The following is a 66,352-nucleotide window of genomic DNA, read 5'->3' on the forward strand; positions in this document are numbered from 1 at the left end:
TCAGCCTTTGTTTTCTTAATCCTTTCCTGATGGGCCCGAGAAATAAGACTGTAAGATCTTTTTAGAAAACCAAGCAGTTAAGCTGTGAGGTTCTCTGGCCGACTCCTCGGAGGGTGTGTGAGATCTGCAGTGAAGAAGCAGAATGAGGAAGTAGAAAACCAGGCAGTTTCACTTTTGCTCAGTAATGGTTTGTTTGGACTTGGAGGGATGTAAAACACCAAAAAGTTAACATCTCAGAAAATTATCAAAAAATTTGAACCATTGCTTAGAAACCATTCATCAGACAGTATTTTAAGTCATAAAAGTTAAGAAATTGCAGTCGGGGGACACCCATGGAAAAAAAGTAAATACAGAAGAGAACATTAAAATCTCAATGTGATCTAAGTTGCCAGTTATGGGATGAATTGTGCCAGATCACGTTGCTATTTCATAAAACATCATATTTGTCCACTATGTTGGTAATATCATGCTAATTAGACTTTCAGTCTGGGAAATAGCAAATACTCTGTATTCCTTAGACAGATACATGCCAGAAGGGAAATGCCACACAAATTCAGGGCTCTGTCACATCAACAAGGTTCTTAGGGATTATATGGTCTCTAGAATGTCGAGGAAGGAGGAGTTCAGCAGAAGACCCAGAGTGTTGTGTGATCTGCTCTGCTATTCAGGCCATGTGGCCCAACAGATCCCATGATGCTGGAGCTATCCATTGTGGATACAGATGCTTTGTGGAGCCCCTAGAAAGGCCTAATATGAGAGACACATTGTGGATTCTGCAGGGTTGTGGACTAGTGGCAGGACTTTTGTAGCAGAGAAGTACTTGATGTTTGAAAAAGAGCTTTGGAAGAGCCTGAGTGCCTGACCACAGGATATTGAATGAGTACGTGACCAGAGTTTCAGAACACAAGATAAATACTATCAAATCCAATGAGTCATACAGTCAAGGTAATAAACCGGCATTCTTTCAAATAGTAAAATAGTACATTCAGATCATATCTGAAGAAGTCCAGAGGTCATTTCAGAAAGAGGTGTGTTAATATCAGAAACACACCCAGAATTCCACTCATCTGTCTCAATTGCACTGTTGTCTCTTCCTCAAATGATCTATATGACATCATGAGGGATTCCTCATGACAACTGAGAGAAAAGGTAGAAAATGAGGCTCAGTTCACAAATGAGTCAGCTCAACATATTGGTGCTAATAAAAAAACGGACTGTCACCACCATACAGCCACACTCAGTGGTAACCTTGACAAAAAGTGATGAAGAAATCCTTCCAGTGGGAGGGGCTATAAGCAGTGCAGTTGGCCATTCATTTGTATAGAGGGGAAAATTACCTGAAGTGTGGATAAACATGGACCTGAGCCCCTACCCCTGGCAGTCACAGGGCTTAGATGGTTGCTCAGGGGCTTCGAAGAGCAAAATAAAATCTTGGAAACAAGGGAGTTTGAGGAAGAGCCATATGAATGGAACTTTGGGAGTAATCACAAACTCTCTGGATCCTTTTGCCTAATGTTATGCCCACCACAGAGCATCCACTGAAGAGAAGGCATTAAACAACCAACCTGTCTTATCAGACAGAGCAACTTATGTTCTCAGCCACCACAGTGCTTATACGATAGGCCCTTGAATGGAGTGGCCATAATGGCAGTTTGTGGAGGCTTTTCATGTACCCAATAGCATGAACTCCTCTTAGGAAGCTGGATCTCGCTGCTGATCCTACTTGTTGACCTAGCTGCCCACAGAATAAATCAGTGCTAAGCCCTCAGTACGATAATCTGTCCTTCAAAGATACCAGCCAGGCACTTAGTGATAGGTTGATTATATCAGACCCTTTCCACCCTGGACTAATTTATCATTATTGAAATTGACACCTCTTTGCATGTGTTTGTGTTCCTGACTAGGGTGCTTCTAGAGTTCGTATCATCAGAGTGTTTACAGAACGTATGATTTACTGACATGAGATTCCACACAAAAGTACATCAGACTCAAGAGAGCTATTTTAAGACAAAAGAAGATTTATTATTCTGGAAAAACATGGAAAGTTCTGACTGAACAATGTACTAGCCTTGTGATCTTGGCCAACTTATTTAATCTCTCTTTGTCTTAGTTTTTCCATCTATTAAGATGAAGATGACAGGGATCTTTTAAGATCATCTGAGATGAGGCAATATGTAAAAAAGTCCTGCAGTTATCATTAAGTATAATGATAGGAATGCATCCTAGATGTGGAGCTGTGGTCCATAGGAGTAACATATGAGGGAAGTGGTATTATATATTACAGGATTTGCCATCTGGTAGGGGAAAGCAATGTGCCTGCAGCAGTTCCTATGGCCCTGAGAGTCTGGGATTTCTTCTAGCGTTTAGGAGAAGATTCCAGGTGGAGGCAGATTTTGCTTTGTTTTCTCAGACAACTTTCATGTATAGTAATCATTCCAAGTTGGTGTGCTCCTTTTGTTTTCTCCAGCTACCTGGACTCTGTCCAGTTTCCTGTAAAGGAACTACCTTTTTGTTGTAAGTATAAACTTTCCCAGGGATTCAAGAATTTTGGAGCTTGAAATTGGCTGGCTGAGTCATGAGCCCATGCAAATCAGCATTCACAGCTGAAGTTCTGCCTCATTCATGTTGTACCGCAAGTGGTACTTTTGGAGGATCTGACCCAGGTCTTTCAAAGGACAGAGTCTAAAGCACCAGAGGTTCCTAATGACCACAGCCCTCAGTTTTGCAGCCTTTAAATAATCATAGAATGTCCTTTTCCCTGAAGTATCCTTGAACATACTGAGCAGAAAAGTGGTTACATATGTATTAAACTTTTTCATGTAAGCTTCTCTGTAGTTTATTTAAATGGAAGAGAAAAATTATGCAGAAGTAAATAACTAGAAAAGGAAAATGATCTGTTGTATTTTATTCATCCTGGGCAACATCCCAGGCAAGTTATTATCTGTAGAGAAAAGGGGGTCCATTGTCACTGTTTTCTGTGGGCATATGTTGGGGGTAGTCATTAGTAGAACCCAGGTGGTAGGTACTAGTAGTAGGTAGTACTCGTTTTAGCTTCAATATTCAAAAAAGTTTAATTGTCCTGTATCCTCCCTTGAAGGACAGTGCAGACCATTGAGAGTTTAAAAAGGATTGGGTCAAGCTATGTTAAAAAATTGACATGCCCTGTGATCAAGGATGCCTAGGGGTCAGGTGGGAGAAAGTCATGAAGAGGATGGAGGAAGGAGCCTGAGTTACACTCAGTAGAGTAACAGGCAGTGGGAAGCTCCCTCCCACTCACTAGGACAGTAGGGTTGGGGCACAAGGCCTGAGGTTGGTAGCCAGGCAGTAATAGTCTCCGGTATCCCAAAGATCATAATTTCAAGAGTGTAGAGTGAGCTGGGAAAGGGTCCCACTGTGTCAGCACCAAGAGGTCACTTGACAAATTAAGGAATGGCACTGGGAGATGAGCTCGAACTGCCCACTGAGGGAGAGGGAGGAATTTCCGTAATGCTTCTTAATCACTCTCATCACGGAGCTTTGAATAAATCCATGGACTATTCTCTAGCCAACACTGAGAAACAGCCATGTGGCAAGAACATGCCACAAGGTAATCATTGGATGGCCACTGCTCATTAGGCAGGGATGTGATCACTCTTTCTGTAAAGCTAGGCCTGTCCAGGGAGTTGGGAGAAAATAGACATTGTCTCACAACTGGGAGCCAACCAGAAACAGAACTAACACAACTGGCTCAGGACTCCAGCAGTGATAAATTTCAATATCACCACAATGGGAGTCTTGAATGCCATGTGGAGGCAACAGCAAGTCTGCCAAACTGGAACTGATAAACTGGTAAAGAGAGATTGAGAATGAGAGTGAGAGAGAAAGGGAATGAGTCCACTTGAAATGAGTTCACAAACCCAAATTCCAAAACACACAAACCAACTAATGTCAAAAAGTAGACAACAAAAATAACCATTAATTCATTCCAAACAAAAGTAACTAAATTTTTGGTAAGCATGTTTAGGATCATTAAAGAGATAACTGAAGAGATACTAGCCATAAATACAATAAGAAATTAAGGCAGAAGTAGAATTTAAATAAAAAAAAGAAAGAGAAGAAATTGTTAATTTAAAATCTTGGAAGGGACACCTGGGTGGCTCAGTTGGTTAAGCATCTAATTTTGGCTCAGGTCATAAGCTCATAGTTTGTGAGTTTGAGCCCTGCTTTGGGCTCTGTGCTGACAGCTCAGAGCCTGGAACCTGATTTGGATTCTGTGTCTCCCTGTCTGTCTGCCCCTCCTCCACTAGCTCACGTGCACTCTCTCTCTCTCTCTCAAAAATAAATGTTAAAAAAATTTTTTAAAGAAAATCTTGAAAATTATACATACACATATATAGATACATAAAAATACGCATATAAATACATAAATGTTACACATATATCAATTTTGTTATATTTATGTATGATATATGTTATGTATGTGTGTTATGTATATATGTGTATGTTATATTTATATGTATATTATGTATATATGTATGTTAAATATACATGTTATGTAAATATGTACATAGATTTAATATGTACATATGTTTATCTTCAATAAACATGATAAATGCTGATTATGGTAAAAAAGAAAATTTGTGCATTGATAGATACTTTTGAGAAATTTCTCCAAATGAATCACAGAGAAAAACAATAAAAAATATATGAAAGAGCCATTGAAATAAATACATGGTGAATAGTTTGAGAGACTTCAACATATGTCTAATTATATGGAAAAAGTGAAGAAAGAAATTAATGGCAATATAGTATTTATTGAGATAATGGCAGATACTTTTCAGGATTGAGGAAAAACATGAAATATTTGAAAATAAAGAAAAATAACAAAAGCAGATGAAATAAAAGTAAATGCATAGCTAGACATAGCATAGTGAAACAAATATAAATATAAAAGATTTAAACTTCCAAAGGAAAAGTCCCAAATAATCTACAAAAGACTGAGGGAGACACTCTCATCAGATACATCTATGAGGGGCAACTGGGAGGTTCAGTCAGTTGAATGACCAACTCTTGATTTCTGCTCAGGTCATGATCTCAGCATTATGGGCTCAAACCCCGTGTTGGGCTCCATGCTGAGCATAGAGTCTGGTTAGGATTCTTTCTCTCTCCATTTGCCCCTCTCCCCTTTTCTCCTGCTTGTGCACTCTCTCTCTCTAAAAAGAGAAAGAAAGAAAGAAAAGGAAGAAAGAAAGAAAGAAAGAAAGAAAGAAAGAAAGAAAGAAAGAAAGAAGGAAGAAGGAGGAAGAGGAAGAGGAGGAGGAGGAGGAAGAGGAGGAGGAGGAAGAAGAGGAGAAGGAGGAGGAGGAGGAGAAGGAGGAGAAGGAGAAGAAGGTGGTGAAACATCTGATGAGAAAAGACAGTGGAATAATATATTGAATATTTGGAGAGAAAGTAAGCACCAGCCTGGAAACTTACATTCAGATAAACCATATTTCAAAGGTAATAACAAAATTAGGACATTTTCAAACATAAAATATCTAGAGGATTTGTCACTCATTGATTCTTATTGAAAAAACGAGTGTATGGTGACTTGTTATTGGAAGAGAAGTGAACATAGAGGGAGCACACATGACTTAAAAAATTGGAAACATGGGGCACCTGGGTGGCTCATCTGGTTAGGCATCCAATTCTTGATTTCAGCTCAGGTCATGATTACAGGTTATGGGTCTGAGCCTCTCATTGTGCTCCGTGTTGACAGCACAGAGCTTGCTTGGGATTTTCTATCTCCCTCTCTCTTTGCCTCTCCCCTGTTTGCACTCTTTCTCTTTTTCTCAAAATAAATAAATAAACTTAAAAAAATTTTAGAGACACATAGGACATTGAGAAAAATATAGAGGCCCACAAATTTATAAAATATGCTGAAAATATGCTAAAGTATGCTAAAACTAGCCAGCAGTAATAAGGTGTGTGTGTATGTGTATGTGTGTGTGTGTGTTCTGATGAAAGAATGTTAAAGTATGTATTTTCACCATTAGCTATAAAGATATGGATTAACTTCATATTTTTTAAAAAGTGATTTTAAAAATATAGGGTGTCACTAAGGAAGAGAAATACATTCTACAGCTTCCTTGAAAGTAGGGGATGTAAGAAATGTAGAACATTTTATCAATTTAACAGGAGACATGAAAACAGGAAAAAAAGAAACAAAGAGAAAAAACTATAAACAGAAAACATGAAATATGAAGGGAAAATGCAAATATATACTGATCACAGTGAATGTAAGTGGATTAAACTCACTGAAATTCAGTCTGTCATGTTGACTATATATAGTTTATAAGAGACCCAACTAAAGTAAAAATAAAATATTTAATAGGCTCCTGAATGGCTCAGTCAGTTAAGCATCTGACTGGCTCAGGTCATGATCTCATGGTTTGTGAGTGGAGCCCCACATCAGGCTTATTATTGTCAGCACAGAGCCCACTTTGCATCATCTCTCTCTCTCTCTCTCTCTCTCTCTCTCTCTCTCTCTCTGTCCCTCTCCTGCTCTCTCTCTCAAAAATAAATAGACATTTAAAAAATTTAACAAAAGTATTTAAAAATATACCAGGCAAATAACCAAAGGATATATCAATGTTAATATGAAATAAATAAAATAAAATAGAATGTAAGACAAAAGACTTTTATAGGAATGAAGAATATTCTACCAAGAAAATATAATAATGACTCATGGGCATCTAAAAACATACCCTTGAAAGGAAATATTGGCTTTGAATGACACACTGGACCAGATGGACTTAACAGATATATTTCATCCTAAAGCAACAGAATACACATTCTTCTCAAGTGTACATGGAACATTCTCCAGAATAGATCACATACGGGTACTCAAATCAGCTCTCGACAAGTACATAAAAGATCGAGATCATACTGTATATTTTCAGACCACAATGCTGTGAAATAAGAAATAAACCACAAGAAAAAAAAATTTGAAAAGACAATAAATACTTGGAGACTAAAGAACATCCTACTAAAGAATGAATGGGCTAACCAAGAATAACCAAGAGGGAATTAAAAAGTACATGGAAGCCAATGAAAATGATAACACCACAGCCCCAAATCTCTGGAATGCAACAAAGGTGGTCATAAGAGGGAAGTATATATAGCAATCCAGGCCTTCCTAAAGAAGGAAGAAAGGTCTCAGATACACAACCTAATCTTACACCTTAAAGAGCTGGAAAAAGAACAGCAAAATAAAACCCTAAACCAGCAGAAGATGGGAAATACTAAAGATTAGAACAGAAATCAATGCTATCAAAAACAAAACGAAACAAAACAAAACAAAACAAACAGTAGATCAGATCGATGAAACCAGGAGCTGGTTTTTTGAAAGAATTAAAATTGATAAACCCCAGCCAGTTTGATCAAAAAGAAAAAGGAAAGGACCCAAATAAATAAAATCAAGAATGAAGGGAAAGAGATCACAACCAACACTGCAAATACAAACAATAATAAGAGAATATTATGAACAATTGCACACAAATAAATTAGGCCATCTGGAAGAAATGGACAAATTCCTAGAAACATATAAACTACCAAAACTGAAACAAGAAGAAATAAAAAATTTGAACAGACCCATAACCAGTAAAGATATTGAAGTAATAATCAGAAATTTCCCAAAAAAACTTGAGTCTAGGGCTGGATGGCTTTCCAGGGGAATTCTAGCAAACATTAAAAAAAGAGTCAATAACAATTTTTTGATGCTGTTCCAATAAATAGAACTAGAAGGAAACTTCCAAACTCTTCTATGAAGCCAGCATTACCTTGATCCCAAAACCAGACAAAGATCCCACTAAAAAGAAGAACTACAGACCAATTTCTGTGATGAACATGGATGCAAAAATCCTAAACAAGGTACTAGCCAACTGGATACAGCAATACATTAAAAGAATTATTCAGCACAATCAAGTGGGATTTATACCTGGGTTGCAGGTCTGGTTCAAAATCTGCAAAACAATCAATGTGATACATCACACCAATAAAAGAAAGGACAAGAGCCACATGATCCTCTCAATAGATGAAGAGAAAAGCTTTGAGAAAATACATCATCCTTTCATGATAAAAACCCTCAAGAAAGTAGAGATAGAAGGATCATACCTCAAGATCATAAAAGTCATATATGAAAGACCCATCGGTAATATCATCATCAATGGGGAAAAACTGAGAGCTTTCCCCCTAAAGTCCCCTAAGGATGCCCACTGTTATGCAACAGAGTATAGGACATCCTACACTCAGCAATCAGACAACACAAAAGAATAAAAGGCATCCCAATCAGCAAGGAAGAAGTCAAATTTTCACTCTTCACAGATAACATGAAACTCTATATAGAAAACCCAAAAGACTGCTAGAACTGATCCATGATTTTAGCAAAGTCACAGGATATAAAATCAATACACAGAAATTGGTTAGATTTTTATACACCAATAATGAACCAACAGAAAGAGACCAATAATGAACCAAGAGAAAGAGAAATCAAGGAATCAATCCCATTTACAATTGCACCAAAACCCATAAAATACCTAGGAATAAACCTAACCAAAGAGGTGAAAAATCTATACACTCAAAACTATAGAAAGCTTATGAAAGAAATTGAAGAAGACACACAAAAAAAGGAAAAATATTCTATGCTCATGTATTGGAAGAACAAATACTGTTAAAATGTTGATACTACGCAAAACAATCTGCATATTCAGTGCAATCCCTCTCAAAATAACACCAGCATTCCTCACAGAGCTAGAACAAACAATCCCAAAATTTGTATGGAACCAGAAAAGACCCAGAGTAGCCAAAGCAATACTGAAAAAGAAAACCAAAGCAGGAGGCATCACAATCCCAGACTTCAAGCTGTATTACAAAGCTGTAATCTTCAAGACAGTATGGGACCAGCACAAGAACAGACACTCAGATCCATGGAACAGAATAGAGAACCCAGAAATGGACCCACAAACATATAGGCAACTAATCTTTGACACAGCAAGAGAGAATATCTAACGGAATAAAGACAGTCTCTTCAGCAAATGTGCTGGGAAAATAACAACAGCATGCAGAAAAATGAACCTGGACCACTTTCTCACACCACACACAAAATAAACTCAAAATGAATGAAAGACCTAAAGATAAGACAGGAAGCCTTCAAAAGCCTAGAAGGCACAGCAGGGAAAAACCTCTTTGACTTCAGCCGCAGCAACTTCTTACTCAACACATCTCTGGAGGCAAGGGAAACCAAAGCAAAAATGAACTATTGGGACCTTATCATAATAAAAACATCTACACAGCAAAGGAAACAATCAACAAAATTAAAAGGTGACCGATGGAATGGGAGAGGATATTTGCAAATGATGTATCAGGTAAGAGGTTAGTATCCAAAATCTATAAAGAACTTATCAAACTCAGCACCCAAAAAACAAATAATCCAGTGAAGAAATGGGCAAAAGACATGAATAGACACTTTTCTAAAAAGACATCCAGACAGCTGACACATGAAAAAATGCCCAACATCGCTTATCATCAGGGAAATGCAAATTAAAACCACAATGAGATACCACCTCACACCAGTCAGAATAGATAAAATTAACAACCGAGGCAACAACAGATGTTGGTGAGGATGCAGAGAAAGAGAATCTCTTTTGCACTGCTGGTGGGAATCCAAACTGGTGCAGTCACTCTGGAAAACAGAATGGAGCTTCCTCAAAAAATTAAAAATAGAACCCTATGACCCAGCAATTGAATGACTAGGTATTTATCCAAAGGATACAGGTGTGCTGTTTCAAAGTGCAGTGCTATTGAGAATAGCCAAAGTATAAAAGAACCCAAATGCTCATCGATGGATGAACAGATAAAGAAGTGGTCTATATATACAATGGAGTATTATTTGGCAATCAGAAAGAATGAAATCTTGCCATTTGCACCTATGTGGATGGAACTAGAGCGTATTATGCTAAGCAAAATTAGTCAGCTAGAGAAAGAAATATTATAGGACTTCACTCATATGAGGAATTTAAGATACAAAAAAGATGAACATAAGGGAAGGGAAGCAAAAATAATATGAAAGCAAGGGGAGAGACAAAACATAAGAGATTTTTAAACCTAGAGAGCAAAGTGAGGGTTGCTGGAGGGGTTGTGGGTGGGGGATAAGCTAACTGGGTAAGGGGCACTAAGGAAGACACTTACTGGAATGAGCACTGGGCGTTATACATAGGGTATGAATCACTGGAATCTACTCCTGAAATCATTATTGCACTATATGATAACTAACTCGGATGTACATTAAAATAAATAAGTAAGTAAGTAAATAAATAAATAAAACATAACGTTGAAACATATTAAGCAAAAACTAAATTACATGGTGAAATTGACAAAACACAGTTTAGTTGAGTTAAAAACCTAAATATGAAATGAAAGGCTTTCAAAATATATATATATATTTTTTTTTCTTTTTATTTTGAGAGAGACTGCACGTGTGAGTAGGGGATGGGGCAGAGGGAGAGAAAGAATCTCAAGCAGGCTCCATGCTCAGCACAGAGCCTGGCATGGAGCTCAGTCCCACAACCCTGGGATCATGACCTGAGCCAAAACCAAATGTCAGATGCTCAACTCACTGAGCCATCCAGGCACCCCCAGAAAGATTATTTAAAACCTGAGACTTGAAAAAGGACTTTTGCCACAAGGCACAAACCTTAAGGGAAAATATTACATTTTTTTTAACAAAAAAATCTTTATGTAACAGAAGAGGTAACCAAACTCAAGGATTTCACCACTTGGGGTGCATCAAATTGAAGACAACTCATGGAAATATTGAAAGCAAAGAGATTCTTTTAGTTCTTGTTACAAGTAAGGAGACAGAGAGATAGCTCTCAAAGCCCTGTATCCCAAGGGGTTAGTACTAGAAGTTTTTATTCAATGTAGTAGGTGGGTGCAGGGAGTTTGTATAAGCACTCCAATTTAATTGTGCATGTCAACATGCTAGTGCCTGTTCAATACATGGCAGAAATTCTGCCCACAGGAGCTCTTAGCATTATAATAAGCTAAAGGTAACTTTAAGACAACTCAGGGAAGCTTCTGGACTGGATCTCAGCTCCAGTTCAGCTCAAACTGACTCATGTAAGGGACTGTCAGGCAAAACACATCTATCAAGCAGTGATTCGGTGAAACATCTAGTTGAGGTCTCTTTGGGCTGGAATTGTTGGTTCTGCAAAACAAAACACATTTGTCCCTTTATCCTTCTCCCTTCTGTTTATAGCTTTCAATCTTCTTGTTTGAGTAACATCCCACTGCATCCTAGCTAGTAAAGATATTATGTAAGAGAGAAAACACAAGCCACATAATCAAGATAGGATTATAAAATCAACAAAGGATTAACATCCAGTATGCAAAGAGCTTATGGAAATCTATAAAAATGACATCTTATTAGAAAAAATGGACAAAAGATGTAAAGAATTAATTTTATAGAGGAGAGAATCTGAATGGCCAGTAAACTTAAGAAAAGATTTCATCCTCACTAGTAATCAGGAAAATAGATATCAAAACTATATAATAAGGTACTACTTTGCATCCATTTTATAGAAAAAATAATATAGAGTTGGTACAACAAAAGGGCTGTAGGTTCCTGGTGGAAATATTAGTTGTTAAGAAGAGCAATTGGTTAGTCTTAGAGAAGCTAAAGTGTTCCATGACCCTAAGCTGGATTTTCAGTTTCTAGGCTTATACCATGGAGGAACTTTCACATAAATTCATGAAGTAAATGAATGAGAATATGTGTTGTTCTAGCAAAGAACAAGAAAAAAATTCAAAAGTCCAACAGTCAGAGGAAAGATAAATACATTGAGATCTTTGTAAGATTTTGTGTTACGCAACAATTAAGATAGCTGAATTAGGACTACATGCATCAACATGAATACATCTCCAAAATTGATGAATGCATGATAAAGTGAGTTGGAAAGTATCTACAGTATGGCCCCATTCACTTAACATGAAAAACTTGAAAACAATAAAAGACTTATGATTGCTGTTGAAGAACAAAAATTCAACTGAGTAAATTTTAAAGATCTATTTGGCTTTTGATTCATGAACCAGGCATCATCCCATCTAGCAAATAAAGAGGGTTCTTATCTTGCCGATTACTTCATCATCTTTTGGCAAATGAAAAGGCCCATGCAGCAAACTCATTAGCACGCATCAGAAAATTTCTGACTGACTGGTTAAGACTAGATTTTGAGAGAAACTTGAAACTGAAACCAGATTATATATTGTTTCAGTTTAGGGACTCACCCTAAGAGACACCATTTTTGACCTGTGGCTTTCTTTTTAATATTATAAAGTATCCTAAATGAGTGTAAAAGATATTTTAGGTGTTACATTGTGTTTAAAAAATATTTCAGGGGGCACCTGGGTGACTAAGCTGGTTAAGCGCCAAACTTTTGATTTTGGCTCAGGTCATGATTTCACAGTTTGTGAGATGGAGCCCTGCATCGGGAAGGAGCTTGCTTGGGATTCTCTCTCTCTTTCTCTCTCTGTCAATCTCTCTCTCTCTCTCTCTCTTTCTGTCTCTCCCCCTCCACAGCTCATGCACTCTCTCTCAAAATAAATAAATAAACTTAAAAAAAAGAATACGCATAATTATCTGAAAAAACCTAAAATAATAATTCTGACTTCTGGTTTCAGCTTTGACATGTATAAGGCTCTGAAATCGTTGTTCCCAACCTTACAATAAGAAAAATGTCGAATGAAATAGAACATCAGTGACTTTTCTTGGACTCATCAAAGAACAGAGGTCACAGGGAAAATTGTGAACTGGAATCTAGACACATAGGCAAACACGGAGAATCAGAGCTGAGATCTATGTTCCTGGAGCAGAAGCCAAGGAAGCCATAAAATGGTGAGGACACCAAAATGGTCATTTTGATAAATTGCTGGAGGCTGAGTGTGGACTAACATGAGAATAAGAAAGTCTTAGTCCTAAGAGGGACCCACACTTTCACGGGCCTTACCTCCAGGTGAAGAGCCAAGAAAATTCTGCCTCCCAGCTCTGGCAGGGGGAGAAGAAAAGGAACTATTCTGAACTGCACCCAGAATACTCTTCATAACAAAGTCCTACTCTTAGTGGAAAAGACTTTCCCAGAATCTTACCCCATCTATGAGGAAGGGCCTTTATCCAAATCCAACACACTTTTGCCTTCATGTCTTACTTAAAGGAGAGAAGTGAAGAAGTAGTTGTGAAAGTTATAGCCAAGGAATGCAAACCCACTAAAAGACAGATTTAATTATAGGATTATAGAATGCTTTCCCTCCCCCACACCTTAGCACCAACTCAACAGGGCTCCACTGTAATCATAGTGGATTATAGCTAAAAGAACTCCAAAATACAGACTTTATTTAAGGAGGATGCAAAACCAAGGACACTAGAGGAACTCAAAGCCTTTGAAACCTATAGCTCATGCATTTTTCAGGGCCCAGAATATTAATTTGCTGGGCTACTGAAGCAAATTACAACAAACTGGGTGGCTTACAAACAACAGAAATTTATTATCTCACAGTTGGGGAGGCTAGATATCCAAGATGGAGGCTCTGGCAGGCTTGGTTTTTTCTGAGGCCTGCAAGGGAGACCCTGTTTCATGCCTCTTGCCTGACTTCTGGTGGCCTCAGGCCTCACTTCTTGGTTTGTACATGGTGTTCTCCTTGTGTCTTCACATATCTTCCCTGTATGTGTCTCTGTCTATTCACAAGTCACCAATCATATTGGATTAGAGGCCCACCCTACTCCAGTATGACCTCATCTTAACAAATTGTATCTGCAATAACCTTATTTCCAAAAGGTCATGTTCCTAGGTATTAGGGATTATGACTTAAATATATGAATTTTGGGGGTATGCAATTCAACCCATTGCACAGACTAACAATAAGAAAAGAAAACATATATTGATAATATCAGAAATGAAAGAAAGGTCATCACAGTTAACTAACTGGAATAAAAATAAAAACTTAAAAGAAGGAAGGAGGGAAGGAAAGTAGAAAGGAAGGAAGAAAAAGAGAGGGAGAGAAAAAAGAGAGGAAGAAAAGAAATAAATCATGAATAGTGAACAACAATGACAACAAAAAAGAGATCATCACTATTTATCCCACTGACATGACAAAGTTAATAGAAGAATACCATGAATATCTCTTTTGTTACAAATTTGGGATCTTTGATGAAATAGACTTATTTATTATAAGACACAAACTATCAAAACTCACACGAGGAGAAATAGATAATCTTAACAGGCCTATATTTTTAAGGTATCAAATCAATAATCAATAATATTCCAAGAAAAGAAAGCACCAGACCTAGATAGTTTTATTGGTGATTTTTACTAGACATTTAACAAGAAACAAATATTGGTGTTATGCAATCTTTTTCAGAAAATAGAGGCTGAGGGAGCACACCCTAACTCATTCTATGAGGCTAGACTTGCTGTAATACCAAAACCTGACAAAGACATCATTAGAAAGGAAAGCTATAAACACTATCTTTCATGAACATGCTTACAAAAATCCTCAACAAGGTATTTGCAAAGCAAATCCAAGAGTGTTTAAAAAGAATTATTCTTCTGAATCAAGTGGGATTACTCCAAGTATGAAAGTATGGAAGGCTGTTTCAACATTTGAAAATTTATTAATGTGATCTCCCTCATCAATAAGCTAGAGAAAAATCATACAATCATATCAATTGTTACAGTAAAAGCATTTGGCAAAATCCAACACCCATTCATAATAAAATTTCTCAGCAAACTAGGCATAGGGGAGAAGTGTCTCTTCTTGAGGAAGAACATCTACAAAAACCTACAGCTAAAATCATACTTTGTAGTGAGAAACTAGATGCTTTCCCCCTGAGATCAGGAACAAGAGAAAGATGTCCTCTCTGACCACTCCTCCTCCACATTGTACTAGAAGCCCTAAAAAGCACTTTTAGACACACACACACACACACACATACATACATACGTAATACATAAAACTAACACGTCAATTGCAGTAACACAGACAAGAAATAATAATAATATAGACCTGGATCTATATGATGGTAGAGATGGAGAAAAGATGGGTTTAAGAGATAGGAAATAGAAATGTAAGGGCTTGAAGATAGATTACATATGCATGGTGAAGGAGGTGGAAGAGTAAAGGATGACTTTTAAGAATTGGTTTACATAACAAGATTGGTGGTGGAGCCATTTATAGAACTTAAAGAAGAAATTTGGAAGGAAAAATAAGTTAGATTTTGGTCAAATAGATACTAAGATACCTTGGAGACCTCTAAGAAGTGAAGAAATATATGTATTTTTATATGTGTTCCTGGAGCTCAGAGGGAAACACTGGACTAGCAATTAGCATTTGTGACTCATTTGTGTATCAATGGTAATCAACCATAGCTAAGAAGAAACTGCCTAGAAGAGATATAGAATGGAAAGAGGGCTAAAGACTAATTCATGATATTTAATGACCAATAGGAAGAGGAGGAGCAGCAAAAGAGATATAGGAGTGGCCAGAAGAGAGGGGAAAATTGAGAGAAGTGAGTATTTCGACATGTAGGTCAGGAGTGTTGACTATGCTGAGATACTGCAATGAATACTGAAAAAAGCTCTAAGTTTAGCAACACTGAGGCCATTAGTGACTTAACAGGTGTTTTAATGGAGTGATGGGATCACATACCAAACTGGAGTGAGTTTAGGATTGAGCGGAAGGTGTGAACACTGTGGTAACAAATATAGAAAATTAAGAACACTGTGAAATAAGGGAGAGAAGACTATAGTTTGCTAGAAGTTGGGAGATGGAGGACATGAGTTTGAGTAAGGAATTATTATTATTATTATTATTATTATTATTATTATTTTAAATAACAGACACTTGAGCATATTTTAAAGCTGTTGGAAAACAGTTAATTGAAAGGAAAGGTTGGCTGTACTGATGAGAACAAAAGGGATGATGGACAGTGTGAAGTCGGAGAAGGGAAGCATACAAGCATAGGTGGAGAGACTAGGTCCCTCTGTGATAGTTGGAGAGATGCAGACCAGGACAAACACACAAGGGAGGCACGTGTGTTTTATTTTAGAAAGATGGGGAAGTTTCCATCTGATGGCTTCTGTTTTCTCTGCAAAATAGGGACTTTATCATATTTATCTTTACTGATGTGTATGAAAAATAAAATAATTTCTTCCAGCATATTTATAAATTTATTTTTTTAGATACATAGTTGTTTTGTTTGATCAGTTATGGATTACATTATTTTTGGTATGTTATTACACGCTCTTTAGATTTTCAACAATTTATAAAAGACCTAAAATCTTTCTTTTAAAAAAGTTTATTTTTTTATTTAGAGAGAGAGAGAGATGAGAGTGAGTGGGAGAAGGAGAGAGAGAGAGAGAGAGAGAGAGAGAGAGAGAGAGAGAGAGAACCCCAAGTAGGCTCTGCACTGTCAGCACGGAGCCTGATGTGGGGCTCAAACTCACAAACCATGAAATCATGACCTGAGCTGAAACCAAAAGCCAGACGCTTAATCAACTGAACCACCCAGGTGCCCCAAGACTTAAAATCTTTCTATAAGGAGAAAAATTATAGAAATTACAACTAAAGGAGATTTTATTTTTAAAATATTTTTAGGTGGCTTCATCATGCTCCATCTTATTTATGTATTATAATAATTTGAACATTAGTTTCTTTTAAATAATACCATAATATGTGTTCTTATATATGTGTCTTTGCCTCTCATCATTTCCTAAACATGAAATGACTGGGTTGAAGAGTCTAAACATTTTAAAATCTCATAATGCATATTGTCAAATTGCCTCCCCCAGAAAGATATTCAGCTCATTTATTCAAACCCAAAGGGCAAAATATAATTGAGTAATAAGTATGCTAATTTAAAACCAGGATAGTGTTTACAGTTTCTAGAATTTATTTTTAACGAGTCTAGTTTTGAACGAACACTTTCTAACTTGGAACCATAGGTGGCACTAAAGCATCAATGAATGGAATCACTTCCAGAATCCTAGGTTGGCAGGGATTGCGAATGGACATCTCAGCCACCCTCTTTTATAGCAGGTAAGCTACATTTCTAGAAAAAATAATCCTTCCTGTTATTAAGATTATCTAAAAACCCCATTCTAAACTTACTTTTAGTTTTAATTGACATACATGAGACTGTAACAATGTAAGCCTATTTGCATTTATCTTGTCCTCTAGGCTGTGAGGTACACTATTTGCAAGCTATTCCTTAAAATACCAACTGTCTTATGGCGTGTCCCGTCACTCGCCCCACGTTGGGGGCCACTTGTAGCGTCCCGCCCCAGCCAGCAGGGCGGAAAATCCTTGCGGGTTCTTGATACTGAGAGAGGGAGAGAAAGGGCAGGAAGGGGGAGCACAGAGAGTGAAGACAGCACACGGTATCTGATCAAGCCTCTCTTTTATTGCAAAACTTTTCATTCTTCTGCTTCTATAACTTTTGTGGGTTTTTTTCCCCAAGCAGAAAACACAGGTCATGGGTCAGAAAGGCAAAGAAAGATCATGTTAGCATGATCTGGTCATAAAGATTAGCACTGTATCACTCTAATGTGAATTCATGTGACATATTTAATTTGCTAAATTGTATAATAACCTAGATTTGCGGTATGAAAATTTTATGTTAAACAAAACATATAGATACCAAATTGACATGTCCTGGTAGAAATGGTTTTCCATGTTCCCACTGTCCACTGTTTACGCAGTGGCAGTGGAAATTTCTCAGCTCTTCTTGGCATCCATGTGAGTTCTTACTCAACACTTCTAAATTTCAAAAGCCCCATGACTGAGAAGCCAAGCTTGAAGAGCACCTGCTTTTCTTAGAAGACCAAATGGCTCCTACTGATAGAGACAGAACATACACTAAATACTCCTTGCCCAGACTTAGTGTGAAATGAAAATCTGGTAGTTGGCTTTCCCTCTGTAACTTCCTTCATCAATGACGGTAGAAAATGGTTTTATCACCCACTTTATGGTTGGAAGATCGGAAGGGAAGAAAAGCAATAGGAAGCATTTGTGTTTGTGCCTTTCCAAAGATATGGCACAAAATGCTAATCCTTACTACCTTGCCACTAGATGCAGAGGACATGGGAATTGAGTCTACCCCTTGGAACTACTTTACACTCGTTTAAACAAGTACCCACTGCTTCAGAGATCTTCCAGAGTCACATTAAACACACACACACACACACGTGCGTGCACACACACACACACACACACACACACACACACTCTTCAGCTTCTTGTTTCTATATAAATAAAGATCTTACTGGCAACCTTCTGGGACCAGCTTAATATCAGAGATACGAGTTAAAATTCTGGGTACTCTATTCCAGAACTTTCAAGAACACTGCCTTATCTTTTTCTTTCTGCAGATAAAGTAGTTTGAAGGTCTGCTTAACTGCAATGGAAATATTGCCTGAATATATATAAATATGTATATAGATGTTTATATAGAAATACATATATTTATATGTATATATTATGTACATAGCAAGAGAGACATATTCCTTTTGATTATAGTTTGTTGATTCTGCTTTAAAAATTCTCTACTTTTTCTAGTTACCTTCTGAAAAGTGAAAGACACCTGAGCACTGAAAAAATTAAACAGTTGATTAAACAGTTTCATGACTGCTTAATTCCAGAGCACTGACAGGCTTTAGCTGGGGATATTGTAAATAAGCACATGGTTTCATGAAGCCTCTCCTAGAATGTCACAAAAAAAGCCTTTGCTGGACTGGCTGGGAGAGAGCTGGGAGAGAGACGCAGACATTGATTCACCAGTTAATGACTTTGAATGGGTCACCTAACTTTCTGAAACTCAGTTTGTTCATCTATAAAGTAGGAATAATGCTTCATAATGTTATTCATATGATTAAGGAAGAATATACATATACACACATATGTACATATATATACACACATACAGGTATATATACTTGAAGGCTATATATATTTAAAATATACGTATTTGCCTTTTTTAAAATTGAAGTATAGTTCACACGCAATGTTATATTAGTTTCCTTCAGGTACACAACATAGTGATTTGACAACTCTACAGGTTATGTAATGTTCAGTACAAGTGTAGTTACCATCTGTTACCATACAATGCTACTGCAATATCACTGATTATATTCCTTATGTTTTGCCTTTATTCATGTGACTTATTCATTCCATAATTGGATAACTGTACCTCCCATTCCCCTTCACTTCTTTTTGCCCATCCCCCCCCCAAGTTTCTGCTTTATTTGTTCATTTGTTTTGGTTTTTAGATTCTACATATAAGTGAAATCATATGGTATCTGTCTTTGTTTCTTTGACTTATTTCATTTAGCATAATGCCCTGTAGGTCCATCTATTTTACTGCAAATGGCAAGATCTTGTTCTTTTTTATGACTGAGTAATATTCCATCACACACACACATCCCACATCTTCTTTATCCAGTTTTCTGTGGATAGACACTTGGGTTGCTTCCATACCTTTGCTATTATAAATTTAATGCTGGAATAAACATAGGGGTGCATATATCTTTTTGAATTAGTGTTTTTGTTTTCTTTGGGTAAATATCCAGGAGTGAAATCATTGAATTGTATGGTATTTCTATTTTTAATTTTTGAAGAATCTCCTACTGATTTCCACAGTGGTTGCACCAATTTGCATGTCTACCAACAGTACACGGGGGTTCCTTTTGCTCCACATTGTCATCAACATTTGTTATTTCTTGTCTTTCTGATATTTGCCACTTTGACAGGTATAAGATGATATCTCATTGTGGTTTTGATGTGAATTTGGGGGGGAAATATATTTTAAGTACCTAGTAGAAGTTGGCATCTATTGTAACAATAAATTAATTAAGTGTATCTATGAAAGCGCCCTTCCTCAGATTAGTCTCGTGGGTTCCAATTTAATGTGTTTTAATTCAACTTCAGTTCAATTCAGTTCAGTGACATAAACGTTTAGCCATAAGAAGAAAGACCCCAGTTATTTTATAGATTCGACTAACCCTTCTGACTAACCTTGCAGTTGCCATGATAGCCAATAGCCCATGCTTTCTTGGTGACAGAGGCTTCTTTATTCCAGGTTTCACCCTTCCTCCTTCTTCTATAGTTCAGTCCAGAAATGGCCAGGCCATTTAAGCCAAATACCTATACATTCTGATGAAGAAAAAAGTTCTGGGTTTCAGCAATAAAATTTTGTTTCAAATGTTGCCATGCTCCGAATCTTGATGTCCTTCTGTCTTGGCCACTGTTCCTCTCAGGTGGCCAGAAGCACATGGTTAGTTCAGAACCCTCCACTCAGGAAGTCCTGGACCACCAGCTCACATTCTCTGATTTCTACCTTCCAGGATCCATTTGGGAGCAAGAAGAAAGGAATTTCAGAGGAAAGGGACCAGAAAAATGGAGAAAAAGAAAAGAAGGTAAATGTAAAGGACAGAATAATGTTGGACGAATAGAATTTCAGTCAAATAAATGATTTAGAATGTTAGGTTCTCCTATAAATATTTTTCTTTTTATTATTATTTAAATATATATATGTGTGTGTATGTGTGGATATATATATAAATATACATTTACATATACATATATATATATCAAGCAGTACAAATTTATGTAAAGTAAAAAAGAAAAAAAGTTAAGCCTCTCCACCTACTACTTTCTTCTTTCCAGTGGTTGGTACCATTGATTAATTTAGTATGTTTCCTACTGAGTATTTTCTTTGTATAAAGAAATAATGTTTTTATTCACATAAAGAATCATACCATAAAACTAACCTGTGATGTACTGCTTTTCAGCTATTAATAGTACAGAACTTCCCCCCATGTATTACATATAGATTTATCTCTTTGCTTTTTAATAGCCACAGAGTGCCTTAATTCTATTTGACCAGTATATAGCCAGTCACCTGCTGGTGTTTAAGCTGGCTTCTTGTTCTCTTCCTTTAAACAGATAATTTAAAAAAGAAAGAAATCCAAAAATGTTCTAGAAAATATTTGAACATGTGACTGACATAATAAGTTTTTGGCAACACTGTAGTATGTAGAATTACTTATGGGTACTTACACTATGTAGTACTGCATAAAAATGATAAGGGTGCAAGTGAGGTGATGCGCTGAGTTCTTAAATGAGAAAACAAACCTTTTATGTCTAGTTCCTTGTTCAGTTATTTAAGCAGAGGCAGCAGCTTGGTTAATTTTTAGATCTGACATTATCTGTCTGCTAAGAGAAAGAGATATTTTTAGGAAGTTAATATAAATCATAGGCTATGGAACTTGAGAAATTAAAGAGCTTGTTTGGTCCTACCCTCTCATATTACAAATTAGACAATGGTGGCTGGACACAAGGAAACATTGTTTGGTTTTGCATGGACGTATACACTTGTATTTTGCTAATATCAATTCCAAGTTTGTAACCTCGTAACTAAATATTGTTTCATATATTTAAAATTATCTCAGCCATTGTCTTGTACGGTAAGTGGACATATGACCAGGGCTCCCACAGAGTTTTGTGAATGGTACTATGGGCCTTATTGAGGCAGCTGCACAGCAGGGGTGATATTGGCACTGATCATCCTGAAGAGTAAACAGGAATTTTTCAGAAGGACAAAGAGACAGATCATGGAGGTTTTCCATTATAGTATGATATATTTTATTATTCTAATTGGGACTTTTCAAGAGTAGATGGCTTAAGACAAATGCAACTTTAAGCATGTATGTTGGAACAGAAGGGAGGTAATGAAAAATTTCCTTCATAATATGGGAACCAAATCAAGAATGGACGTGGAATCAAGCAGATATCTCTGTCTATCAAAGTCCGATTATGACTACTTGACAGGTTAGTCTCTACTGCTGAGGGCTTCATTTTTAACAAAAATTTTTAATGTTTATTTATTTTTGAGAGATGGGGAGAGACAGAACATGAACAGGGGAGGAGCAGAGAGAGAGGGAGACACAGAATTCAAAGCAGGCTCCAGGTTCTGAGCATTCAGCACAGAGCCTGATGCGGGGCTTGAACTCACAAACTGTAAGATCATGACCTGAGCTGAAGTCAGACATTTAACTGACTGAACCACCCAGGCATTTATTATTGAGGGCCTTAAACTAATAATTAGAACTTCCAGTTGGTAAATTTTTTAATATGAAAAATCATAAAGTTAAAAAAGTATATTTAATTTAAATATATATTAAGCTATATATTAATTAGACTAGTGAATTTTTTCTAAATAGAACTGTCTGAGACAATGTGTATGTAGTTTTAGGTGGTGGCCATTGTAAACACAGGAACCTCCTTCACCAGAGACAAAAATATATAGGACAACCCTCTTTCTTAGATATTTATGGATACACAAGGATAAAATTCATGTTTAATTTCTTTCTCTCATTGTCTTTTTAAAGTGTGTCCAGGTTATCATTAAAATTTCTTTCCAAATTCTCTTGCTTCTTAACCTTCCTTGGCTTCTCTTTAATCTCCTGAAGTTGGTAATTTCAAGGGTGTTTCCTTCTGTTTGCTCTCAATTTCATCCTCTTGCATTCCTTTCCACTTGTTTCTCATTTCCCTAACAACTTCAATCCTATTCAGATGTCCGCTGTTCCCTCACCCAGGCATGTGCTTCTGGGAGTGTTGACTTCATCTTCATGTCCGGGGGAGTAGATTCTGAGTGCTGTATCAATCAAGGTAATCTCATACCTCTTGCCAGTTGTTCCTATAGGAAAGGACACGTGGTATATCCAACACTACTGGAATTCTGGTAGAGGCTACTGGGAAAGGTTAAAACAAACAAATCCATGTTCTGGATTTTGTGGTGTCTGGATGTAATTTCTGCAGTTGCTGCAGCCATCTGTAACCATGAAAGCAGAGTGGAAAAATGAGAAAGAAACCTGGCAAGAGCAGGTGAAAAAGGGGGCCAGCCAGATGTTCACGACTGGATACTCCCCTTGCATGCTTCTGGCGTCTGGAATCCTGCTGGCCTCCAGTGTCCACCAACTACCCACATAGCTCTACCAATAGGTGCCTCCTCCTTTGTTTCTCTTTGAGGCCCTTTAATCCCACCCATAAAAGGAGGCAAGCAGCAGGGCTCGGGCCTCAACCTTTGGAGGTGACCCACTGGGCCACCGCCAGTGCGAAATAAACAATCTTTTCTGATTCCCCGAGTGCCTGTGGCTTATTTCTTCCTGGGCACTGAGTGTCTGCTGTGACAATGATACTCTTGAGTCCTTAAATTAACCAATCCTGGAGTCTACTTTGCATTTGAACTTGTCATTTGAGATAATAAATTATTCTATGTCAGTTTTAGTCAGAGTTTTCTGTTATTTGCTACCAAGTACATTGTAAGTAGATAAAAATGATTCAAATTTATTTCTTAAATCCAGACCTCTCCTCAAAGTTCTCATCTTGGATATGCAACTGTTAATCAGGCATTTCTGTTTGGAAACCTTAACTATTCCTGACAAGTGACCTGTGGGCCATACACTAGTTCTTTTATAAGTAATAAGGGTAAAATTCTGTACATATAGTCAGACTCTGACAACTCTTCTTCCTGAAGAAAAAAGAGTTTGTTAAGGTCTCAGTGAACTATAAGAAAAATAGCTCCCAAAGTTATCAAGTGCCCCTGAGAATCAGTCTCAGAGAAACTTGGTTATTGGAAACATAGTAATTTATTTGCCTTCTATATTGTGGTCTTCATTAAATATGCAGAGGGCAGGTAATCTAATTCATTACAGTTCAAAAAACATTGTCTGTGTTCTAAATTACATGTGTCGGGATGGATGCCGTATGGGTCAGTCAGAAGAGCATGTGATCATGAGGCTCTCTGAAGTGCCAACCTCCTGGGACAACTGCTTTATATAGAATTTAAGAAACTGACAGCTACAAAGCTTCAGAAATCTCTGTCATTAGCCTAAGGTGGAATTCTGCTGCAGAGAGGAAGCAACCTGCCAGTTTGTGCCCTATTGTATGGCAAGCAGTTGAGTTGTCATCTTCCCGAGGTGTATATTCAAGCGAGCAAGTTCTGACCCAAAAAAGATAAACTGTTTGCTAGGAGACCAATAGTATTTGAAACTGATGAGGTTCCTAAAGTAGGGCCGACAGAAGAAAAGTTAGCATGCCCTCCACTGCAGGATGCTCCGTCCAGAGAAATAATATAGTAAGTTGGAATTGACCCTGGACTTTGGAGCCGGAAGTGCGGTTTAGGGATCAGCTCTGCCACTCACTGCTTTGGTGATTTTCACAGTCTTTTAACTGAGTCTCTGTTCCTTCATCTGTAAAATGGTCATGCTTATTCTAGCCCACAAAGTCCTTGTGGAGATCAAAGTCAGTAATGGGCCTGAAAGTGTTTATAAACCTCAAGATTAACATGGTAATGCCAATAAACATTGTATCTCAGAGATGAGAAGGACAGAGAGTTACAGTGTGAAATCCAAGTGCTATGTCTGATTTCCATGTCTGCTTGTGAGAAAGAAAGCTTTATTTTTTTTTACAGCTTCATGAAACTAAAACTAAAACATATATTCATGTATATTTGAACATGAACATTAGAGGATCATGTAAGAATGACATACAAATTCACAGGGATACACAGTAATACAGAAACAGAAAATAAAAACTTCACAAAACAAGTTAAATCTTTAATAATATATATAGTAAAATACTACCCATATGCCATGTACCATGTTACACTCTATTTTATTATTTTAACAAGACCTCATAAGGTGCTATGATCTTGTAGAACTGAGTGATCAAATGGACTGTTGTTGAGTGTATGTGTGCAGTTCATTTAAATGAAATTGTCTTATTACATGGAAACAGAAATGTCAGAAAAACAAGGGAAACTGTGTTTTATTCATAAGTATTTTATTTCCCTTTGTTCAAAAGTCTATCTGTAGGATATACTCTTTAATAAATACTAGGAATATAATTCTATTCCAAGTGAGAAGCAATAAAGTTAAAAATTTTTAAAAGAGCTCAGCTAAGATTACATATAGTAATAAGGAAAGAACTTCAGGCTGGTTTTTAAAGATTAATTTGTTAATTAGGTAAACATCTGGGTTTGGTTCATCACTTCCCTTGGAAACCTTGATTAATTTATGAGATTTTCATTCCCATTTACTAAAAAAAAGCAGTGAGTCATCCAGTGTTACAAACCGATGACAGCAAAAGTTAATTGGATCCTGGATCCTTTTGCATTTCTCCCTTCAACAATTGCTTGTTGCCTTGAGTGAAACATGCTGTCAGAGAGTCTGTGTATTTGTGAGGGGGAGAGAGAGCAATACAGAAATGAGAGGCATTACAAGTCATTGGAAAGTGAGTTTGAAAAAATAAAAATATATGTTCGTGTCTCCTTCGGTTTGTGGTAAGATACTTGGGAAGGATACACAAAGGTAGCCAAACCAAAAAAAAAAAAAATGTTTTTTCAAAAAAGAAATGCAAACACCTGTCTGGGTGCATGCTTTTTAAAGGATTGTGGTTTGTGAATCAGGTGAGTGTATTATTACCTATTCTAGAAAAAACTGTATGAGATGGTCTGTGATTTAAAGTGTTCCGGGGTTGGGTCTTGGAAGGGGAACACAGAGATACCGCTGCAGCTCATTGTAATCAGTCCATTCTCCAAGAAAGAGATCCAAGGGGCAAAGGAAGGGAAGGGATTCAAGATGGAGAAAGGAGGGGAGAGAGGTAGATGGTCCTGTGATGAGCTGGCCCGCTCTCTCCCAGCCCTGAGATGGGACTGCACCCTTTCTTTGGCTCTGACAGTTACATATTGCGTTCTGTTTAGAGGTACCTCCTTCGACATCTACCTGTATATACTGTGTGATCTTGGTGGTATCAAACAATACTGAGAGATGAAGGGGAATTCATCATGCTGGTTATCAGCCTCATTTCCGCTTTCAACTTGCCTTTGTAAACTCACATTGTTCCTTTATGCTGTTCTCTGTATCAATCTTTTTTTTTTTTTTTTTTGGTTACATTATGCATTTATATGAGCTAAGCCATATAAATCATAAATCCTTTCTGGAACTGGAAGGTGTATGAATGAATACATACATAACTAATCTAGGAAAATGTTAACAGGTTATTTCTAAGAGGCGAGAATACAAGTGATTTTATATTATTTTTCTAGACTTATTGAGATATAATTGACATATAACACAATGTATGTTTAATGTGTGATGATTTGGTACATGCCTATGTTGTGAAATAATTTACCACAGTAAGGTTAGTTACCACAGCCATTACCTCACATGCAATTTTCCTTTTTGCTGTCCTTGTGAGAATGTTTAAGATCTACTTTCTAGGGTGATTTTAACTATCTTATGGTTAGCCTTCTGCATTTCCAAGTGTGTGTGTATACAATATATATATATATATATATATTATATGTATATTCACAATAGGCATTACTTTCTTTTCTAATTAGATAAAAACAATTTTTACCAAATGCAAAAGAAAATATTTGTGGTGGGACTGGTGGACTTTTCCAGAAGAAAAATGCATAATGTGGTAGAGAAAGAAGACCAGAAAGGGGCTGTGGGACTTAGTCTTAATTTTCCTTTTACCATCTACTTCTGTGAAAACACGGAAGGTACAGTGTAAATATAGTGGTTCATTTGAAACACTTTGAAAAAGAAATGCTGTACTTTTGCTTTATTTTTTTGTGTATAAAATACTAGGTCATGAGACATAGTTTAAAGTCAGTAAATACAGGTGTATATCTTCTTTTTTAATAGTTACAGTGTGAACCACCATGTGGATCTAATGTCATTTAAAAATCCCCTGTTGTTGAATATTTGGGGTTGTTGCTACCTTTATTTGGCCAGAATGAAATCTTAAAGTGTGGCACTGCCAGGTCAGAGTGTTTGTAGCCAATGTCTGTCTTTTGTCTTCAAGACCTACCACACCCAGGTGACCTTACTGTCCCCACTCCCTGGGCCTCTTGCACCCTGCACAGCTGCCTTGTGCTACTTTGTACACCTACTTCTCTCTAGGCCTCCAACCACCTTCCCTTCACAGTTTCCACAACCTGATGCTTGGTCATGAGCAGGGGAGGGGCAGAGAGAGTGGGAGAGAGAGAATCCCAAGTAGGCTCTGCACCATCAGGGCAGAGCCCAAGGTGGGGCTTGATCATGACCTGATCTGAAATCAACAGTTGGCCACTTAACTGAGCCACCCAGGCACACCTCTGTCTGATTTTTTAACAGCAATATACAAGGAGAGAGATCTTTCCCAGAATCAGTAATTCAATAAAGTAAAAATTTCAAGACTGGAAAAAAATAGCCAGGAAAGAGCAAGATTCTTATTTTAGTAGTTCTCTATCATCTACACTTTATGGCACATTTAGAAATAAGGATAAAAAATCTAATTGTACAATCTGACTTTTATGTAAAATTTTTGCCCCACAAGACAAAGAATCAAGGCCATATAAAAGCAAAACCAGAATAATTTATTTGAATCCATCTTTCCTTGAACAAAAATAAAAATAGGATTTTAATATATCATTTTCTTCAATGTTTAATGTCTTTTCAAAAAAGCTATTAGTAATTGGCATCCTAGGAGAAGGCAAGCCTTGCTGTTGTGATGGTCATCCTTACTCTGTGGTATTAACAGCAAGAAGGAAATTTGGGAATAATATTTTAAAAACAGTATAGTAATTTAACAGGAATGAGAATTTAATAAAACAAAACCTTCTGGAAATTTTATAAATATAATGTTTCCACATTTGTAACTCAAATAGGATAGCCAATGTTGTTGAAGGTGGAAGTATAGATTAGAACTAATTGAGATTTTTAGAGAAATTTGATATGAAAAGAGTAATTGGAAAGTCCCATCTTTTTTCTTCCTCATAGTCAGCATGATAAAGACTGTCCACTGAGAACTATTTTCCTACCATGTTCCTCCTTTGCACAATGCATTGTGTGTTTTCTAGAAAACCTTCAGTCCAATTTTATAAATGACTTAATTCTGCATTAAAAAGGAGTAATGAGTAAGGGGTACTGGGCTTGGTTTCTTCACTGATGCTGGATGAGTATACATTTCCACTTTTTTCCTCAAAATGTTCCTTCATTATTTCACTCCACTGCACAGCATTACGCTGGAATGCTCACCTGGCAAAGAGATGTTACAAGATATATAAAATATTCTATAGATTTTCAGTTCCACAGGTAGAGCCTTAAATTCTTTCATTCCTTTCAATAGCTGCAAGTAACAAGTGTTTTGAACTAGTTCAAGAAACTTACATTTATAAGCCGGAAGTGTAAAGAGTAAGGAATCTCTGAATTCTGTAGATAATTTCCTATTGAAAGTAAAGCTTTAGTAAAAGGTTTATTTACTCAAATGTCCTGATTTTAAGATACCAACAGCCAGTCAAGGGTTTAAAACAAACTGTGCCCGGAGCATTGCATGAGGTCAACAGATAGTATATAAATAAATGTGCCAATCAGTTCAATAAACAAATAGCAGCTGAATACTAAAATATGAAAACAGGTCAGCTTACCAATTTGTTAAACATCAGTCCAGTTAGGGAACAGACACATGCAGTAATGAAAACAACACTGCTGCAATAGTCTGAGAGCCAAAGAAAGAATTTTTTGGCCGTCTTTCCTATTACAGAAACAGCTGTCAAACAGAGGTACAAGAAAGCAGTAAGTTATTTTTTTTACCCCGAGTTGGCACTTGCACTTTGGAAATTTGGGGATGAGAGAGATTCACTAACCACCTGTAATACTACATTATTCATAAAATTGATCTTTGAGTTTAACTGGACTTAAAAAACAAAGCCATAGGCAGTCAGGAGAGAAAAATAGCCTCTACATGATTAGGGAATACTTATTTTCTTGAGGAATATTTATTCTACTAAGGACTACCAATCCTTAGATAAAATAGGCAAACAAAAGCCCACTAAACTATGGACTCCTTAAAAGACCGAGCCTTACTTAACCTCTATCCCTAGTAGATAGTTACTGTTCTGGAAACGTTTGTAGATTGACTATGAATAAAATAAATGTAAAACAGTTTCCAATGAAATAAAAGAAAACACTCTACTTGTTCATTTTTAAAATTTAGAATAGGTAAAATAAATCTGTATTTAAGGAAAATGACACTTAAAAAAAAAGTTGGCTCCCGTTTAATATGAGTTGGAAGAGAGGGAGAAGAAGGAAATTTTAAGAGATTTTAGAGAAATCTTCCAGAGAGAAAAGAAAAAAGAAGGGAAGATTCAGAGAGGGCAGACATCAAAGGATGGAGGTAGAGGAAGAGGAGTCTTTGGAAGATGATGACACACAAAAGGGAAGTAAAGAAAGACTAGGAAGATAGGAAAGAAGGTGAGAAGCAGCGTGAGGATGGGGAGGGGACAGGGGTGTGAACTTGGCTCTGGGGTTGCCGCCCTCCAGGGAGCATGTCCTCCATAGCAGTTTAGAATAGTCCTTTATGTGCTAGGAAAAAAGAAAGCATTTTTGCTTTATTTTCAACCTCCCAAGTTTATTTCTGAAATAAAGTTTTATATTCCCAAGAAACTCTAAAGATAATGCTCATGTCTGAAAGCAGTCTAGTTTCAGAGGGTGATTTTCTTTTTTAACTTAGAGAATCATGGTTTTTTTTTTTCCACACACAAAACCAACCTAATCATTGTATTTTGTGTTCTGAAATTGTAGCTGCCATATTCTACAGTTTTAAATCAGCATTTATTTTATTATTGGGAGCTTTAAAAGATAAGTCTCAAGTTTTCATTTGTTTTGTTTGCATTCTAATTGGAAAAATAGATAATGCAGAATGAAAGACATAGAAAAACAAATGAATTTAAATAGGATAACATGTTTAATTGGATATACTCTTAAAATCAGGAAGCAGACATACTCTCAAAATTCTTTCTGTTCCTTATATTTAACAAAGAAAAATATCCCTTAATTTTCTATTCCAGAAGTAGAGAGTCAGGTATCATTTTAGAGAGGTAGGTTGTTGTTGTTTTAACTGCCATGGAATAATATTCCAACTCTTGTGTTCTACTAGATTAATAATATAATTATTTAAAACGTTTTCTTTTCTTTTCAAACCTGAAGTTCCCAGCTCCGTCAGGGTCTGCTTCTAAAGTACCTGACTCCCTTTTCTCCAGGGGTGCTGGGTCAAGAAGGAATGCATAGATGGGTCCTCTGAGGTGTCCTGCCACTTACCTTAAATGACTGCAGAGTCCCCCCTTCCACCTCCAGGACTGGGCCTCCTCCCCCTAAGATGATTTCCCATGCATTCATCCACTGCTAGCTGTTATTTTTGGTATTTATCCAGAGGTGTGCCTGACTTACTTTGCTAACACTGTTTCCTTTGCCAGAGGGGAAGTTCCTGCCGTGTGGTTATTGATGTTCTTTTCAAAGTCAATAAATGACAAATAAAGAAATGATGGAAGATGATTTGTGGCAGTTATGCCTGTGGGCAGCTACAGCACAAAAAAGGGAAGTTCATTTCATTATTTCAAAAGAGCTGTAGGCTTAGTTTCTCCACGGATGGGAAGGGAGGGCAACTCCTTAGTATCAGCCCTGGGGTTAACTGGGTAAGTAGTTTCCTGGCTTTGGCCTCAGCTCAGGTTTTATCCTCTCTGGGCGTGAGGCCAGTCCTTGCTGTGATTCTGCTCACTTGAGAGTAGACTGCTTTGAATCTGTAAGAGGTTGAGCATTTGATGGTGACAGTGCTGTGCATATTTTGTAGGGTTTTTTTCTTTCTTTCTTTCCTGGTCCTATTTGTAGTGACAGATCATTGGCTCTAAAACCACCATAGTCATTGGAAAATCATCAAGATAACTAAAAATGTCTTGCAAACTGGCCTGAAGATCTCTTTGATACCCAGACATAGATTCACTGGGGGAAACACTGGATTCCAAAGCTCTGCATCTAGTCCACTGGCCCACGTGCACAATCCTAGGACATACTTGTATGTTTATCTACTTTTTCCCTAAAATTATTTTCTGGTGGGTAAGTTTGTTCAAATGTACAGACGCTGTAATTTTCGGTTTTAATGTATTTCTTCTGAGCCTTTCAATAAATTCTGGGGAAAGCAGGGACTGAATGCTGAGCCCCTCCAAAGTAGCATCCCCAAATGCAAGTTCATACTTACTCTGGACGGTCGTGCTGTTGGGCAGGGATGTGCTGAATGACTTCGTAAATTGTACTGTGTAAATCTTGTCCTGATACACCATCAGAGGCTGGGACAGACCTACTTGGCATCTAGAAAATGTGGCACATCAAAAAAGAAATTAGCAGACTAGTAAATAGTGTGTCTACTCTACTGCATGGTTGAAAACAATTGGAGGCAGTGATGATTAGAGAACTAGATCTGGTTGTCTTCCCTACGATGTTAATGTTCATTTTCTCCTTGCTACAGTCTCCTGCACTTACCCTACGGTGGTTTGTTTAGCAGCATAGCTATGAAGTCAGAAGAGGAAGAGCTTGACAAACGTTATCGCTTTTTTTCCCTTTCTTTAAGAAAAAAGCTGGCAGTACTGTAAAGGAAATATACTAGAAAGAAAAAAGAGCAAAAGAGAAGATATCAGGACAGCTTAGAATCAGAGAGTATATATGATTATCTTTTATATTACATCTCAGTTAGCTTTTTGACACGACTTGCCATTTATGCATGCAAGGATGGTTGAATAGAAAAAATAACGTTTAAAAACTCAAAAAGTTAGTAATTGAATTTATTTCCCTTCTTAACTTCAGTTTTGAGATCTTGGTTTGAATACTATTTTTCCTTCTCTTCTCAAAGCCATTGTATTTGGCTGCTAATCTTCACACAGAACTTCCATCCTGGCTTCTTCTCACATAGGTTCTCCGACACACATCCTGCTCCTCATGCTTTTCCTTCCATTGTTGGTGTTGATTTCTTACTTCTGCCCAAAGCATGTGGCACTACCAGTTGAAGAACCTTCATTGATTGCTCAGGAATTTTCAGCTTTAAAGATAGGTATGGCTCCAAATTACATTATTGCACTTACGATAGAAATAAGTGGAGCTTTTGACATGTAGTAAAAATGTTCATTTCTCTGCCCCATGTTCTTGGGGGTTATAGCATTTTGACCAAATAGAGGTCCTCCCAATGGCATCTTGAAACCAAGTACTGATGAATCACAAGGCTAAATTTAAAGTTTCTTACATAGATCTCACTCCTTTGTAATGGATTCCTAGGAATAAAAACCACATTATTTTATTAATTTACTTTTTAAATATTTTATTTATTTTTGAGAGAGACAGAGAGAGAAACAGTGCAAGTGGGGGAGGGGCAGAGAGTGAGGGAGACACAATCTGAAGCAAGCTCCAGGTTCTGAGCTGTCAGCACAGAGCCTGATGTGGGGTGGAACTCACCAACCCAGAGATCAAGACCTGAGCCAAAGTCAGATGCCTAACTGACTGAACCACCCAGGGGCCCCAAAACTGCACTATTTTAAATAAAGAAACTCCCAGCTTCAAAAATTCAATTCTAAGTCTTATCAGCTCTTCAGTTTCCTGCTCTCCTACTTAAAAGCCACACCTAAGAGGGGTGGCTTCTGCTGTGGTGAGAAGCTGTTTGAAATAATTGGTCTACAAATATTTATTTTGCCTTTTGGTTGTAGAAGTGAAAGGGGAGTCAATGCTGTCTGAGTCTGAATAGGGCAGTGCAAGGCTTTGTGATCACGTGGAAGCTGGTGCTGCCAACTTGCCCTCATGAGGATGAAACCCAGTCTCCCTCTATTACATGGCATTTGTGAAATAAAGTCTGTGGCTAGGGAAATTACAGGATGAACCTTACACATTGATAGAATTCACTGAACAGGTGAGCTAACTAATCCCCAATGATGAATAGTTCTTTAAGAAGAAAAAATAAAAAGGAAATGAAAATGCCCAAAGCGAGTAGTCTGTTTAAGGCCCCTTCCCTAAGTGAACTATAGGGAAACGAGGAAACAGAGAGAAGACTGGTCCTACAAAAATCTATAAAAATGCTTATGGGCTGATCACTTTAGAGAACATTCTTTATGTCTGTTAAACAAAACTGATTGTTTTAAAAGACCTTGTCTTTGCTCACTGAAAAAATGTTGCAATGTAAGTAAAGTCTCCCCTTCTTGCATCTCATGCATCTTTAGAATAAAAATAAAGATGTGTGTTTGCATAGTTTGAGTTTATATGGAACGTTTCTTCTGAAGAGCATAGGGTATGATCAGTTATCTTTGCAAAGCATGAGGGGAAGTGAAGGGAAAACTGAGGTACAGAGAGAGAGAGTTCAGGGAAGTGACAGGATGTAGCCATGAAGGTGATGCAAGATGATTTAAATCAGTGTCCCCTGATCTCCTATTTGTTTACTTCTCTTAAACTTCAATGTAGTTAGTTTTCTCTTCACTGAGCTCACCAGGTAAATAATGTCTACGAATTAGTGTACCTTTCTAATTCATGTTAGCCTTATTTATAAAGGCCATGAAAAATGTGTTAGCTCCTCAGATCTGGCAACATCATTCATTACAGAGCTAGAGCAAGCAATCTCTGCTGAAGGTAGTCAGTCACTAGACCACGCTGCCCAAGTGCTTAGTGAGTGCTGCTTACACCTCTGATTAATCAGCCATTAGGAAAACCAACCCTGGGAACACCAGAAGCATCTGGAAAAGCAACAAATTCATATATTCCGAAGTCATCCAGAGCATCTTCATGGCCTGAAATGTAAAACAAATACTACTCACAAATCAAATACCTCCGTCTGCTATTGTAAAACTTACCGTTATTGTTTGTCTCAACTGGTATGTGTAAAAAACCAATCCAACATTTCCTAATCCCTGTAGTCATGTTGTCAACTAAGCGGTGTGGGAAGTCACTCCTTCCCGCAGCAGGGAATTGAAACTGAATTGGGACAATTCTTCTTAAAGCCTGAGGTGGGAATGGTGCATTATATATTCAAGGAAATGCATGCGGGCAGGCCTGTCCTCTGATACTCCCAGTAACCAGAGAGTTAGCACACCAAGGCCTCAGCCTGGCAATCACAGCATCTCTTCATCTACACATAATATTTATGACACCCTGTCAGATCTAAAACAGAGGCCAGCAGAACTGCTAATATCGGTGTTGGTGTATAATGTATATTATTCATTTTAATTATTATACATAATGTACTATTGCAGCTGCCCAGATGTACAAAATATAATACAAGGCAATATCAAAATCACTCAAACTTTCGTCTGCAAAATGATAGGACTGGGGTGGTTGGCAGGAGCCAGATGGTCTCTGGGGCTTGGTAAGAGGAAGCAGACCCACAGTCACTAAGCACCCAGGCATAGTAGGCACTCCGCCTACATCGTTGTATTTAATTTTCATCACAGCCCTGGTGGAGGGGACAATAATTATCTCGATTATATAGATGGGGAAAATTGAGGTCAGGAAAAATTAATTAATTTTCCCAAGGTGACATTGAGAAAAAGTGGACATAGGGCACCGAAACCCAGCTCCATGTGACTACAAGACCTGGGAGGTAGCCCCATTCTTACTGTATAACAACTCAGTAGGAAGTCAGTAGTGAAGGGCAGAGCGGGGGTGGGGACAAAGAAGCAGCAAACCTATCAAACGTCCGGTCTGTCAGTGCACAGGGCTCCGGGGGAGAGAGCTGCCGGTATTGTCTGGGCTTTAGGAGTGAATTAGTGAGAGGGTCTTGGGCATTTTCAAAATAAGAAAAGGATCGATGGATTAGAATTCAAAAGAACTTAGTGACGGTGGCAAGTGACCTAATCTCTGAGCCATGGTTCTCTAGCCTATAAAATGGAGTTCAGTGCCTTTCATGAAGGCTTATCTTACAGATTTGTAAGACTTACAATAAAACCAACACAAGGGATAGCACTTTGTAAAATGAGGGCACTATTCAAAGGTAAGGATTGTTTGTATTATATCAGTATTAGCTTACATGAATTATATCAACAGTGCATTATATAAATAATTAAAATGAATATTATTAATTAATACACAGTAACATTACATTGGTCTCTTTCAGCATAGCCATTACCTGAAAATGTTTGAGCTTTCCTGTATTCTGTTTCTGGTCTGAAAAGACAAAGAGGCATTTCTGTTACTGATAATAACCGAGGAAAAAGCATTCAAGAAAAAATTATTTTTGTAGAAACATATGCCTTACCTGCCTTCTAGCTTCTGTTTTATAACTAAAACCAAGAGTGAAAAGAAAACACAGTAAGATATTTTTTATTACATATATAAAACCATGTGTAAAATTTTCCTTCTAACTTTAACCTACCTTTATACGGTTGATATTTTTTCCATAGGAATATAAGACACATGGATATAATCAAAAAGAGTGATATTCCAGTTATGCTCGCTAAAGGGGACAATGATTTCCCCTTTAGTGCAAGCTTCCCGAGTCCTAAATAAAAAGACATATATTAAATATTTTTATTAAAGATCAATAATAAATTACTATAACTTGTTTATGCTCTACCTGGGGACATTACTGCATCTATATATTATATATTACTTATTTTGTGTGTATATGCATATATATTGATAGACAGAGAAAAAGAGAGAAAACATGAGAGAGCGGGAGTGAGCAAGTGAGCAAGAATGAGACGGACCAAGCAGAAGAGATGCACTTATTTTAGGACCTACAGAAATTTGATCACAACGGCCTAAATTCTCTAAGGATTTTGTGACTGGAAAAGTGCCCAGGATACAACTGATGTGTTGAACTAGATGTCGTATGTAACTTATGTCATACTTCCCAATAGTGTTCACCACCATTCAACCATTTAACTTTGATCTCATTGTATAAAACATCCCCAGAGGCTAAGCTGATTTCTCTCTTTCCTTTTATCTCACTCTTTTAGTATAAATCAGGCACATGGACTTCCTAGGCAGGTGGTATGTGATGGTTGGTTCTAGATCTAGACTAGAACACCAAAAAACTTATTCAAAAGATTATTTTTCCTTATTTTCTCTGTTAATAATTTATATTCTCCCAGTGTTGGAAAGCTGACCTTTTTAATTTGGTACTACGTTAGCATTTGGGTAGTCTCTTTGTGAGGTCTGAGCCTTTCTTGGACACTCTGCTCCTACCTCACAGGTTTGTTCTTTTCTAAAGAGCTGGGCACTTCGGGTGAGCCACTTGACTGATGGCCTTGATTCTCACACTAGAAAATGAGGTTAGAGTGAGAAGCCTTTAAGTTTTGTGGCCGCTCTAATATTCTAGAAGTTGGGGCAGCCAGAGTTTTACATCAAGTGTATTATGTAAATAGGACACTATCCAGTGGCCTACCAGTAACTGAGTCTCAAAAAAAATGTAGTCACATATATACATACAAAAGTTATAAATTTTAATGATATAAAGGAAGTGTAGCACATAACAGAAATAATTATAAAATATGCAGTACTCTTTGTTGTTAATTACAGACAGCTAACTGGATTTGTTGATTTTTGCTAGCCTCTTATATTTTCCATCTGTGGGTTAAATTAAACCATATTTTGAAAAAATTATACTTCACATAACTACTATGATTACTATGCAGCTAAACAAAGAAATAGGTTACATCATAAATGAACAAGTTTAGTTCCAATATGAATACTGGTTGATATTTAGTAAGATGAAAATGAAATGACAACATATCTTGGAACTTTGTTCATTCATCAATCATGTGAATGAATGCTGGACTGAATAGTCATTTTCGATGCTGAAAGAATATTTCCTCATTTTTTTTGTGCTATACATAATGTGATGGCTATGAATGTAATACACTCTTAAATTTAATTGGCATTATTATTTTCTCCATCACTTTCTCTCTTTTTTTTCGTCTTTTTTTATTTTAAAGAGAGAGAAAGAGAAAGAGAGAGTACATGTGGGAGAGGGGCAAAGGGAGAAGGAGAGAGAGAATCTTAAGCAGGCTCCCACCCAGTATGGAGCCCTATTCAGGGCTCAATCTAATGACTGTGAGATCATGAACTGAACTGAAATCAAGAGTGGATGCTCAACTGACTGAGCCACCCAGGCACCCTGCTCCGTCACTTTCGTAAGTGTAGACAATGTTACTACAGAACAACACCATCCCGTGAGTTTTTTATAAGTAGTATTTTCATGATTATTTAGTTCAAAATATTTTATAATTTTCATTGACACTTCTTATTTGACCTATGGGCTATTTAGAAAACGTGTTGCTTAATTTCCTTAAATTGGGGTGTTTTCTAGTTTTGTTTTCTGTTATTGAGTTTTAGTTGAAGTCTACTCTGGAAGGCAGACCTTGTTTAATTTCAATCTTTTGAATGCCAAGACTTTAGAAAAATGACCAAATACATAGTCATATGAAAAGAGGGTGTGTTCTACAGTTGTTATGTTATATTCTATATTAATTCAATTAGGTCAGATTATTTTTCTCTATTCCTACAAAGTTTTTGCCTGTTTATTCTATTAGTCACCAAGAGAGATATGCTAAAATCTCCCACTCTGATTATGGATTTTTCTACTTTGTTGATTTTTGCTATTTATTAGATACACTTCGAAGCACCACTAGTAGATGCATACAGATTCATAATGTGTACATCTTCCTGCTGGAGAGACCATTTTACTCTTACGAAATGTCCACTTTTTAAAATCTAAAGTAATACTTCTTGTCTCAAAAAATTTATCTAATTATTATGTAATTTGATATTAGTAGCAGTATATCAGCTTTTTTTTGGCTATTTGTATGGTTTATTTGTTCATCCTTTTACTTTCAATCTTTCAGTATTTATGTATAAGATGTATATCTTATAATCATCAAATAATATTTTTTGCATTGAGTAGTATTTTTTAAAGTTTATTTATTTATTGAGTGAGAAAGCAAGTATAAGTAGGGGCTGGGAAGAAAGAGAGAGGGAGAGAGAGAATCCTAAGCAGGCTCCACACTGGCAGCACAAAGCTGGATGTGGGGCTTAGTCTCACAAATTGTGACATTGTGACCTAAACTGAAGCCAGACATTTAACCTACTGAGCCACCCAGGTGCCCCTGAACAGTATTTTTTAATCTAGTTTGACAGTTTTTGTCTTTTGGTTGTAATATTTAGTACATTAGTATTTAATGAAATTACTAATATATTTTGGTTTAGATCTGCAGTCTTATTGTTTTTTCTATGTTTCCTCCATTTTTTGTCTCTCCTTTCTTGTCTTAATTTGGATCGACCAGGATTTCATTTTATTCCTTTTTTCCTCTCTAGTTGCTTGTGGGTTATGCATTTTTTCTTTGTGTTTTAGACTTTGAAGATAAGAAAAAAAAACTAACCAAAATGAATACTTTTACTGCTTACCACCTGCACTAGCCTCCACAATACAAGGATAATTTCCATATAAAAGATGAGAGAGCTAGGACTCAGGATACGAAGTTGAACTTAATAAGGTCTGACTACAGTTCTGTGCTCTTTCCACCACTTCTGCCTGACCATTATATGAGAAACAGAAATCCCTCCACCATTAAGCCCAAATCTACTCAGTTCTACCAACGAAATTATAACCAATAAACCAGATCCTTTTTCTGCATGATTTTTCTCTCACGTCTCCCCTAAGAATTCTCTTCTTCAGATTCAACATCCCCCATATGGTTTTATTGTTCTTTGTATAACTGATTTCCACATTCCCTACTATGTTAGAAGTAGAATTTTAGGAACTCAACAAACGCTAATCTGATTTACTTCTAAAATACAAATTCAGAAGGACCCATACTCTGGTGTGGTTGTCAGTAAGATAAAGGCAAATAGAATACTCTCTTGAAATACCAGCAGGGGTAGAAAAGCAAAGTAATAAAGATGAAATACTAAATAATAGAATGGCGTAATTTAAGATAGAGCATATGATTTGCGCACCACTTTTAGCAAGTGAATTCTTTATTACTTCATTTTATTTTATTTATTTTTTTAAGAGAGAGAGTTAAGAGGGGGAGAGAGACAGGGAGAAAGAAAGAGAGAGAGAGAATCTTAAACTGGCTCCATGCGGAGCCAGACGTGGGGTTCAATTCCCCCAACTCTAGGATCACGACCTGAGCCTAAATCTAGAGTTGGATGCTCAACTGACTGAGCCACACAGGTGCCTTCTCTTTCTTCATTTTAGATCATATATTAAAATCAAAACTAGCCAATTTTCAGATATGCACAATTAAGTGTATAAGCATCATATATAATTAAAACCAAATGTACATTTGTTTCCCATTTATTTGGTAGAGCTGTATCCTAGCAGTAAAAATGTAAATAATTTTAAAAATTAAAGTACCATTTATAGTTACAGATGAAGAAATAGTCTAAGAGAAAATAAAATATTTGCCACAGTCAGTAAGTCAGAACTAAAACTGGAACATAGGTTTTTTTCTGACTGCAAGTTCATTTTCTTCTTGTTAATCCATAGTCAAAGAACGGCTTTATAATTGGCAGGTAGCCTCCTGTATAATCTGTTTTACCTGTCACCTTATCTGACAGCAGACTTGATGTGTTTCAGCTCTCTCACTTCTTGATAGTCAGATTATCTTCACCAAAATTCCATTAACCCCTCAAAAAAGTATTGGATGCAAATTTATTCTTCTTGAATTTCTGTTACATGCTTTACCATGAGAAAAACTGCAGAAAAATATTTTAGTATAGTCTTAGCTGTTTTTCTCCCCTTAAGACTGAAAACATGCTAATAATGATTATTTCCAAGTACTTCTTATTCTAAGTTACACTCTTGCATACATATGCTCTTTGCCAGACACTTCCATGATTCTGAAGCCTGGCAGTTGGTTTCACATACGATGATTGGATGTCTTACATTGAGATAAGACATCGTCTTGCCTCTCCTTCATTTCTAAGTTTTTGATTTGTGTTTCCTAAAATGATCAAATTTGCACAGTCTGTCCTACAGAGGATCCCACTTATTCCCTTTACCATTACTGCCTTCTTTCTTCAGATTTCTTCTTTATTGTCTTCTTGCCTCTTTCCCCCCTTGGCCTCTGTTAGCCCTACATCAGAGAATCACCCTGTAGTGACCAGTGTCTGTTGTCCCAAAACCTTGGCTGTGGCAGATCCTTTCCTTGTAAAAAGAGGAATAAGCATAGTCCCTTTTCTCAGAACAAATGATATTCCCTGTTAAACCTCCTTCTCCTCTAATGCATCCTGACTGTCTCCTCTTGACACTGATTCTCCATCCCAGAACTTGAAATTTGCTCCCTTTCACAAAATAAAAAATGCCAAATATGTCAAGGATCAAATCAAGGGGCATAGTTGCTGTAGTCTCAGTTTTAGGCAACTGTGCTTTGGAGAGATAGACTTCCAAAAACCCCACTTGAAAGAAAGTAAGGCAGCAGATAAATTCTGATCCTATTGCTACAGAGAATGTATAAGAATTCTGAATACAGTTCTGGACACTTGCAGGAGCCGCATTCTTTCCTTCAGAGAGTTTTCTACTGGTTAGCTCATAGCATGCCATTCTCTTCATTATTTAAACATGATTGACTCATTTACCAAAGCCCTACTGCAAATGCAATTTGCCCCCTCCTTAGGCAAACAAATAAAATGAAACAACATATTGAATGCAAATATGGGAAAGAGGTGTGGTTTCCATGGCATCACAGCCCTGCTGTTTGAGAGACTGCACCCAGAACAGGGCAGCCATATGCCACCAGTCTGGACATCTATTCCTAGATCAGAATGGAGTTCTGAGATATCTCCCATCCAGTCTGTTTGCTGATTATGACAGTTGATTCATGTTCCTGTAGAGATGAAAGCACCATATTTGGGGAGGGGGTGCTATTTCTATACTCCCCCATGGCCCCACTTGACTGAACAGTATTCTGTGCTAAAAGCTCATGGGGATGCTTAAGGTCTTAGGTTCTGGCTGTCAGGGCTGTAGTTCTATCTTTGCCATTTTCTCCAGTGGCCATTTCACTATCTAGAGAAGTTTCTAGATAGAAGAAAGTGGTCAATTCATTTTCCCACTTTGGATCATTTCCTTTACTCCTCTATACAAAAAAAGTACAATAGAAATAAATATAAAAAGTGATAGGGGCACCTGGGTGACTCAGTCAGTTAAGTGTCAAACCAGCTCAGGTCATGATCTCATGGTTTGTAGGTTCAAGCCCTGTGTTGGGCCCCATGCTGGTGGTGCAGAGCCTACTTGGGATTCTCTTTCTCTCCTTTTCCCTTTCTGCCCCTCCCCCACTTGTGTGCGCATGCTCTTTCTCTCTAAAACAAAAAGGTGATAGATTTCTCAGGGTCACATACGAATTCAAGACATTTCTATTATATTTAAATCTAAAATTATAGCCATGTGGTTTTTGGGAACTCTGGTTATTTATATATTTGAATGTCTTCTTTAAAGACACTCTGATCATAAAGTTTTTCATTTTATATATATTACATGTCACAGTAGTGGTTTAGATCCCATTAAAATTGTAAGGTATGGACATCGGCATTCAAGGAAGTCCTTAATCAAAGATATAAAATCACTTATTTTTCAAAATACAAATGCTAATTTATTATTTTAATTGCTATTCTTTCCTTGAAATGTATTTTTAGTTTCAGGTATTTCATAATTTCTCATTAATATGAAAGCATACACATGTCATGGACAAACCAGAGTATCTCTTTGTATATAGCATGAAGTAAAGTGATGAGAAAATATACAGTATCCTGGATATGTGGTATATGTTCTAGAAAGACTCTCAGTCAAAAATGTCAAGGGAGGCAGTTTATATAGGGATTAAAACAAGGGATTTGAATTCAGACATTATTTTATCATTTGGTAGCTGTGTGACTTTGCCCATTGTCCCTGTTTTCTTTAGTGTAGCTCCACTGAGACAGGTCAATTAATATCTCATAGCCCCGAGGTGGAAGGTACCATATGGAGCCAAACATCACCTTCTCCAACCTTCCTCTCCCCAACTGAAAATCTCCAATAAAACTTTCAATTCTTTCCTGACCTTGTTATTTTCTTTCCTTATTTGTGGTCTTTGAGTCAATTTTGATTCCTTTGTCCATTGCACTCTGTAGCTTTTTGCTGAGACTTTTTGGTTGGCCATGTCATGTGCCTCACTAAAAACAAAGAAGTTCATCTGTTTCTTAGTACTAGACTCTGGTTACACCAAACACAACTTGGTTCTGAAAATATCTCACAGACAGGTATCTTATCCCTCAAAATTATTTCAAATTCTCTACAGATCTTAATATAGATTGCTTCTCAGAGTGGATGGTCAGTCAGTGCTCAATAGGTAGTTACAAGTGATGTTCATTTTTTCACTGTAGGCTAGGGTATATTTAATCTCCATTGCAGAGATCCATTAATTTGGAAAACTTTTTAAAATATCAAATACCTAAAACACATCAATACTCCTCATTTTATTTGCCATTTATTGTTGTTTGAGTTAAAGTTCTGTGGACATATAGGGGTTGAAAAATAGCTCCAAAACCCAGAAAGAGGTCACTAATGTTGACAACTCTGAATCCTTCTGAAAAATAAGCACCTGCTCTGCTTATTTACTATAATAACAAATACCTGGTCTTTGTACAGGTCAAACAGGTTTTTTATATTTTGCAAAAGGCAATTATTTGATATAAAGATGGTAGCTGTCTTTGGGCACAGTAATAAGATCTTAATCAAATATTGGGGGCTTCTGATATTATGAAAATACCTTAGCCAAATATTAATAGAGAAAGTTCAGGCAGTGTGAAAGGTGGCAATGCAATATACAACTACATACTGGAGTCATGTTTTCATTTTCAATGAGAATAAGGAACAAGTCTAAGATGACACCCAGATTGCTATTCAACTGCTTTATATACTTAGTTATGGCTTGCTTTAAAATTACATTTTGATTAGCCACTGAGGCAAAGAGCTAGTTAATCCTATTAAAATTTAGTAAAGTAGAAAGCAAAGGATGCACCTTAACTGTTTACATACCTGCTGTCTATATTAAATTGTGGGCATTTTGTTAGCAGGAATTTTTTCAATTGGCATTCTCAATGCCTACCCGTATTTGACCCATAGTAAGTGCTAAATAATGAATAAATGAGTGTCTGAGTTGGAGCACCCTAAACGCATATATGCTTTGGGAGCTATAAAAGAAATATATTATCTACTGCCCACATGACACATAATTCAGGTAAAAATTCTAGAGCTGCATTGTCCAATATGGTAACCACCAGATACATGTGGCTATTTAATTTAAATTAAAATTAATAAATAAAATAAATTCAGTACCTCAATTGCAAAGCTAAATTTAAATGCTCAAAAGCCACTGGAGCCTGCTTCTAATTCTGTTTCCCCCTCTCCCTCTCTCTGCCCCTGCCCCACTCAGGCTCTGTCATTCCTTCTCTCAAAAATAAAAATAAACATTAAAAAATTTTAATGCTCAAAAACCAAATGAAAGTAGTGGCTACCATACTGGCTAGTGCAGATCAAATATTTCCTTTACTGCAAAAATTTCTATTGGAAAGCACTTTTCTTCACATAAAAAACTAAAACTTCACCATGACAGTTATATAAATTCCAATATATTCAGGTGATTTCACAAATATGAATACATTCAACTTTAAGGAATCATGGGAGGGGGAGTCTATCCACTATATATTTATCAATTTGTAGTTTGTTATAGTCTTACAATTCTTGGTGGCTTTTTAATAAGCTCAAAAGACTATAGAGGAAAAAGAAACATCTTAAACACAAAATTGCCACACTTGTGCTCATTAAATATTCAGATTCCTAGATTCTACCTGCAGAATCCTGACCCAATAGGTCTGAGGTGTCTTAATGATAATACATTATTAGACCTCCCCAGGTTATTTGGATGCACATGGCCCAATAGCTGCATACAAGGATTATATTCTCCCTTCATTTATTTAACAAAACATATTTACTCTGTATTATGGGCCCTAATCTAGACACAAGGGCTATAAAGACAGAGAAAGAGATGATATCAATGGAAAAAGTATTGATCGGTGTTACTTTTGCCCACTTGTCCCTACACCACTAATCGGCACCCTAGCCAGCCCTCCCTGTCCAAGCCTGCTCTCAGGTCTTCCCCAAGTGGATATTGACTTCTCTTTATGTGCAAAGCTGAGTCCAGGAAGGACGTGATAGTAACAGTACAAGTAGTAGAGGAAGAAGCAAAAGGACAAAAAGGTGGAGGATGACAAGGTAGAAGAGGGGGATGAGGAGGAGGACAGGGAGAAGGTAAAGGAGAGGGAGAGGAGGAGAAATTCAGGAAAGAAGGTGAAGGAGTAAGGAGAGAAGGAAACGGGTTTGAGAGGTAGGAAGGGGGGAGAGCAGACAAACGTGGTGATTGGATGTTGGGCACAGCAGTAAGCAAGAGAATGGGGTCTGGAGTGACATTTAGCTTTCTGGATTAGATCAGTAGACAGTAGGGCCATTCATGTAAACAGGGAATACAAAAATAATAGTAATTTGGGGGGGGGGGAAGAAGATGATTTGGTTTTGATATGTTGGATTTATATGCTGCCCCTGGTATTTCAAATTAGAGATAATCAGAAGGTAACTGGGTATACAGTTTTAGAGCTCTAAAGGTATAGATTTGGATGTACCAGTGTTATATGAAACCATGAGAGTGAATGAAATCATAGAGGAAAATAGAATTATATTACAGAGAGGAGAAGGCTTAAAAGGTTAGGAATTTGGTAGGCATATATTTTTGGGCAGTGGTACTTAACTTCTTGTGGATCCATAAGCTTTCTGAAAAAATCATATTTTTCTGAAGAATTTAGAATTAATTTCTAAAGAATGTCAAATTTCACAGGGCTACAAAATTTGTAGTTTCTAAGGTGTTGAGATCCTTGTTGAGAGCTTCCACAGACTGCAGATGTTTAAATGATGAAAGAGCAAGGGAGGCTCATGAAGAGGAAGGGAGGCTCATAGTAGAAAAACCAGATTTCCAACTGATTGAGATTTATTCACCTGAGCTAATGCAATAGCAGATATATACCAGTTTAAATGAGTGAGCTGCTTCTCTTACATTTCTGTTTGTAAAATCAAAAAAGCATAAATGCATATTTAAAGTCACTTATTGGATTCTCTTTTTCTTCAATAGTCCTTCAGAATTAACAATTGAATTTCTCCTTCCTTCTGTTTTGGGTTTTCTTTCTTTGAGTCCTAGCCATGGATTAGTTTATTCAGGAAAGTGAGTTTCCTAGAGTTTATCAACAATCCATAATGATTTTCTCTTCCACACAGGTATGAAATTTGGGTATTAGAAGGCCAGCATACATTTGTGTTTCCTTGGGATCCTTGCCTTTTATGTCACACTTACCTACAGAAGTGATGATGACTGTGAAATGAGCTTCATCTCGTCGTCCAGTTACATTGTTGTAAGCACAGCACACATAGTCAGTTGTCTTCTGGGCTACTTTCTCAGATGTAACTTCCAAGTGAGGCCCGTGCTTGATGACATATGTTGTATTGTCAGTCCTCTGGATCCAGGAGTAGGTGTTGGGAGGGTAAGAATCAGCAGAACAATAAAACAAGATGGCTTCTCCAATGTCAACAGTAAACACTTCCCCTACTTTTAGCCCTTTGTCAGAATTAACTTGAAGTCCATAAGGTCCATCTGCATTAATTGAAAAAAGAAATAAAGGGGTGGCACAAATAATCACAACATAGTTATAGAGTTTGGAAGAGCGTAGCAGCATTTTACTTTCTATGAAAGTCTTCATGTTCAACTTGACAGATAGGTCCTTATCTGGATTCCCAATAAATCATAAAGACCAAAAAATGTGTTATTCTGATATCCATGACAATGGAAATTATTTGAGGTATGATTGAACTTATCTGATGTAGTGAAAGGCCTGAAACTTACTACATAATTTTAGAGACACTACCATCATAACTGTCATGCTAAGACTGTGAGTAATGCATTGATACGTCTGCAATCGTGTTAGACAAGTTCCATCTTTCTGAAAACAGAGTTGCACTTGAAAGCTCTTTAAAAATAGATTATGGCCATTATTTTCTCATGACAGCCATACTTTGAGTATTATCTCTCTTTCTTCTCAGTTCTAGGTTGTAAGCCATGCAAATACTTATAAAATACATATTCAGATGGAGCACAAATTTGTGCAAATAGATACAGAAGTGTCCCGTTAGAAGTTAAAGAATTTTAAATATTCTTTATTCAAACTAAGCTTAGAATCCTATTTGGGAAAATAATATCTTCATTATTATTAATAAATATTCATTGAGCATCAATAAACTACTTAGTCATGGATATCCCATGGTGTTTGTCCATACTGCAATATTCTTGTAGCATTTTGCTATTTCTATGGTACAAGAATGCCTGCAGATGAAGACACATTTCCTATTGGTTTCTTCAGAAAATAGAGACAGAGATTTAAAAAATTCCCCAGGTAGATAATTTTTCTCATTTAGTCTAAATCCTGGCTTATATTCTAAAACTTCAAGGTTCAGATATGATAATGTTCATTTCTCAGCTGATCATAACCAACATTTATTGGCTACTTTCCATATGAAGACACTTTAAGTACTCATACACACAACCACATTTAATCTTTAAAGCAACCACATGAGGTAGATATTATTCCCACTATAAGATGAAGGAAGAAACTTAAAAACATTAATTTTCCCATGGTCACATAGCAGAGCTAGAACTCTAAAATATATGCATTTGATAATTCACATTACCTCCCAAAAAATGTGTGTGGTATAATTTTCTATATCAGAATAGTTTCTTGTTGTATAACTATATTATTAGTTCTATAATAAGTAATTATCTAATTACATATTAATCCTGTACTCAGTTAATCAAGTAATAAATAATCAAAGTCTTGTTTGAGAGATACTGTTAGATAACATATTTAATATATGAGAGAAAAAATGTGTAAGACACAGTTCCTACGCTCAAGGAACTGATAAACTGGAAAAGGCTGTGGACAGTTTGCCCAGAGTTCTGATTTTTTAATGTTTATTTATTTATGTAGATGTATAGAAAGAAAGTGCAAGCAGGGGAGAGGCAGAGACAGAGAGAGACTGAATCCCAAGCAAGCTGCATGCTGCCAGCACAATGCTGGGCTCAATCTCACAAACAGTGACCTGCACTGAAACCAAGAGCTGGTTGCTCAACTGACAGAGTCACCAGGTGCTCCAAAGTTCTGATTTTTTTAAAGAAGTACTGATTATTTGTCTCTCATTATTGGAATAATATGATGTAATGATTACACAGTAGTCATTATCATTTATCACTACATTAGATCCTGATTTTGTCAATTGTTAGTTAACTGTTCTTCAGAAGTCATTTAAACTTTTAGGTCTCTCTTTTTTTGCCTTTACTATAAAAACATTGACTGGATGACTGGTTGACAAAGTTCTTTCTAACTTTGAAATACCTTTAAGTGATTATGCTATGCTAAAGCTATTTTGGATCCTGGCAAGCCAACATCAAATTTGTGGATTCCCAGAGAGGTTCTCTATTATGTCAGCATTTTCTGACCAATCTACCATTGGAGAAATGCATTTCCTAAGATAAAATAGGAACTGAAGATGCAAAACAATAAATTATATTTAGCTAGAGAATGCACCCTTTACACATATTTGCTTCCTAAAGACAGACATCTGAAAAATCTCTCTCTCTCTCTATGTATATATATATATATATATATATGTATATATATATATATATACATTTCTTTTTTTCTGAAAAAAAGAGAAAAAGCAAATCTAGAAGTTAGTATCTTCAAATTTGAAGTAATCAGGAATAGTAGATGAAGAATTAAAGTCAAGAGAAATAAATGCCCTCTCCTAGAACTGTACTAGCCAAATTAGAACCCTCTCACTTCAGGCTATCATACAGTCTCAGGGGGCAAACCACTCTTTCAGAATTATGTGATAAATGGAACCCTTTTATTATGAATTCCACTAAATAGTAGGTTGTATAACAGTAACAAAAAGTTGTTTTCAGTCACTCAGCTAAAATCAATATTGAAATGTTCTAGGCTGCCTGATATTGTTCTAGGCATTGAGCTGTTACTGTGTGCTTGATATTGTTCTAGCATTGAGGTGTTACTGTGTACCTGATATTCTTCTAGGCATTGCGGTGTTACTGTGTGTCTAATATTGTTCTAGGCATTGCAATGTTACCATGTGTCTAATATTGTTCTAGGCATTGCGATGTTACCTTGAGCCTGATATTTCAAGGCATTGATATGTTACTGTGTGCCTAATATCGTTCTAGGCAGTGAGGGGTTACTGCATGCCTGATACTGTTCTAGGCATTGTGGTGTTACTGTGTGCAAAATATTATTCTAGGCATTGAGGGGTTACTGTGTGCCTAATATTGTTCTGGGCATTGTGGGGCAACCTGAGGTGTCATAGACATGATTCCTGTAGCTATTCTCCCGGGCTCAGTGCAGCAGCTGCATGCTGTCAAGTTGTCAGCATTGATAGAACATTAAGGAAGCAAAGACCACCAACTAGTGGGTACTGATTATGGTTCATATTGTAGGAAACCAAGGGAAGGAATCAACTCAGGTTGGAACAGCAAAAGACCTGAATCTGTGCACAAAAACTAAAGTCTGAGTTTTTCTGTGAGCTGTGGTAAAGAAGAGAAGTGTAGTATAAAAATACAGGCATTCAGTTTAAGTCTCTGTCTTCATTGGCTTTCAGAATTTACAGAATGTGACTATAAAAACAAATTCCATGATAATTTGACACACATAAAAGTGAGTAATATTCTTTTCAGTGTGCTGACATTTCTCAAAATTTTTTGAGAACTCCTCAATTGGAATTGCCTTCAGACCCCACACATAATGGAGTATTCTCAAAGAGAGTAATTCTTTCATTTGAAGAATGGGCTCAATATGTAAAGGAAGCCCACTGTCAGAGTCAAGTATGGTGAATAAGGTTGATTATCTAATTTAATAATATTGCTCTAGTTTAAAATAAAACATGCTTTTAAAGAAAGAAATCTTAGCTTATCCTTCCTACACGCATGCATATTTTGGTTTTGCTACTTCCATTTGTTGAATTTCATGAGAGACATAAACTTTTCCCCTCTGCTTTAATTAAATGCTATATCTGACTCTTCAGAGTTAGTTTCAAATCCCTCAAACTCTCCCAGTCCCCATACAAACATTTCTTCCAATTCCTGGAATCTAATACCTTGAGCCATTTAAATTCTTTTCTTCTGATATGATTTCTAAAAATGTAACATTTTATCTGATTATATAAGAAATATATGTTCATTGCATAAAACCCTAAAATTTAGAGAATCACAAAGATGGAAAGAAACCTTATTTGTAATTTTACCATTCAAAGAATGAATATCCGTATTTCAGTGTATCATCTTTATTTTTTTTCCATAATATTTTATTGTCAAATTGTTTTCCACACAACACCCAGTGCTCTTCCCCTTAAGTGCCCTCCACCATCACCACCACCTCTTTTCCCCCCTCCCCCTTCTCCCTCAACCCTCAGTTCATTCTCAGCATTCAATAGTCTCTCAAGTTTTGCATCCCTCTCTCTCCCCAGTGTATCATCTTTAAATCTTCTTTAAAAGTTTTTTAAGTTTATTTATTTTGAGAGGGGGAAGGGCAGAGAGAGAATCCCAAGCAGGCTCCACACTATCTGCACAGGGCTGGGGGCTCAAACTCATGAACCCATAAGATCATGACCTGAGCTCAGATTAAGAGTCAAACACTTAATTGACTGAGCCACCCAAGGCACCCCAATCTTTAAATCTTCTATACTTCTCTCTCTCTCTCTCTCTCTCTCTCTCTCTCTCTCTCTCTCTCTCTCTCACACACACACACACACTCAGATCCTTTCTTTCTTTCTTGCTTGCTTGCTTTCTTGCTTGCTTGCTTTCTTTCTTTCACTCTCTTCACTCTTAACAATGTTTTCTTCTTACTACACTATGATATTATTTCTTTTTCAGCACTTGAGTCTGGCCATCTTTTACTTTGAGGTTTAGCCTAATACATTATTTATCAGAATGGGCAATCCAATTGAAGACATTTGGAGTGATTCAACCAGTGTGGCCTCTGACATTACTTTGGATTACGGTTTAGTTTCTTGCCTCTGGCAGAGAACTCCCAATAGAAATAAACCCTTTGCCTAGGAAATGGCTGTTTACTAAGTGACTTGTAAAATCACATATCATCTGTTCTCTTTAACAATTTATGACTGGGCAGGAACAGTACCTAAATTTCCATCATGATGCTGCTTGGGAGCAGATGGTAAATATTTACTGTGAATGACCTTTTTTTTTCTTTAATTTTTATCACTTAGAGTACTTCCCTGCAGCAGTGCCATATGTTGCGCACAAAATGCAGTGGTTACTGGGTTATTATTTATAACAGAGCTGGAGGGCATATACATGTCATGAACTACAAGTAGGCATTTGTCCGAATTACTGACTTGACATTATATCCCACCAAGCCCAATACCAGGTTATGACATCATAACCTCATACACATATGGCCAGTCTTGACAGATTCTGTTATACTTTTTCTACTAAATTGAAAAAAAATAATTCTTGCTTTGATAAAGGAAGCTGTCACAGAAACAATGCCTTAAAAAAAAGAGTAGTAGATTCATGCTGAAATAGTCCTCCATGGGGGACTATTGAAATATGACATTTTTATTGAGGAACTTTGCTAACGATCAGAAACACACACACACACACACACACACACACACACACACAAATAAATAAATAAAATGAAAGGCCAAAGCACTATAATTAAGAAGCTGTTATCTTATGATGGGAATTTAGCCTTGCTACAGCATCATCAAATAACACTGGAATTTGAATGGGATTTGAAGAACTCTGTTCCATTTTAGTCAAATTCAAGCAAATGTATTGAGTTGATTAATCTGTCTCTGTGTCAGGGAGTCCTGAGATGAATAACGCAGAGCTCCTACTTGGGGCTGGGGTGTTTACGAGTAGAAAGACTCCAGTGCAGTGAGTGCCAGGAAAGACAGCAAGATAGGAGCACAGCAAACCGATTTGTGACTCTGAAGAAGTGAGACAAGGGAAGGGCGGATGAGCCTTTCTGGGGAAGCTAATACTGCGAAGGAAGAGGAGGGCATAACCAGGTGAAGAAAGAGGAGTGGGAACATTAACCAAGCCACACATTCCCAGTTTGCATAAAATGATATAGACTGCAACAATATTGATGCCACATCAGCAGAAAGGATAAATGACCAATCTTTCCAGTATTCATTTTATTTAATTACTGTAACCCCAAATCAAACCAATCCAAACAAAAACAAACAATAAAATGGGCTAAAATAGCTACAGAGAGAAAAATTTTTAAATCAATGAGTGAAAAAAATTAGTAAGTCTGGGTTGTGTTTCTATATGCTATGTGATAAGCAATGATTGTTTAGCACAAACCAGACCATGATGTTTGATTTTTGAATCAAACACACTATGAGTGAATGAGTGAATAAATGAATGAATGAAGGTCAGTAAGATGAGATGTTGACTAAGAGTTTTGCATTTGAGTGTAAAAATAATCAAGAAGGAAAATTAATGATACTATATTCACAATTACCTCTTACTAAGAGTAGTACTTTTTCTTCAATGATTTACATAATTCATCTTTATAATGTGTGAGTGGAGCACACATGTGTAAATTTTCTAAGTGTTCTTTTTTCTTCTATTTGCCATTAGGCTTTAATCAGGACTGGCATTTCTCTGTGAGATTTCCACAGACTGTGTCTAAAAGAATGTAAAGAAGAAAGTTCAGTCTATAATAGAAGACTTGTTCTATGAAATTTGAATAGTTTAATTCTTTAAAATAATACAGGATAAGAAAGAAGATTCAAGAGTTTAAAGCATAATATTTAATACTTATAGGAAGGATTGTGGTTTTCCCCTCCTTTTTATTCCTTATACATGGTGTAACACCATATTCTATGATAATAATGAGACTGGGGCACAAACTTATACATGTTAAAAGAAAAACCTTATTCTTACTTTGACGGATTAAAATAAATGATATAGCCAAACAAAAGTCTATGTAAAGATGCAAATGATACTTTTCATATATCTGTGATTGTTTATGCAATTCCCCCCGGAATTTTTTTACTTAAATCTATGGCTAGAATTTAAAGGTGGGCAAATAGATGAAGAGATAGATGGATATAAGAAAGAATTGATGTAAAGAAAATATTTTCATGTAAACAAAATAAAGTATGTTAACCAATGGTAATGTTTGGAAAAGACAAATGTTCTTCCCAGATATTTTTTCTGTTTGCTCTTTGCAGGCATCTTCTGAATTACCCAAGTTCTCCATAACTTCTTACTGCCATGTTTCCAATTATGTCAGAATAGTTTTGGCTCAAAGGAAAACAACAAGAAAGAAAAAAAAGGAAGAAAAAAAAGCTAAGATCATTGAGTTCTTCCTATGTGCCACTCCCATAAAATCTCACCCCATCCTCCCTATCCCTTTGGAGACAGGTATTGCCTTATACTGAGGACAGTGTAGGTTAGGAGATGAGGATATGATGCGTAAAATGGGGTCACTCACACATACTGCCCGTGGCAGAACCAAGGCTTTAACCCAGGCGGTCGGAATTTTCAGCTCAGGCTCACAACTACTCTGGTCTCCACTGCTCTCCCAAATGACACGATATTAACTAGAATTTAATGTGATTGAAACAAAGGATCATCAGCTAATAAGGAATGTTCCAGTGCCAAGTTCGCTTCCTACTGCCTCTCACCACTGAATAATGGGAAGTTCCTTGGGATTAATATTCCATGGATGATATCTGGATGGCTTCATATCTGGTTTTGCATTTTTGTACCTTCTATGTGAATGTAAGCAATTTAGACCAAGCAATAAATAATGTAAAGATGTATCTACATAGCCCCAGACTTGATATACTTTGCCTGCTCATATCTTTTTCACTGTGTTTAAAGAACTTCAAGACTTAGGTCTTGTGCTCCTTGTAGTTGATTGGAGCTGTTAATTCATGTCAGAATAAACATCAGTCAAGAATATGACTACACTTATAAATAGACTACACCAAATCTGAATTTTCCACTCCAGTAAAATAGTTGTCATGCAGATAGGCACAGTTTATACTTTCTTTGTGAATCTATTTCTCAGCCTACAATTTAAGGCAGACAATATTTTCACAATGTTATCTGAATATAAAATTAAATAAAACTGGAAAAATATAGCTAAAACTCAACCACAAAAATATTCCCACTGTTAAATACACTATAATTAATGACCGTAACAAATCTTAAGTAAGTTGCTTGCAGTATGTGGTGTTTTAGCATTTCTTGGTAAAAAAAAACTATAATTTCCTTATTTTTCAGCACTTTTTAATATAATTTGGGGAATTGTTCATCTTTGACACAATAAATTCTGGACTAGCGTAGAGTAGGAGTTAAGCCTCTTCAGTTCCCCTACACCAAAAATGAATTATACAATGTATGAAGTTTTTTTTCTATTTCTACATGGATAATACTTTTCAGAAAAAATTATTTCAAATTGCTCTTAGATATGTTTAGTCATTGTATGTAGTTCAAAACTGATGACTTTTTTCTCTGTATGATAGATTAATATATCTTACTCCCCCCTTTTTCTTTCTTATATATACCATTTCCATAATTATATGACTGTGATCTAACTTGAAAACTTGATAGACATTTTTTGATTTAGCATAGAATATGTGTGTCTAAGGATTAGCTTATAAATCATTCTCTGGTCTTTTTATATTTGGACCTTTGTTTAAAAAACAATTTTTCCTCATTGTTTACCAAATAATGCCCAGTGTTCAAAGCTCTCCATGATTTAACTCGAACATATCTATCTGGCCATCTAGTCTACCATGCCTCTTGCTGTATCCTACACTCTAAACTGGACCATTTGCCTAAACTTTGACCTCTGCTTTGTGTTTGGTTTCCTGTTGTCCCCATTGCCTGAATGGTTTTTCCAGACGTTGCCAATGCCCCAGTCATACTCAGACCCAAAGGCTCATTTCAGATTTTACTTTCTGTGATAACCCTTCTGTCTAGCCAGAAGTATTGTTTTCCCTCTCTGAATGAAATTCATCCATAGCTTCATAATATTATAGTGATAGTAATGTCTAACAGAGTACTTACTACGGGCCAGTCACTGTTCTCAGCAATTTATATGCAGTAACAGATTTAATCCTCACAGTAACTCTATGAAGTACTACCATTATCACCATTATATGGGTGAGGGCCCTGGCTCCAGAATTCTTGTTCCTAGCTATTATGGTCCTTTTTATACTTCCCTATGGTATCTATGACATTCTATTTCATACATTTTATTGTGCACATTTTCTCACTTCTGCTTTAGCTATACGGTAGCTTCCAGTTCCAATATTCAATGATTCTATTTTTATCGGCTCAATTTTGCTGGTTCAAGCAAACATAACTCTGAACCAGAATCATACCACTGCCCTCCTCCCTGCCGTCACTTTTCCTGCCCCATTGCTGGAGCTCAGTTTTACTGTGGAGGTTTATCTAGTTGGAAAAACCTACATTTGGTACATATGCTGGTGCTTTTCTCCAAAAAGTTAGTAACATACTTCCTCAAGAGGGCTCTATCAATTTTCTATTGAAGAAAATAGAACCGACAACATAAACAGCTTCCATTTACTGAATGTTTGCTTTGTGTCAGTATTTGGATATTTTTCAGACAGTACCTTATTGAACCCGTGATGTGGTAAGGCAGTTTTAACTATCTCAGAAAGGTCAAGGAATTTCTTAAGGTCATATGGGTAATGACAGAACCGGTTTCCACTTGGGTCTGTCTACTTAAACACTAGGCTTTAGGGCCGCTCCTAGTATTATTATACACATATACTTGCACTTACCATGCTTAATTCTGCCCTACGGTTCAACTAGCTGAAACCTCTTCCCTCATGCTTCAGGGGTAAGTTTTCCTTTGCCACGCCTCACTCTTTTTGTTACACTCTTGTTGCTAATGCTCTAAGCTACATAGTGACCGATATGAAGACTTCCCAGTGTGATAGGTCATTGGTTCTCAACTGGGGGAGATTTTTTGTACCCCTCCCCCCAGAGAGGACATATAGCAATGTCCAGAGACATTTTTATTTATCATAATTTCAGGATATGCGGGGGTGAGGGGGAGCAGGGATGCTGTTAAACATCGTATAATACATAGGACAATCCCCACAACAAAAACTTGTCCAGTCCAAAATGTCACTAGAGTGGATATTGAGAAACTCTGTGTGAGGCTGAAATTAGAATGCAATATTAAACATATTAGAGGTGGTGCCATGGAATAAAGGGGACTGGGAAAAATAACGCAATAAAGAAAGAGGGATCTTGGTTGGGTTGTAATAATATGACATAAACTGAAGAGTTTGATGAACTTAACTCTGTATATGAGATTAAACAATAACAGCAACAATTACAGAAGAAAAGAACTAAAGAAAATTGAAAACTGAAGTAATTACTAATCTTCTGGGAACCTTGATATCTTACTTCAGAATAATTAAGTTTTCTATGACTATGATCCTCCCTACACCCAGCCTCTAAGAATGGAGCTGAGAAAATGGGCAGAGAGAACAGCCATGACCTCGGACACAATATGTATGCATAACCTGGGAACATTCTTTCTGTGGTCAGCAACAGAACACAGCCTCTCCCACTTTATAATCACCAATTCTTCGTCCTTGGGTGAATAAATTAGTCCTTTTGCATCGTTCTGGGTCTTTGAAATTGAGGTTCAGTTCCTACTTGCCACTGGAAATAAGGTCAGAAAATGTATCCTATAAAAGGCCCATGGCTGGTATCGCAACTTGAACTTCAAGAAACAGGGTTGTGCTATGAGCTATATTTCATGACAAGGCAGGGTGGAGGAAACGTAATTACAACTCGTACTGTATTACGGTAGCTTAAAAAACAAGTGACAGCTGGTGTTGATATTCTCTGTGACAATCCTTATGTAAACTACCTAGAAGAAAACTCATGAATATGTATTTTTTTAAAAACTTACAATATATGGTGGGAATGATGATGTCACTTTCCATCTCACTGACAGGATTCGTCACCAGGCAACTGTAATTCCCGATGTCTTCTTTGGTCACTGGAGCAATATGAAGGGTGTTGTTTTGGAGAGAGAAGGAGGTGGTGGAGCTGGTATGGACAGGCCTTTTGTTCTTTAGCCACTGGTAAACCAGCCGGGTGCCCCCTTCCACAAGGCACGTCAGGGTCATGTTCCCCACGTACTCCACAGCCCCAGAGGAAGGCTGGGTCTGTACCACTGGTTTTGTGACAGGATCTGCAATATCAGAAGAGATAAAAGTGAGTTTTTGCCACCACAAAATTACAATAAAGTCTGTGCGGTCTTTCGAATCTCAAATACTGGGAAACTGATTTTAAATTTTACATTTTGTAGATGTAGACAGTTCAGAAAATAAAGAAGAATAAAAAAATAATAGAAAAATGCAAAATGATAAATTTAAAAATATTATTTATAACAGAAATAACCAAATTCTTGAATGTACTTTTCAAGGATTTTTCTAATGAAAACGTTTATTTTATAGATAGATAATGCAGTTAGTGTAGAGAACACTAGCTTCCTTATTTCCTGTGCGTTGTGCTGTCTCCACCACCATAAAAGGTATATAGTCTCACAGGCAAAGTTTACAAGGCAGTTCCCTCTTGTTGGTTTGTTCTAATGTCCCAAGAGCAGCTGGTTGGGATAGATGAACCTAAATCTTTATCCACCATCTGCAAAATATAAAGCTCATGTATATTATACTTGTGGAATATTGCAGGAAAGTTTTAGAGAATCACATATTCACCAGTTACTTTTCTTTCTGTGTAAGTGAACTAATTATATGTTTTATTTACTGTGCAATTGCAACATTGTGTTAGCCATTTTACAAAAACCAAAGCCTACATTTCAACACTGACTCAATTTGAAAACAGGATAAAATATGTTATTGCAATTACATCCCATTAGAGATATAAAAGACACATTCAATAGTATTTCCTGCTGGAACTTCAAGTCATAGGACAAGAGTTTCATGTCATGACTCTGATACATAGTGCTATTTGTCAAATGAACACATTTCCAAGGACGAGCAAATATTTCCTCCCTAGGTTTTCACTCTAAAATTGTTGGGTGAAGGTTGGACTTATGTAAGTATCCACAAATAGTTTCAGTAAACTTCATTAATCTTTGAAGTTGTTGGTTCTATTTGATAAAGGACAGTGACTTGCCCAGTTACAGAGCAGTCAGTGACAAGATGAAGAGAGCTGCATATCTGGTTGTTTCTCTCCTGCATTTTGGAGAGATATGCATTTCATAATCTTCTTCTATGCATCATCACAGGAGACAGAGAGACTGAGATGATATAGAAGTGATTTAGATTTAAATTTGCTATCAAGCTTTAAACTGAGGGTAATGCATCTCTGCAGGTAAATTTCTCTTGACTCATGCTAAAATTTTCTATACGGAGAAATGTGCAGTAGGGAACAGATGGACCCAATCCTTCAGCCTAGAGAATATAGGAGAAAATGAAAAATAAGAAGAAAGGAGGTTGAAACAGTTTGCAGGGGACCTGAGTAGCTCTGAAGCCTCTAGCGTTTCTTAAGATGAGGACAACTGTATTTGTCCATTCAATTTAATCTTCTTGTTATTTTTGTTTTTATTTTAGAGAGTGAGTGAGCAAGGGAGAGGGGCAGAGGGAAAGAGAGAGAGAATCCTAAGCAAGCTCCACACCCAATGGACATCCCAACATGGGGCTCGATCCCTTGACCTTGGGATCATGACCTGATCTGAAATCAAGGGTCGGATGCTCAACCGAGTGAGCCACCCAGGTGACCCCAATTTAATCTTTTATAATTCCTGACAAGAACAAAGGATGCGGAATAGCTTTTTTTTACATTATAGTGATCTAAAAAGAAAAATAAGTTGTGTATATCTCTTACTTACAACAAGCTTATGTTTAAAATATCTCTGTGTGGAAATAGATGTGGTGTGGCATAAATCAAATAAATAATGTCAAACGTCTTGTATGTGGAGAACCATTAAGAATAGATTGTGATCATACACCTGCCCTAAAGAGTGTAACTCAGATGTTGAAGTTTCCCAGGAAGATTTTTTACATAGATAAACCCTAAACCCCTAATACGATTTTTTAGTTTCATTTCCCTAAACAGATCCAATTTACTATATATTAGCAAGTAATGGATGTTCCATTGAGTTTAGGGAGAGATAGGATACAACTAAGGAGAACTTTGTGAACACTTTCTCCCTCTTCTCTTTTCATAGTTGTTCTGTGGGCATCTGCTTTAACACCCTGTGCCTTTGCTTCCTGGCAGTCTCTCTGGTCTCCACTCATTTGCTCCACACGTACTTACTGAGGGCCTACTAATGGCCAACATCAGTTTTTAGGTACTGAGGACAAAGCAGTAAACAATACACGGTCCCTGCACCATGGGCCTCGTGTTCTAGGGGAAGGAGAGAAATAATAATCAAATAAAACCCAGGTGGAAATAAGTGCTATGAAAAGAATAAAACAGAAATCAAGATAGTCTCTTTCTCTCCTCTCTCCTCTCTCCCTCTGCTCTCTCTCTCTCTCTGTCTCTCTCTCTCTCTTTCTCTGAGGGAATGAGGTTATACTTTCTGTAGGTGGTCAGGAAAACCTTTGCAGATAAAGTGACATTTTGGCTGGTACCGAAAGGAAATAGAGGAGGGAACTCTGCTATTATCTAAGAGAAAAGCAATCCAGGTAGATCGAATAGCAAGTGCAAAGGCCCTGATATGTAAGTATGTTTGGCCTGTGATAGGAAGAGCCAGGAGGCTAGTGTGGTCAGAACTGAGTGAGTAAGAAGGAAAGGGGGTAGGAAATGGGGTCAGAGATATTGGGTATGCTGGGGGGAGTCATGTTGGCCTTGTAGGACATTGTTAGCACTTTGGCTTTTATTCTAATTGAATATTAGAATATTCCCATTATTCTAATGGGAAGATTTTAAGTGGCAGGAAGTGGGAGTGGAGGCAGGGAGACCAAGTGGCAGGCTATTTGGGATAATCCAGGCCAGAGCTGGTGGTATGGTTGAAAAGGGTGGGACAGGGGGTAGTAAGAAGTAACTGGACTCCACACTTTGAAGGCAAAGCCTACAATGTTACTAACGTCTTGCCCGGGTGTGGGATATGAGAGAAAGTGGGGGTCAATTATGATGCAAAGAGTCGGCCTGAGCAACTGATCGAATGGAGTTGGTATTTACTAAAATGGAGGATATTACAACTTTTTTAATGTTTATTTATTTTTGAGAAAGAGACACACACACTCAGAGCGCAATGGAGGAGTGGCAGAGATAGAGAGACACAGAATCCAAAGCAGGCTCCAGGCTCTGAGCTGTCAGCACAGAGCCCAAGGTAGGGCTTGAATGCACAAACCATGAGATCATGATCTAAGCCAAAGTCAGACACTTAACTGACTGAGCCACCCAGGCACCCCTAAAATGGAGGCCATTTTAAATAATAACCTGTTAAATAATCAGGTTTAAGGGGAAAAATCAGAAGTTGTGATTTGGACACAGTATATTTGAGGTATGCTACTTACATACTTCAACAAGGAAAATAGATGTGTGAAATTTAGCATATTCTACATTCCCTCAGAGGATATTGCCAGCAACTTCTATCGTTCCTTAAGTGTGGTCCTTGGGCAAGTCTCATCTTCCTGCAAACTGTGTACCAAAATAAAATCTTCATGTGACAAAAAGAGGGCTTTACCCAGGGTATGTTCTAATACTGAGAAAATATAATTTCCTCCATCTTTATTATATCAGCAACTTTATGCTGATAGTTTCCACACAAACAAATAATGGGTTCTACTGACTGCTTGGTTACCTTTAGTTGGGCGCTGTGGATACACTTCACATGCATATACTTCACACATGCCTCATGAGATAGATACTGTAATTTGAACCAGGAGGCACCGAGGCTTTGAGGGTTAATCAATTTTCCCAAAGTTACAGAGCCAGGACCTAAAGCCCACATGATCTAATCTGAGCTGTTACTGTCATGCTACCCAGCTGCCCATGTCACTTATAGTGGACTCACCATCAACGGTGACTTGTATCTTCTGACTAGCCGAGAGAGTTCCATTTCCCTGAATGTTGACCTTCACGATGTAATTGCCTTCATCAGTGAACTGCAGTGGGTTGATGAGCAGAGAGGCGTTGGGTGGCATCATGGTGAACTTGTGTTGGTATTCCAAGTCAGGAACCACAGACTTGTTCACGGAGCCCAGTAAATATTTGGGCATCGTGTGGGGTCTCTCAAACAGCCATATGATCTGGATATCTGACGCCGGAGTATGGAATCCATAGTGCACAGGGAGGTAGAGGGCCTGACCCCTGATGCCATGAACGGTGTGTGATGGCACTGACACTTTCAGCCCCGAGCAAGTGCCTGCTATGAAGGAAAGGAAAGTTGTAATAACCCTGAGCCACATTTCACAATCTAAGGGGCAATACAGAGAAAACCTGATCAGGCGATAATGCTTACAAAGGAGAGAGGCTTCTAGGTACTGACAATTCTAGTACCTGTTACCTGGAGAGGTAAATATTTGTCTCTGAAACCTGCATTTAAAAAACCCCACCCAGGGACTATGTTGATCAAGTGGCTTCTTTAGAGGTAAGATGAAAAGGAAAAGAGAAGTTATTATCTTTGACTGTTAAAGAATAATGGGAAAAGGAGAACTGGGAAAGATGATTAGTTCTAAAGTCCAATGACACCTCTAAAATTATGAAATTGTATTTGAGTCATATTATATCCTAATCAAATTATGAGATTCAAAAGACAATGAGGGGCTACTTCCTCCACAGAATCTCCCTCCAAAGTCTTCTTAAATGGCTTATAGTCCATTATTGGAAGTTTTAGCCTTTAGCCAAAACCTTGCCATATGGAAAAATCCCAAGAAGAGTGGCATTAAACCATTATCAGTTATGATCAGTAATTCTTGACCAGAAACAGGAACCTGGTGTGTGTTTGAGGAACAGCAAGAGGCAGGAGCAGTGGGAACAGAGTGGAGGGGAGGAAGAGTGTGGTAAGACATGAGGTCAGCAGGTGGCTGGAGCCAAATCAGGGGGTGTCTCATGGTCATGGCAAACATTTTGGCACTTCTACTCTGAGTGAGATGGGGATCAAACTGGATTTTTGTGAGCAGACAGGATGATCTTTCTCCTTCTCTTCCTCCTCCCCGCCCCCTCCTTCTTCTCCTTCTCCTTCTTCTAGGTATACTCTAGCAGGTGTGGGAATAGACAGAGTTAAAGGCAAGATCAGGAGCAGGGAGAACCCTTAGGAGGTGACTGCAATAACGCAAGAGATGTTTGTATTGTAGGCCAGTACAGTAGTAAAAAGGTATTGTGAGAAAGGCTGGTGGTGCTAACCGGATTTGATGACGCTCTGGGGTGAAATGCAAGAAACAAAGAAGAGGCAAGAATGATTCCAAGGTTGTTGATCTGATCAACTGGAATGACGGATGTCATTTATAAATGGGCAACTAATAAATTAACCATGAAGAAGACTGAGAATAGACTTGGGGGCGCAAATTGGGAGTCAGTGTTGGATATGTTCATTTTAGACACCCATTTGACATCCAAGAGGCAATACTGAAAGGATATACTGGGCATGAAAGCCTGATTAAAGTGGGTTAAGGGAGAATGAGGGCCTGGAAGACTTTGGGGGATAGAACTCTGCTAATGCACGGCCTTGGCTCCCAGCATCCTGTCTGCCTGTGTTGTTCGGGCCCATGTACTCACTGCTACATCTGCATGTTTCTTACTATTTTCTGGCACCTGGAAATTTCCACACCTTTACCTTGAGCCATGATATGTGTTTTAAAATTTTATCTAGCCCTTCTATGTGTTTGCAATCAAGAAGAAACTCCTCCTTAGTTCAGACTACCATGTTGGTGGAATCCTAATTAAGAGCTCTTTGCTTCAACATCTTCATTTTAGTTTTTTAACATATTTTTTTTTATTTTAGAGAGAGAGTGTGTGTGAGCAGGGCAGAGGGGCAAAGGGAGAGAGACAGACTCTCAAGTAGGCTCCACGCTCAGCAAAGAGCCCAAAGAAGGGCTTGGTCCCACCACCCTGGGATTAAGACCTGAGCCAAAATCAAAAGTCAGATATTTAACTGACTGAGCCACTCAGGTGCCCACAACATCCTCATTTTTTCTTAAATGTTTATTTTTGAAAGAGAGAGAGAGAGAAGGGAAGGGGCGGGGGGGGGGGGAGATGCAGAATATGAAGCAGGCTCCAGGCTCTGAGCTGTCAGCACAGATCCCAACCCAAGGCCTGAACTCGTGAACCATGAGATCATGGCCTGAGCTGAAGCTGGAGGGCTTGACCAACTGAGCCACCCAGGCGCTTCCCCTCTTTTTCCCCCCAACATCCTCATTTTAAAAGAGAGCAATATACTACCAACATCATATGAACATTTGAAATAGTGGGGGAGATAACGGGGGAAATTGAAATGTGAAGTATTTTGAACAGTGAGGGGGCGGGGAAAGAATGGGAACTGCAGACAGTGAGTATAGACAATACTCCTGAGGAGTTTTGCTGTGAAGGGGAGCAGAAGAATGTTCTGTTCTTTCTTCTGTCTCTTTGCATGGGTGCTGAACACTATGTCTGTGGCTACTGGAATGATCCACTACAAAGAGAAAACTTGATGAAGCCATATGAGTAAAGGTGGAATAAAATTTTAGGTGAGAAAAGATAAAAATTTGGGCACAAATGGATCTTACAATCTCAATTTTCTCATATAAAAATAGTTATTTTCTTTTCTTGCTTTCCTTTTTCACCCCTGAGAGACCATCTTTAAGCTTTCTCTAAGTCATGTTATAAAAGGCCATCAATATTAGGAAGGGAAAGTTAGAAAGGTCTGTTTGTGTTATGACTTCTTTGGAGAAACAGAAAGATGTAGGCCTGCTACTCTAAATAATCAAATATTGCCAACAGTAAATCTCTGCCTTTACTTCCCAGGGTAGAGGTGAGAGCAAAGATTCCCATCGTTTTGGTCTTTGGCTAGCTGTTGGTAGAGAGTGAGACCTGGGTCCAGCAGGGAAGCTAGAGAACTCAGGAGAGAGCACACAGAGCGAGATGCGGAAGGCTAGAGGGAGAAGGAACTGCTAGATGCCCACCAGAAGCTGACTGTATGGACTGAGACTCAGGTGACTGTGCAAAAGAATTATGTGTCTTACAGTCTCCTTCATTTCTGTATTTGTGATGGACTTTGTAATTTTTTTTCTGATAACAGGCTATACCTACACATTCATTTTAGTGATTTGGTGAATAACAAAGGAGTTAGAAAAGTATAGACTTTGCTTCTGTTTTCTTTTCTGGGAAGGGCAAGAATGTTAAATTTGCAGTTGTTTCTCATTTGAATCATTAGGAAAAGAAGGAACTGGTGCTGGGAATTGTAAAGAGGAAATAAAATGGATTGCAGAAAAGGAGTGGTGGTTTTTCTCTCTTAGGAAAACCCTAAGAGAGAAAAAAGAAGAGAAAGTGAACCTAGGACTTAAACCTTGTAATGATTGTGGTGTGTGAAGCAGGGTCAACAGAAGAGAGTGATGTTCTTCAGGTCACAGATTGGGAAAGACTTTGGGCATTTGGATGAGGGACCAGTAAAGGAAAAGATTTCTCTTAGCATCTGTGTTATCTGCACAAAACAACATGCATCTACATGCTTTTCATTGAAATTGGGGATAAGAAGCTCTGGACAAATTCCTGGTAAGCAAGAAATAAAAACTATGTGTATCTGACACTTTGATAAAGTTAAAAATCAACTGAAATGCAGTGTCTTCGTAAAGGACACACACTTGGGATACAATGGCGATTGGTCAGTTAAGTGACCCGAGATAAGTCATTTTAACTCCCTGGACCTCAGTTTTCTCATGCGTAAAAGGAGGATAATTTTAGATGAGGTCTAAATCTCTCTCTCTCCTCTTTATGTTTGTGACATCCTGAGGTGCTTTTCTCAGGGTGGGAGCTTACACTTGAAGGTGAAGGGCCCCTATTTAATTGAAAGGGCCCAAAGAATATTGAAGTATTGAGTGTTGGGTTTTAGTCTGCTTATTTAAGTCAAATCCCTGGACATCCTTTAATAAGGTGGCGATTCTGTGTTTTTTGCCAAGAAGCCATGGGAGATGGTGGGAATCTGCATCATTGTCTTGAGAATGCGCTGGAAAAAGCTGTGTGGCCACTGACTTAGAATTCTGGAGTTGCCTTTGACAGTGACCTGTAGCTTTAGATGGCATTCTTGTTTGGGGAAGTCAGCAGTGTAGGTATTTTTTTCCCCCTTCTGTTTTGTTTGGTTTTTTGGAAAAGGGAATAACTTTTTATCATCTACATTTTTGTTTTTGCTTTATTGTTGTTTATTTTTGTAGTTGTAGTTAAAAGACTAACTGAGATTGTAATAGTCTGAAAATGTTTGGGAGGTACTTTACTACTATGGAGTGCTAGCATGACTGGAATAGAAAATGTTGTGACTTTTGGATCTTGAATCAGAATGTTGAATAGTAAGTACAAAAAAGACTGAAGAGTCTATGACTGGAGATGCAGGAAGCAAATGTTATTTAATAGAAGATTAAATATGATACAAATGTTGCAGCCCAGGAATAATGAACTTACTTTAGAAGAAAATAACATTTTTATGTCATTTATAATAATTGTTTAAGGAGGGTTATCTAGTTCTTTGAGCTATTTTAGAAACTGTGTCATGTAATACTGCCTTAAATAATATATTTGTATCAATACTTCTGAATGTATTCAATGTTTATAATATCAAATGATATGAAATCATATCATTTAATTTTTTTCAAATATGTGTGATTTTTCAAATATACATATGACAGTGAGATAGCACAGCTATTATACTAGCTTTTTCCTTAGACTGCCTGCACCATTTTTATCAGATAAATTATAGGTAGCACATTATAAGAATATCAGCAAAGAATGTAATTTTCTTCATACTATACCTTATCTCAGCTACTAAAATCTTTCCATTTTGCAGGAAAGAACTGATTGATATGATGTTATCCTTACTTGCAGTAAGTAAAATAATTGGATAATTCCTCTACATTTTAAGAACACGCACTTTTTTTGCCATTCTTATATGTCACACTACAGATATGAGGAATCTGTGCTGTCAAAACAATAGTTTATGAACTTAAAAAATTAGTTTCATTTTGAGAATTTTTCAAGATTTCTTTACTAGTTGTATGAGAAAACCTAAAGAATTAAAACTTCTGATTTCAGAAAGTTAACCTCTGTATGAACAAATAAACTTTAAGAAAATAAATGTAAAAAAATTAATGAAATTTTAATTTCCTTTGATATTCCAAATAATTGGACTTAAATAAAAATTGAATTTATTATTCTATTCACTAACACCTTCCTAAATATAAAAAAGGAAAACTCTCAGACTTTTTGCATATAGGCATTATATTAACTTTGGGAAACATCTGAGGTACAATATTATAGGAATAACCCCACTGTTTAGAGACTCCCTGAAGCTGTGTAACGAGAGCACTATGAAAAAATGATCCAGTGCCAAGGAACACTTGAAGTCATATTATGAAATTTACCTATATTCCAGCAACAAAAGATTCCCTAGGCCAGTTTCACTGTATTGAATATAAACATCAGACTTCACAAAGTGACCTCTAGCTGTACCTCAAAATAGTTGGCATTTACTTCCCCTTTATCATGTATAATATTAGCAAGCATAACACAGCTACTGTTGACTGAAAACAAACTCCTGCATCTTTGGGGAAAATAGAAATTATGAAGTTGGACTTTGAATAGACTTTACAAACTAAATTTTGGGCTTCAAATTAAGAAAATTTTTTTAACATTTATTTTAAAAAACTTTTCTTACATTTATTTATTTTTGAGAGACAGAGTGAGACAGAGTGTGAGCTGGGGAGGGGCAGAGAGAGAAGGAGACAACAGAATCTGAAGCAGGCTCCAGGCTCTGAGTAAGCGTTCAGCACAGAGCCTGACACGGGGCTCCAACCAATGAACTGTGAGATCACAACCTGAGCCGAAGTCGGATGCTTAACCAACTGAGCCACCCAGGTGCCCTATTAACATTTATTTATTTTTGAGAGACAAAGAGAGAAAGAGCTTGAGCAGGGGAGGGGTAGAGAGAGAGGGAGAAATAAGAAGCAGGCTCCAGGCTCTGAGCTGTAAGCACAGAGCTCAAGGTGGGTCTCAAATCCATGAATTGCAAGATCATGACCTGAGCTGAAATCGGATGTGTAACCAACTGAGCCACCCAGGCAACCCTTGGGCTTCAAATTTTTAAGATTTTTCTCAAAA

The 66,352-nt window shown here is 37.2% G+C and overlaps 2 protein-coding genes across 8 annotated transcripts in view; both read right to left on the bottom strand.

Annotated features, from left to right (window-relative positions):
* Window positions 1-129, bottom strand: part of SAMD9L (sterile alpha motif domain containing 9 like) — a 19,806-nt gene extending 19,677 nt beyond the window's left edge. For all 6 annotated transcript variants that reach the window (XR_003904796.1, XM_029929134.1, XM_029929095.1 and 3 more), the window contains exon 1: window positions 1-129. This exon is cut by the window's left edge and continues 55 nt beyond it. The gene's annotated coding sequence lies outside the window, so the exon portion shown is untranslated.
* A 27,361-nt stretch (window positions 130-27,490) lies between these two features.
* Window positions 27,491-60,480, bottom strand: HEPACAM2 (HEPACAM family member 2). Of its 2 annotated transcripts, none has more exons than XM_029957087.1 (8): window positions 60,087-60,480; window positions 56,007-56,291; window positions 45,296-45,592; window positions 35,290-35,415; window positions 35,044-35,081; window positions 33,636-33,709; window positions 31,150-31,259; window positions 27,491-28,154 (listed from the first exon to the last, which is right to left on the bottom strand). In XM_029957087.1, the coding sequence occupies exons 1-8, from the start codon at window positions 60,478-60,480 to the stop codon at window positions 28,114-28,116; spliced, it is 1,365 nt and encodes a 454-aa protein (XP_029812947.1). In that variant the 3' UTR covers window positions 27,491-28,113. The 2 variants fall into 2 exon arrangements, with proteins under 2 accessions (XP_029812947.1, XP_029812936.1); XM_029957076.1 differs by lacking the exon at window positions 27,491-28,154 and adding an exon at window positions 35,173-35,197 and having other exon boundaries at window positions 31,146-31,259.
* Window positions 60,481-66,352: the final 5,872 nt, after the last annotated feature.

Source organism: Suricata suricatta, chromosome 2 (assembly GCF_006229205.1).
Source record: "Suricata suricatta isolate VVHF042 chromosome 2, meerkat_22Aug2017_6uvM2_HiC, whole genome shotgun sequence".
Taxonomy (NCBI): Eukaryota; Metazoa; Chordata; class Mammalia; order Carnivora; family Herpestidae; genus Suricata; species Suricata suricatta.

Excerpts from the sequence above, each read along its gene's own strand:
- HEPACAM2 (XM_029957087.1), bottom strand. The coding sequence starts at position 60,480 with ATGTGGCTCAGGGTTATTACAACTTTCCTTTCCTTCATAGCAGGCACT. Across the intron at positions 35,416-45,295 it reads AGTCATCATCACTTCTGTAG|GACTCGGGAAGCTTGCACTA; the intron begins GTAAGTGTGACA and ends CTTTTTATTTAG. Across the intron at positions 35,082-35,289 it reads AAAATATCAACCGTATAAAG|ACCAGAAACAGAATACAGGA; the intron begins GTAGGTTAAAGT and ends TTGTCTTTTCAG.